The 60,961-nt window shown below is 40.1% G+C and overlaps 4 protein-coding genes across 6 annotated transcripts; all 4 read right to left on the reverse strand.

The window, feature by feature from the left end:
• Positions 1-6,182: 6,182 nt before the first annotated feature.
• plekhm2 (pleckstrin homology domain containing, family M (with RUN domain) member 2) lies at positions 6,183-27,793 on the reverse strand. Of its 2 annotated transcripts, XM_049581046.1 has the most exons (20): positions 27,105-27,792; positions 24,560-24,666; positions 23,926-24,035; positions 23,745-23,844; positions 23,479-23,566; positions 23,219-23,393; positions 21,612-21,671; positions 18,705-18,993; positions 17,827-18,600; positions 17,676-17,745; positions 16,495-16,585; positions 15,442-15,506; positions 14,856-14,944; positions 14,551-14,683; positions 13,985-14,175; positions 12,328-12,393; positions 11,941-12,100; positions 11,109-11,288; positions 9,710-9,826; positions 6,183-9,571 (listed from the first exon to the last, which is right to left on the reverse strand). In XM_049581046.1, the coding sequence occupies exons 1-20, from the start codon at positions 27,162-27,164 to the stop codon at positions 9,434-9,436; spliced, it is 3,063 nt and encodes a 1,020-aa protein (XP_049437003.1). In that variant the 5' UTR covers positions 27,165-27,792; the 3' UTR covers positions 6,183-9,433. The 2 variants fall into 2 exon arrangements, with proteins under 2 accessions (XP_049437003.1, XP_049437004.1); XM_049581047.1 differs by lacking the exon at positions 21,612-21,671 and having other exon boundaries at positions 27,105-27,793.
• Positions 27,794-28,283: 490 nt separating this feature from the next.
• Positions 28,284-35,966, reverse strand: ddost (dolichyl-diphosphooligosaccharide--protein glycosyltransferase subunit (non-catalytic)). The gene is made up of 11 exons (XM_049581060.1): positions 35,703-35,966; positions 34,699-34,809; positions 34,508-34,594; positions 34,318-34,421; positions 34,125-34,219; positions 33,824-33,917; positions 31,573-31,721; positions 29,820-29,967; positions 29,575-29,695; positions 29,310-29,416; positions 28,284-28,960 (listed from the first exon to the last, which is right to left on the reverse strand). Exons 1-11 carry the CDS (start codon positions 35,935-35,937, stop codon positions 28,811-28,813), a joined length of 1,401 nt encoding a protein of 466 aa, XP_049437017.1. The 5' UTR covers positions 35,938-35,966; the 3' UTR covers positions 28,284-28,810.
• Positions 35,967-36,448: 482 nt separating this feature from the next.
• zbtb17 (zinc finger and BTB domain containing 17) lies at positions 36,449-48,970 on the reverse strand. Of its 2 annotated transcripts, none has more exons than XM_049581053.1 (15): positions 48,826-48,970; positions 46,519-46,784; positions 46,163-46,342; positions 44,433-44,762; positions 44,220-44,309; positions 43,619-43,896; positions 43,185-43,327; positions 42,784-43,084; positions 42,498-42,585; positions 41,250-41,366; positions 41,041-41,161; positions 40,511-40,641; positions 40,116-40,379; positions 39,851-39,940; positions 36,449-37,818 (listed from the first exon to the last, which is right to left on the reverse strand). In XM_049581053.1, exons 2-15 carry the CDS (start codon positions 46,721-46,723, stop codon positions 37,379-37,381), a joined length of 2,778 nt encoding a protein of 925 aa, XP_049437010.1. In that variant the 5' UTR covers positions 46,724-46,784; positions 48,826-48,970; the 3' UTR covers positions 36,449-37,378. The 2 variants fall into 2 exon arrangements, with proteins under 2 accessions (XP_049437010.1, XP_049437008.1); XM_049581051.1 differs by having other exon boundaries at positions 44,433-44,765.
• Positions 48,971-50,845: 1,875 nt separating this feature from the next.
• On the reverse strand, positions 50,846-54,876 carry hspb7 (heat shock protein family, member 7 (cardiovascular)). The gene is made up of 3 exons (XM_049581065.1): positions 54,462-54,876; positions 51,660-51,784; positions 50,846-51,499 (listed from the first exon to the last, which is right to left on the reverse strand). Exons 1-3 carry the CDS (start codon positions 54,637-54,639, stop codon positions 51,320-51,322), a joined length of 483 nt encoding a protein of 160 aa, XP_049437022.1. The 5' UTR covers positions 54,640-54,876; the 3' UTR covers positions 50,846-51,319.
• Positions 54,877-60,961: the final 6,085 nt, after the last annotated feature.

Below are 60,961 nucleotides of genomic sequence, written 5' to 3' on the forward strand. Positions count from 1 at the left end.
TCATTTAATGTGTAGAAATAGTGTGCTGCCTGGATAATTAAAGATCCCCCAAGAGTACTCTGCAAAAGAGAATTGCATTTACCAGCTACAATGAATTATGGGTCTGATTTTTCCGGTGTCTACTACTGCGCATGAATGCACCATTCCTGAGGTTATCTAACTCTATTCACAGTTTCACCTGAAATTTAAAGGAGATCTCTGAAACGATGAAACAGTACTTAACTGTAAACAAAAATATTACTAAGAGAAGTAACACTCATACTCAAAACACTCAAATATCTTAAAAATCAAAATGTACTTGTGAAAAGACACATTTTCTCAAGAAAAACACTGTAAAAAGAAACGTTAGGCTTCCAGATTAAAGTGACTCTCTACCCATTTTATGATGTCATCAGGGTTACTTTAGGGTGTGCTTTTTAATGGAATGCCTGTGTTACAATTCGGGGTATAGAGTAGTGCAGGAATGACTCCTAAAACCTGCACAAATGAGTTGGCAAGTTTGCACCCCTGATTCCCTTATCTTGAAGTCAGTATGGTTTGAATGGGTTTTTGGTTAGAAGCCTGAAATAAGGTCTGGGGTTAACACAAGCTAAGAGACTTCATGTGTTGTTCTACAACATATTATATGTCAGTAAATACCTCACTCAGTAATTTTAAAGCCTTTAGGAGTTTTGAAAAAGAAGGTTGATGTTAAGTCCAAAAGAAAAACAACAACATATAAACTGTTAATGTAAAAAGGGAGTTGCTAACAAGTGGCTAAATGAGACCACAGAACGTCACTACACTTGACACGGCTTTACAGCCTTGTTGTAGTGGTGAAGTTATGTCATGCAATCGCGGTGTAGTTCATTTTATATCCTTATGTTAGCTTTTTACTTCTGGGAATTGCATTTACTCTTCAAAAACCATGAAAGTGGTGTTCATTAGTGAAGATTATCTTGCTGAACAAAACACAAAGTTTAGTTTGCCACAGATCTTATTTTCTGCAATAATCCAAAATCCATTAAAAACATCCCCATCTCCGCTTTTCGACAAGTGACCTAGGGCAACTTTGACTTTCGCATTGATGTAATACTTGGAGCGCTTTATAGGGGCAGGGCAGGGAGGGTTTAATGAAAGATACATCGAATTGAATTATGGGAAGAGTAGGATCCAGTGCAGCATATGTACTTTAGAGGTGCCAAAATCAAGGACATAGGTTTGTACATGGATAGTAGGGACATGTCCCTACCAATATTTTGGGTGGACACAATTGTCCCTACCAATATCTGAGCAAACTTGTTGCATTATCGTCATTTTTACAGTTTTGTATACAAACATATGGAACAAATCGTGTCTCATATTGATTCCGTGTGTCAGAATACATTTTAATTTTTTAATATGGAACAATCTCATTATATTCCTGATCGAAAGTGTTTTCAGTGTAATGGGGAACCAGTGAACCAGCCCGCATTTCTACAAGTTTTGAGTGGAACCACTGTGAACAAGAATGTGTCATCAATGGAGAGTGCTGCACAATGCACAATGGACGTAAACAGTGGTAGCAAATTTGTGGACTACATTGATTAAATACGAAATTTTGCTCTGTTATTACAAATATTTGTTTTGCCCAAAACACAAGCACTGTTAATGAGACCACTGCATGCTCTTTGATAGTTTCTCACTTACTTATCCTATGTTGCCTTCTCCATCCTCTTTTCCCAACCTGATGTCATCACAGTTCTCATTTCACATCAAGGAAAACCTGCTATTTTTTGGTTCCAGCTGGGAACAAAATTTTTGGGTTCCAAACCAATTTAATTTTGGTCGAAATACTCCAAACAATTCAAAATTAGATGCAGGAACCGGAACAGACCTGGTTCCATGTTGGTGGAAAAGGCATAAGACAGTCTTAAATGGGGTTCTGTGTCTGTCAGACGGTCTGAAGGGGATACATCCATATCAGCACAGCAATAATGTAATATACAGGGGACAATAGAGCAGGTTGATTTTTTTGTTGAAACATTATGAATTCTTTCTAATTAAAACCTCATTATAAATACTTTCTTATTATACATTATTTTTGTAATATTAAACCTTATTTTTGGTGTGTCGCAGAACGCAGATATGTAGGATATGTTTTGAATGTGCAGAAAGTTCTGAAAATGAGCAGAAATCTCTCTGAAACACATTTGAGCTATTCAAGTCCAGGGGTTTATCAATCAATTAAAATGAGTCAACTTCTCATTGATGTGAATAGGTGGCACATGCACATTTAAAGAGGCTGTTTCCCCAAACAAAGACACAAAGGACTTTCTACATTGGCCAAAGCTTTGAGAACAGCTGAATCTTCAGTACAATATTAATTCCAACCGCTTACATTTTGGAGGGTGGCACACATTCTAGTTTTGGTTAAATTGCCTTGTGTTCTTCCGGCTACAGCTGATACTGTCTTCATTTGTCATTTCATTTCTTCCCACTCTGTTTCCTTTGAACCTCCCAAAGGCACACAACCAACGCTATTTTACTTATCATCCATCTAATAAAGCTGACAGTATTTCAATTCTTTTTAACTCTTGCTGAGTCATTCTGTGAGTATACTTTACATTGAGGATGAGTCCACTACATGTTGTTTCTCCTTAGAGAATGCCTGACCCCCGCAGCACCGTTTTCCATAAGCTCTGCATTACTGATGTCAACTTGAAACATGGTCTGTGGTGCAATCACGCTATTCTTCACTGTTTTTGGGTGTTGTGTTCAGTCCCGTCAATGCTGCTCCTGCTGTGTTGTCAGTTTCCATTCCTGCAGTGGATCAATGTGTCTTTCCCTCACCTTCCTCTCTGTCAGCCATCGGCCATTGCTGCAGCTCTGCTTGAAATAAGAAGTCTTTGATGCAGCTCTGTATTGTAGTGTGCAGAGAAAACAATACAGACAGGGAGAGGAGTTAATGCCTCTCTGAAACCATGGTAACAGCACAAGTACACCCAAGGTGACATTATTATGCTGCTAAAATAATAAAAATGTATTCGAACAAGACCAGCATAACTTGTTGCCCTAGCAACTACAATAAGATAATAATCAATAATAGCCGAGGCTGTGAGCATTAACTGCTCAGTTGGATGCTATCTTCTTTTCACTATGAACACATTACAGCTGGTACTGTTGCTAAGTTAACTCAGTGATCTTTAAGTAGATCTGTATTCTCAACGTTTTGGAGAAGATCTCATTGATCATTCAAATCTCAACCTCTGTAGTATTTGTAAGGCGCTACAATCACAAAGGTATATGATCAGAAGACTTCAAATAATATACATCAAATCAGAAAATGAGGGCGGCATGTTCTTCCCATGTCAGTGTGGGTTTTCTCCGAGTACTCTGGCTTCCTCCCACAGTCCAAAGACATGCAGGTTGGGGATAGGTTAATTGGTGACTCTAAATTGTCCATAAGTGTGAACGTGAGCATGAATGGTTATCTGTCTCTGTGTTAGCCCTGCGATACTCTGGCGACCTGTCTAGAGTGTACCCTGCCTCTCACCCAGTGTCAGCTGGGATAGGCTCCAAGCCCCCCGCGACCCTCAAGAGGATAAGCGGTTACATAAATGGATGGACGGACATTTTAATACAATTTTTGGTACTGGAATAGCAAATGAAAAATGATCAAAGTCAGATAAACAAACTGAAAACTTTATCTTATGGGGTAAAACTGATGGTGACGAAGTCTTCCTTTGGGGAAATAATTTGCAGTTGGAAAAAAGGTAATAATTCGCTATATATCGCAATATATTGTATCTCAATACTCAGTATATTGCAGTATCGCAATAATATCGTATTGTGACCTAAGTGATAATATCTCATCATGGGTCCTCTGGCTATTCCCACCCCTACTTACCGCCCCACCTGGTGGACAGCTGTAAGCGACCGAGGCTGTGCTGAGTAACTGCAACTGGAAATATGAGTAATACAAAGACATAGGGTGGTTCTGGAAGGGCTTGTTGTGTTCAGCAACTGTCCCTTTGTTAAAAACACTGCATGGCCAAAAGTATGTGGAACCTTGATCCTTACACTTAGATGTGATTGCTGAACATCTTATTCCAACGCTACATGCTACTGTCCACCTCTTAACAATACTAATACCACAAAAAGATTTCTTGGCTGGCTTTGTGCACTGGGTTTACTGTCATGTTGAAACATGACAAACTGTTGCCCCACAGTTGGAGGCACACTGTTGGCTGAAATATGATTGTGTGCTGCAGCAATATGATCTTAAGTGATTTTGCTGACCGCAGAGTATGTCACTAGGTTTTATGGGTGTTCAGGCTGTTAGGCCACAGCTGAGGGGAGGAGGTAGGGAGAGAAAATGAGGGGGCTTAAATGATGAACTGCTGTTGTCTTAATTTTTTATAAATACAGTTGGGTGTTATTTATGTGGATGTAATTATATTTTCTATGGAGGTTCTGCACATGATGAGTTACATATGTATATGTTTCTTATTGTTAGTGTGCAGATTATTTAGTTACGCATTAGGTTGTTGCAAGAACAGAATGCAATATATATTTGCTTACTACTGTTTATCTAACTAGTATTTATCTTTTGATGATTTTGTTTTTATTGTTGTAGGTCTATATGCATTTGTATTTTCCCTAGAGGTTCTGCACATGATGAGTTTACATATGTACATATGCATTTTCTGTTGTTGGTGAGTAAATCAGTCGGTCACTTACCTGGTTGTTGCATGAACAGAATATATTTCTTATGACTTATGTTTTGTCACTACAATTTTTTTTACTAGTATTTGGTTTTGATGTTTTTTTTAAATGTTGTATATGTGTTTATATTTTATATGGAGGTTCTGCACAGGATAAGTACATATGTTTTTTTCTGTTGTTGGTGTGTAAATCACTTGGTCACTTGTTGCAAGGAGAGAATATGATTTTTTTGATGACGCTGTTTTGATGATGTGTATCAGCTGGTGGTTAACCAGCAGGTTCCTCACTGCTGTTTATAAGAGGTCACACCCACAGATGCCTCAGAAATGCATCTGTTTCCCTTTGCTGCTGTGCATCATTAAAAGTGTTACATACTTATTTGTGAGTGCTGATGACTTCATTTGTTAATGAGAGAAAACATTTCCCTTAACTGGAGTTAAGGAGCCTTGTACAACCCAAGGCAAACAGCCAATAGATCCCTCTAAATCCTAGACACTGATCCCTTAAGTAGTTTCGGTCATATCGTGTAAAAGCTATAAATAAGTCTCTAGTTTTAAGTTGCTTATTACCTTCATTAAATGTACAATATCATAGACAGACCACATTCTTGTCAATAACAGGTTTAAAGAGGAGCTTCTTCTGTGACCTCTACTGGTGACTATCAGTAAGTGGAGCTCTGTTTCTGAAAGAGCACAACATATAGCAGTGAGCACTAAAATAACAATATGTCATTTGCTTTTTTGGTTAGAAAAATTGTGCAATTGCAGATGTTTTTAATATACTTGAAGCATTTTATCTGGCTGGCTGTTTGATGTTGCTGCAATTTTCCTACGAGTGTTTTATTGATGGTGCTCTTATGTGTTCGAGCTCATTTAATCCATTTGTTTTTTATTTTTAGATTATTGGATATTACTCTATCTGTTTTTACTTTAATGTTTTATGTGCCTTATTTCTGAGTGCGTGGTTTTATGATTTTGTCTTAATTTGTCTTTGTTTTTAAATGAGCTCCCTGTGACACATTCCAATCAGCCATATTGATAAGGCAATAAAGTAATCAATTTTGAAAACAAGGCTTTCCACTCCTTGTATCTTAACTGTCTTTCAGCGGTGTTGGTTTTAAAACAGTGAGCTTTACAAGTGAGGAATCTAAGCAGGAAACTACTGAGTCACTGGCACTAATTACCAACAAATCAACTCCCACAGAGATGTTACAGTCTGTGTGCTTTTTTGTTGCAGTCTTTGTGCTGACAACCATCCTCTGAGATGCACTGGGATTATAGCAAGAGTGGCAGTACGCAATGGAGACTACATTTGTTATTCAAAGCAGACAGCTTACCTAACACACAACTGCCCTCTTACCTGTGAATCCTCTGTCCCTGCTCTAACATGACTGTCCTTGTGTTTTGAATGCACAGCATTTCAGTGGTTTGACCTACAACAGAGATAGAGATGTTAAAAGCGCAGACACTGGTACATACAACACATGATACAGGAGCCAAGGTTTCATTTCGGTTTATTCAGTTACACTGTCCAATCACAAAGGTTTATCTGTACATTCATTAAACCTTCTGGACATGCACGTCTTTACGTGTGAGTGTACAGTATGTTATAATTGATTAGTGCTCTATTTACAATTCAATAAAACTGCTAAACATCATACAAATATTACATGCAGTATACATTTATAAACAAAAATCAAAAAGCGCTTTTTCACAATGCATTACTTAGAAGATGTCATCCATCATTGGCCAGCAATGCCCCACATTCAAAACACTGCTCAAGACTTTTTCTTTATATACACTTCATAGGCCACAAATCTATGCAATTTATTCTTTACTGATAATCCAACAGACATTTCAAGTAAGTCCAACTATTGCAAGTGTACTCTCCCTGGTCAAAAAGTCCTTAGGCAACCCATTGGGTGGGGACGATTCTTACTACACAGCCAAGTGATCCTATTTTGGAACCCACTGAATTATTAAAGGACTTTTATATAAAACCTTTTCCAACATGTAATATCACTTTGCAGCCTCGTCTGTGTGCGCAAAATAACTTCATAATGCTGTATTGAACTAAAAAAGACAAACGGGATTTAAAAAATACTGAATTAGATAAAACAGCAGCAATAAAAAAAAACAAAAAAACAGACGGTGAGTGTTAAGGTTTTGGATGTGACATACCTTTTTCACCTGAGATTAGATTTCTTTGTCAAAGAGCAGAAGATAAATGAGACCGAGTGGCACTTAGAAAGGCTTAAAGCACTGATACTGATTAATGCTGATGTGAAAGTAATACAGTGTGACGGAAAAAGACATTTCAAACAAACATACATAAGTGACATGTGATAGGGCTGGGTATCATTTGAAGGTTTTTATACTGGTGCCTTTTAAATATCAGAGTTTTGGAAAATATACCATGACGGTATTTTTGAGTGTAAAATATTTTGCAGAATATAATCACATTTAAGAGAAAACATTCAATACAGACACCATTATGTCTGTACTTACAAACTATTAAGGATGGATACCCAGACTTATACATAGCACATTTTTTGCCTTGAACCACAACATAAATCTAAGATGATTGTTTAAGCTTTTCAACGCAGTCAGCCAAATTATACAGTGTAAGGCAGCCCCAAAAAGGAACTAATAGTGCTTCATTTAGTTTAAACGAATTGGCCATTTCGTCCAGTTCAGTTGAGGTTGTCAAAAAGGCAACATTGTCATTGCGAAAGTAATATCACGCTGATCTCAGCCTTGTAATGGGAGCACTTACACACTGTCATTGACTGAGCAGCAGTAGTCTGATCAGTCTTAATGTTAAGAGCAGATTGTAATACATGCACTATCATCTACTGACTGTAATTTGTAGGGAAACTAGAAAGGGTTTAGGGTCTTATCATTCTTTTTCCTTCTCCAAGTAAAGCTTTAATATTATTAAATATTAATTAATATTACTTAAAAGCATTAATCTGATAAAAGCAGATGCTACACTTGCTCTAAGTTGAAAGGCTATTTAATTTCTAGCCTTATTTTTAAACTTCATTCTATGAACCTCCAACATGGTCTTAAAAGACTAGTGCAGAAAGAGATGTTCTAAATTAGTGGGGTGGCCAGATCTTAGTATGCCATCAACCACTGGTGCAAAATCAAAATGGCAAGCTAAGACGACTTGTAGCTCTCATTCAGTAACGGATTCTTCACACAGACTGTAATTCTTACTCGATACTTGCCCACACTAAGGGGGACGCACACGTCTGCAGATGCAAACACAGATATTAATACCGACACAAAATGTCCCCACTCAGCTGAATAATTTACTAACAATTGTTCCCATTTTCTCTACAATGGAAATAGAAATGCACATTACGATATTAACAAAAAACCATAACTGGTACCGTTAAAAAAACAAAAAGACTAACAGCGAAAACAATGTGCAAGTCTGCATGGAAGCCTCCACTTGTCTCTACAGAGCGGAGATAAAAGGCAAGTCTGTTGCATTTCCTGATTTTTTTCATCTGAGTGACATTGAACTTGATAAAGCACGATCTCAGATAGACGACACAGGCACGTCACGTAACAGCGCAACTGTTCAGTATATCCACATATTCTTCATATTGAGATCCTTATTCTCTCAAGCTAATGTACAATGCAACAATAATTCAGTGTGTAGAGGTATGTGCCGTTAGACAAACCGAAACTCAGACACGTACACAACCCGTCAGTGATTACGCATTGATACTGTACAGTGCTGTACATTTGCTCTCTTCATGTACCATAGTAAGGGTTACTAAGCAAGGAGTGACTGTAATCTTCACACACAGTTGTGACTTGTGGGACCAGACGGTTACTTGTGTGTGCGTGCAAGGCAAGGAGTGTGAAATTTTCCACGTTGCAAGCAAGCATTAACCGCCCCCTTCATATATATGGCTTTCTTGACATATATAATATTAATTTTTCATAAGAAAACATGAATAATTTCTTATTTCATTGTGCAGGGAAGCTGCTGGTAATGGATCCTTGTCTTCCTCTACACTCAGCTTCCTTAGTGTACTTAATATGTTTTAAACTTTTTCAGTCCTGTCCACATGACAAAGTCACGGCTTGACTTTTGACATTTACTTTGTGGAGACAAAATGCTCAAACTCATTTCAGCAGGATATATTTGAATGCACAGCATATTGAAGATTGGTGTCAAAAGTCTTCCCGAGTTCTGCAATCATCCATTTTAATAATTACCTTCTTCATGTAATTCCATGCTTTTTATCATGAGGTTTCGCTTACAATCTGTTACAGAGCTTTTTCCATCAACATGTGATTTTTCCTTGATTGTTTATTTGTTCATCATTGCTGTTTTTTCTTCAGGACCTCTGATAAAGGAATAATAGCAATGTATCACTAGGATCAGACCAAATCTTTTAGAACCTTCTGTTAGTATTCCATCATTACATTTTATTTCATGTTAGAATGTCTTGCTGTTGCATCACTGCAATGTGCTGTGCCATATGCATTGCTACTTCTGCAGAGTTTCACTGACAGAAACATTTCATCAGTGAATCAAAGGTGCAACAAGCTCACGCTGCAGTGCAACAACCAATGACCACATCTGATTTTCACCTTAGAACTCACTTGACAGTGACACAGACTGTATGTCAGAGTTAAATCCATCTATACTGAAATCATATCATACTGTAAAACAGCTTCAGTGGCTACCCACAGGTAAGTGTATGCATGCATGTGTGTGTCTGTCAGCACCAGGGTTCACGCTGGGCTCTGCCTCGGGCCAGACTGTCTGCCCTCTGCCAGGCACTATTCATGAGGGCGAGGGCCTCACCACAACGCTTCTGCATGGATGGATCCAACACTTCTCTGTGGGGAAGGTCAACCTGCGTGTAACGAGGACACACATGAGGGTTCACCCAGATGGATAGCTGGTGGATTTAAGGTCTTAAATGCTAATACCTTTAGGACAGCAAATATTGCAATATTACAGATTTTTTTCCTCTAAGCCACTGATAATGTACCTGGAAAATGGCTTTCCATGTGTTGTCTAACACCTCCAGCAGTCGATCTCTCTCTTCACAGCCACTGAAGTACAACACCCACGGAGGAAGGAACTGGGTCCGATCTGCCGCAAACTCCTATGGAGTGAGAGAAAGTGGGAAGGGTTATATTAAAGGTCTTCAGTGTAATTGAATTATACCACTACTATACACTGGTATATGTGATGTACTGTCTGTTAATTGTTTACAACACCTTTAGATACACAGGGTACAGGGTAATGGTAACATGCAGGTAATACTGTGAACAGGCCAAGTTAGCCCTCTGAGCTAATGTATAGTAACTATGATAATGACGGCTCGGAAATTTGCAACATTTTTTGCTGGCACTAGATATCAAACAAAAGCCAGAGTCTATAACATATTAAGTGGCTGTGAGCTGTAAATTCACCACTTCTAAGCAGAAAGCAGAAGATAACTTTATCATGAAGCCTTAAGAGGCAAAGCCTCTCTTCCTCCCGGGCAGCTGCCTCTGTCTCACTCAGATTCATCCTGGGTCTGGGTCTGCAGCTGCCTCTACCTACAAACAACATGGGGCGCTCACTCTGCAGCTACATCTGGGGACTAAAACGTCCCCAGATGTAGCTGCACACTGACTGACTTGATGAAATCTCAGTCAACTACATGCATAACAAACGGTTCCCTTGGTTTAGGTAAAACTAAACCATCATCATCATCATGTGAGTTTGGAAGCTGTAACTAACAGATGTGCTCTGTTCAGTAATTTCACGCTTCTCATGGTCCGATTTGGAAAAAGTTCATTGATAGAAATTAAACTTTGTCATTTATTTATTACAAAAGAAAATGTTGTGGTGACAGGTATTTCATAACAAAATTTCACTAGCATTTAACTAAACCCTTGACCCATTAGGTCTCAAATGTTTAAGGAAGCACCAGACCCCTTTACATGAATGCAACTAATACCCAAGTAAGTTAGTCTAGTTTTTATGTTATACACACAAACTACAGCATGATATGTGATGTATGTCTTGTAAGCTAATGAGGCTTCATTTCTTTAACACTTTATTTCCATTAGGATAGCATGGAGGAGCTGCTTTCATATGTTTTTAAAAAATCAATCATTTCATTCATTCAGCATTATCTGAATCTGCAAAAAATGAATGAGGTTTGTATCTGGTTTGTAAAGTAAAGCATCACAAATCATATTATTTAGTTTTAATAGGCATTCATACCCTGAGCAAAAGCACATTTCTAAAAACTCAGGACAACTTAGATATGTAGCTTAATGTCATATGTAATACATTAAAACTGTGTGGCAAACAGATCACACATGATACATACATACAGTTATTAGTTAAAGTCTAATACATACTAGAGAAGAGTTAAACAGTTTGCAACTCACAATGACACAGTACTCCTTGTTGGCCTCCATGCTGACAGCAGTGACATCACAGATGTCGGCGCTGTCCAATGAACGGAAAAAGCTGGTCTGACAGTCCTGATGGCAGGTAAGCAGCTTCCTGTCTGTCATCACTAGGCAACACGGGACACACGGAGTGGGGGCCACGCCCTGAGGGATGACCTGTAGGGAAGGCGGCTGTAATTTAATTATAATTTGAATAAATAATTGCGGCTTACATTAATCCATATTTACATTTTGCATCAACAACCTGGATGTGTCTTGCACATTATGAACATCAGCAGCTGTTGTAACAAAGTCCTTGTGAACTTCATCAGGGAAGAAAACAGCCTGTACAACCAGCGTGGTGAATGCTACAGGGGTTGTTTGTCAAAAAGTGTTTATGCACAGTCACTCGTGGTTGGTTGAAAGCTGTGAGGAAAGCCAAGCCAACTTGACTTGTGAATTTTCACACTTAAATTCAAATTAAATGCAACAATGTGTGGGATATCACAACGAGTGCGTTGCATGATACTACCATGAGAATAAAGTGCTGGTTGTCGTAATTCAGCATGTTTGTTTATTTTTGATGTAAATGTACACTTACAGTATTGACAGTCTTGTAGCATGTGTGTACCTACATAGTTGAATAGTTTTAGTCTGACAATGTTTTATGGGCTGCGTAAAACTGTGTGAACAAATGACCAGGCAGACTGTGTGACACCCGTTATTGTCCCCCTGCGTCTATTAAAAAATTGAGATACCATACATGCAATATTAGATATGTTTGAAGTGTTTGGTAAACACATGGTGTATGCACTATGCAACTCCTCACCCCTTTGGAAACAGACTGGCAGAGCAGCTGCATCCAGTCGGCCATGTCCTGCTCATTGTTGGCGCTGAGCTCCAGTGGCGGTCGCTCTGTCAGGATGACTTGGAAGGCGTGGGGACGCTCTGTACTGTTTGAGCGACGGCATCCTCCACAGTGCTCTCCTCTGTTAGGCACACAGAGCATGAAAATATATCAGTAAACACCATTTTCTTCGAGAGTTGTTTATTGATTTTTAATAGGAAACGCCTACAAATTTTAACCATCTCTAATCTAATGGACCTTTTGCACAGAAGACATACAGACATGTCACAGTAGGAAAAGCACAGGAGTAGATTATAAAATTAATGATGGCTGAATTTCAATTAGCATCCTGGTATTGCGCATGCTTACCCCATAGTGACTGATAGCAGAGGTGTTACATCAGTTCTTTCTGCATACAGGTACAAAATCCCCTTACTGCAAGACAAGAGGACAGGTATTTATATTCATCTAATCAGAAGCTGGACATGTTTTCTTATATAATATTTAATAAATCTTAACTTTTACAGAATGCACTGTTGTGTAACGGTGCCAATGTCACAGAAACAATTCTTTGAAACCATTTTGGTTTGGTTTGGCCCCAAAAGCCTAATTTCCACTGCATTTCCATTCCAAGTTGTGGATAGTAATTAGTACCTGATACTCTTTTATTGTAATACCTCGTTTGAGGTTCTAAGTCAGCTGAGCTGATACTAGCTGGTGGAATTAAAACATTGCAGACCGCTCGAGTGACAAGGGACAGCCATCACAAGCCTGCCACTTCTAAATAGCTGAGCTACTGTCAACCATGACTATGATTTTTCTTCATTCACTCGACCAAGATTTTGGGCAGCCTACAAAACCACACCGTGGTCAAATGATGAAGTGCAGATATTCCTCTAGTTGTCAATGAAAGGATCCAGAGAGATGAAAGGTGCAACGCATGCTGTGTCTTGTTGAAGATGATGTCACCACAGTTTCACGCTGCAACGCTATGACGGTCAGCTAAGAATTCTGCCTACGCTGACGGGGTACTATCTACAGTGTAAAATGAAATTGAGATAAGCACCTGGTACCAAAAATGAGGAGTTGAGCCGAACCATGCAGTGGAAATGCAGCATATGGGCCACCAGAGGAGCCTTTACACTCTCAGCCTTGTTTCTTAACAAGGTGCCACAAAAAACAAATTTTAACACATTCATTTTAAGATATGACTGCTACTACTGCGATAGGTAAGACCACTGCCAAAAAACAGTCAGCCTCCACTCTGTGTTGTCTTTTAAACTTGGTGTGCCTCTGGACAGATTGGCAGGAAATCTGCTGGTAATGCGCTCTACACACAAAACACAGCTCAAGCTCTCAGTATGTCCGGCAGTAACGCGGAGCCAAAGGAAATATTATTTCCAATATGCTGGCATTTTTCACTGAAGCAGAAGTCTCAAGTAGGGAAGTAAGACCTGGTGATTATGGTGCATGTGATCTAATTTTTGGCACTCTACAGTCACACTTAGGATTACAGTATGTTAGATGTCAATCTTAAAGGAGAAGTCCGGTATTTTGCACTTTGAGCCCAATTTCTGGGTTGTTAATGATGAAATAGAGTGGTTAAGACCAAAATAGTGACGATTGCTCATTTTTGGAGAATTTGGCTTTCCCCTCCCTGGCTTAACACTGCTGCCTATGGCCATGTGTGAACCTGTCCTAAAACCACCCTAAACGTTCTTTTTCAAAGCCATGAAACTCACCAAGTGGTCAGTGGTGTTCGTTGACGTTAAAAATCGTACAACCCAGAAATGGGGCTCAAAGTGCAAAATACCGGACTTCTCCTTTAACTGTAATAAATATGACAATGAAAATTGACATTAATGCTTTTCATTTGAAAAGGAAAGAGCTGTTTCCACCTTGTTAATACACAATGTGGGAAGGTTAATGTCAGATGGACAGTGTATAGTATGGAACCCAGCCAATGTCTCTCAAGAATCATTAATACTAGCTGAGAGGGGTACTGATGTGTACATCTTGCTCATACCTGAGGACGAGGTAGCAGCTTTTCCACAGCTCTTTGCCCAGGTAGGTGGTTCCAGCCCGGTACTGCAGAGTCCCTTCCTTGGTGCTGGACGGTGGTCCAAAGGTTGGTGCGCCTCCCTGGGGTGACAAAGTCAAGTCCATAGGATCCTCCCAGTGGACCAGTGAATACAGCTGGATAGACACTTCATATACCTGGAGAAACAGCAACATATTACTACAGCAAAGACATTACATTTGTATATGGGACACCCACTGTACTGAGCTACTAGGCACTCATACTATTTTGTGTTATATTTAGAAAATAAAAATGTTGTGCATTTCTGAGTGTTACCATTTGCTACACACGTCAGCTATGAGTTGTAATAACAAGCTTATTGTGTCACAGATTTTCCAAAAGGTTTCTTTTCTTTACTTGAGTTTTTAGTACAGTTGTGGGCCGTAATACTTGACACTTTAATGTCCTGGTTAAGACAAGATTTTGTAATTTTGTCGTATGATTAAAGTTTGATTAGTTACATGTACTCCAAGTTTATCTCATTGTATTTGTGTAGATTGACATGACTTTACCTCACAGTGAGATTCCTGGGAGATAAACTTAGTGAGAGCCAGTTTCTCCATGGTAGCATCAGTCAGCACAGAGGGATAAGGAGGCTCACGACAACCCTTCACCATGGCTGACTTGAGCACAGACAAGAACCACCTGTAAGTGAAGCAGAATGCATTGGATAAGGTCAGAGAAACTATCAATCATCCATTTTGTGAGGTGTCCTGTATGGCGCATGTTGCTCAGGGACACAAGGACGGCTCACAAAGACATAGTATGGGGTCACAGTACCAAGAAACATAAAGCAAAGATATACAGGCACACTCACTGAGTCAGAGAGGCGTCAGCTGTGTCTAACAGGAATTTCCTCCGCCTGTTGGTGCAAACCACCGTCACTGTCTGTTGGTCAAGCCCCACCTAAAAGAAAACAGCATTACAACTTTGCGCTCCACAGCTCCAGCGGTCACATTGTATTCCAGTCTACATGGCTCATGTCATATAGTTAACTTCAACCATGACTTGACATTTGGGGCCAATGCAGCACTGCACAACAAAAACATGCAACTCTATTAACTCATACATGTTTTGTAACATCAAGGAACTAAAAGATCCTTTAGGATGAGTGTCCATATAGCGTTTTTTTCTGGCAGAAAAGTGTTGGCATGGTGCTGAGGACACCAGTGCCTTTCTGAAAAGTTCCAATTTTCAACTAGAAGTGCTCAGAGTGGCCACACAAAAAAGTCAGAGTGCTCAAAACAAAGATGCTTGGTGGAACCAGGAGGCCGCATATGCTCTCTCCTCATTGGGAACAACTGAAAAAGATGCTATACCAACACTCAACCAAAGATGACCATAAGGCCCATGTCACATCCAAATAAGAGAAAATGGCAGACCCTGTTATGCAGGACACTTACTGAAAGATAGTCCAACTCATTATAAGAAACAGCTTCTTCTACTGTGTAGGGCTTCTCTGCTGCACCTGTGGAGGGAACAAAAGCACAACCAAAACATGCATTAAGCACATGTTAATGTGAAGCATTTTCAGAATACAGAATAACCATATTTAATGTATTCCCCACTTCCTTGAACATAGTGTGGAGCCTATGGGACCATTATAGTGGTAAAAACTTTCAGATCTGCTCGGATCTTGGAAAAAGAAACTCTCAGGGTTGCTGGTACAAATGGGCTATTGGTTCAAACAGTCATGGTCAAAATTGTATTCCCAAAGGAAGGAAATTCTGAGATCAAATACTGTTTCCTATGTGTGTAAAAATGTATTGTGACTCCCTATACCAATATCAGTATGTCCCAACTTATGACCTAAGTCCTTTGCACACTGAGTTCGTTTTTTTCATCCGAAATTGTCACACGTCCAAAAATAAATGTGTCCTGTGACAATCATGTTGACACACTAAGTCATTAAAATTGTTAGACCAGGTTTCTGCATTTTTGGAGTCCGTCAGAAGCCTGTTTGACCAAGAATCAGTGAAAAAAATATGACGCTGGGAAACAGCCGTGACAAGACAGGGGAATGGGGTGCACAGAATCGTTCTGAAACTCAGATAGCTCACTTTCTACAGGTCAGAGAGTAATATGCAGGTGGATGATAATGATGAAGATGAGGAGGATGTGGACCGCACACGGACAGAGAGAAAGAGGCAGACAGGGAGGACAGCTCAGACCCTTCATGCAGCAGGGACAGGGAGGGAGTGGTGACAGTCAGATAGGTGACTCCAGTGGAGACAGGTGAAGGAGGTGTCTTTTCATTTTGTCACGTAATGCAAATTTTCACAACATACAGAACAATAAAACGCATCAGAATCAGTGTGCAAGGTTTCTGTGCATAATGACTTTCTTTTCGGATGATGGATTAAGAAAAATTGCATCCGAAAAAAACCCTGACTCAGTGTGCAATGGCCTTTACACATGTAATGAAGCAAATGCATGCTGGGTTTTTAGCCACTTACCCTTCCTCAGCAGGTAGATGTAACAGTCAGTCAGCAGCAGGTAAAGGGGCTGCAGGTCCCCCTCCATGTGGCCTGTGCTCATTCTCACCATCTGAAAACACAAATATAAAACACAGTCAGGTGTTAACAAACTCCATATTCATCACCCCCCAAGGCGACTGCTCTGTCAACCTTGGGGGGTGGTTACGGCAGCTGGGCAGCAGACTGGCTATAGCACAGTGTTGCTACAAGCAAAGCTCATAACAGACGATACAGACATAATTTGTGAACGGATAGCCCATCATCAGCTGTAAGATTTCATTTATCACAAACAAGCTTTATTCACTTGATAACTGAAATAATGTTAAGCTCTAATGTGATCTGTAGTAAATATGCTTTATGGGCTTGCAAAGTTTAGTGCAAACCAGGGAGACTAATTACGACAACCTGAGTAAAATCAGTTAAAAAGGCAACTGGCAAACAGAGCCTTGCAACACTTCCACTGAGCAAACATCTCCAAACCACTTCTTCCATGTCAAAACAAATATGAGTCAACACTAACACAACACTTAAACTGTGAAGACATGTGGCAGTGTGATAGACAATCCCTTTTCAAGATGATCTTTTTTTTTTTCCAGGCTGGTGAAAGACCATGACATCACTGTACTGCCTTACTTCTCCATATTTTATCATTCAATTGTTAATTTTACAGTTGAGTCATGAAAAGATGTACTGTGCAAAACATATAGGTTCATACAGAAATAACAGCTCTAAAAAATCACTTATGATCCACTAAAAGTGTGTGGTTGTGCATTTTATCTGCAGAGCCCTCTACCTGTATTTTCTTATTTTGCTGTGTTCTGGACGTTTATGGGTGTGTAGCCCCCAGCTAATATCAGCAGGCAGGTGGGGTTGAGACTTTATAATACCATAGCAATCCGGTAGCAGCAACACACATCCAAGAGGAAGCTACAAAAATTGCACATTGAGTGCCAAATAAATACAAATATTGTGAGGCGAAACGCCAATGGCTCTTTCACGACAACAAATGTAAGGTTTCTCCTATAGTAGCTTGCAGTGTATGTACAAGAAGTGTAGGGAGGAGGGGACAAATTTGAATGTTGTGTTGTTAAAGTCCTAGATGGTAAATCTTTAAACAAATACATTCACATTTTCTTAAAAGAATGTATTTCTGTGTTCACCTTGTAGAGCTGCTCCTCATTCTCTCTGAATACATGAATCATGAGAAGGAGCAAGTGATTGTTGTCCACCCTGAAATATAAAAAACAAAAAAAAATTAGACTCACTTTTAGCAACATTACAACAACAACTCATTTTGTAGAAACTCCTTACTTAAACTCTGCAGGATGAGAACTCTCTGCTTCATCAGCAAACGCATTCTTGTTCGTTGACTCTCCTCCTGTTCCTTCGTCCCCGGTCTTCATCTCAGGCTCCTGTCCTGCTGACGCTTTTGCCGCTCCTTCATCTTCAAGGCCACCTGAAAGAGTTTGCGACTGGCTATGCTCTGTAGAGTCATAGTGGCCACCACCCGTGGGAGAAGAGTCTGTACTGTTGGGGGTAAAGCAGCATAAGTCTGCAGGTGCAGGAGAGGTCTGAAGGAAGTTGTGGCTTGTGGCAAGAGGGGAGTGAGACGCCTCTCCTGGTGATGGGTCGGGAGGCTTGCCCCCTGAGTCCTCTCGAAAGGGCTGCTGCGCAGGGGGCTCGGGGTTCTGGTCACAGCCTCCGCTGTTTGTCTCCTCCCCGTCTTCTCTGTGCTCCCAGGCCTCCCCCTTATCCAGAGCCCCATTGAGCCGGTCCATGACATCACGGAGGGGTTGGCCCACGGTGTCCATGGAGGTGTCAGTCATCTCTGGGAGTCGTAGGAGGCCTTCTACTCCGTCCTCATCTCCTTCTTCCACAACCTCTGATCCCACCCTGCTTCTCCTCAACTCTGCCTCATCATCCAGCTGAATTACAGTCCCGTTTAATGAATACACATCCTCTGAGGCCGGGAGGCTGTTGTCCATTTCCATGTGCTCAGAGGAGATAGAGTTATGGATGCTGCTGCTGGAATCTGTGGAGCCCTTCCCTCGACGCTTCTTGGCTGGTTTCTTTCGTCTGGCCATCCTGGAAGACCAGAGTGGTTAGCTGCGGTTCCTCCGTTCTAATACTATATAATTAACTGCACAAACAAAACCTGAGCCTAAATACTGAAGCTGTAGCTACTGTACCTGATGACCTCCAGCTCATTGCTAGTGCTCTCTGTGTCTTCTCCAGTAGCAGTGGGGTTGTGGTGGCCAGCCACATGAACTGGTGTGACGTCGGCTGAAGTGTTTGTGGTGTTAGTGTCCGAGTCCTCGTTGAAGGGGTTGTGTCTGAACGTGGGGCTGTGAGGAGAAAGATGAGCTGCTACCTTCACCTTGACGGTGCCTGCTGAGAGGACCACTGTGTCGCTGATGACTGTCTGGGGATCAGAGCCACTGGATCGCGGGCAGCTGGCCTGGTCCGTCAGGTCGCCCTCTAACATGAAAAGTAACACCAACAGTTCATATTAAAGTCACAGTCACCCACATTTAGCTCTTTACATGTGAAAGAAATAAACTGAATTTTTGTCAGTGTCTCCTTGGTAAGCTGACTGATGAACTTAGACATCAAAAAGTTTGATAACACTTTATGATGTCACAGATAGTTGTGACAATTCACCACATATTCACAGAATAATTTAGTTGAATTTGAACTATACACTCAACCTATGCAGCATGGGTTGAGTGAAAATTATTCAGAAAATATGTAGGTATGTTCATAAATTGTCCCATATACTCTTCAGATAATCCATAAAAAAAACTGCAGAATAAAGCGTAACAGTTCAATTGTTGAATTTCAACTAGCTTTTGAAATACTCTAGAAACTATCTGTAGTTGGACTATCCAACTGTTCTTCACCAATGGAACATTTACCACCGAAACAATCTGACAAAAACTTTGTGTATTTCTTCCTCAGCATCACACACAGACAAATGTTAATGGCTGCAGTGCTCTTTGTTGTTCTTTGGCAGGGTCAGAGAGGCACAAACACGATGTGTAAAACACCAAGTAGGTACAAGGGCAGCAGCTTTCTTTGCAGTGGCACGCGCCTAGATCAAGCATTACTTCTGCAGCTAGAGATGGGTCATACTAAACAATTATTTAGATAATATAATTTGCAGGAATCAGCATTTTTGGCTCATCATGAGAGGATGGATCAAGCTATGGCATAGACCAAATCACTAGAGATCCTACAATCACATTTGAAAACATCCCCCAATTTCTCTGATGCTGTTTCCACTACTTACTTTAACAGTTATGTTTTCATCCAACTACAAAAAAATTTACTTACTGCAAGCAGGTGCTGTGGTAACACAGGGGAATTTGCACTCTGTGACTTTGAGCAACTATTCTTGCTTATTACCTCACTCACACTACAGTTGAGCTGTACCAAGGCCAGTGCCACATACCACACAGGAAGAGAAGACATTACAAAAAAACATGATATACCAGACAAACAGATAACACAGTGTAATGGACACAGACTGGACGAGGTGAGTACCAGGCAGTACGCCACGCATTTATCTTGCTGTGGTAAATAAAAAGGCAGAGTGAGCGTTAGGATCATTCCCTGGATGAGTAACACATGCACAACATGACAAATACCAGTACCCCACCCAACACTGAATTCACAGTGAACCAAAGAGCTGAACTACTTCCCAAACTTACCAGTCAAGTTATTATGTATGATGATACCTTGTATTTTTGTTCATGTACTCATCAGAAAATGCTCATTAAGAAAAACTTTACCAAAAATGTACGTACGCTGTCACATTTTATTGGAAATAACAAATGTGTGGCAGCAGGAGGCTTTCAGTTAGATAAACCCTCTTGTTTCATGGGTGGTTTTAGGAGAGAATGAACATACAGGTTTGTTCGTACAATAATAAATTAAGCTATTGGCTTCTTTTTTAGGCCTAGTCCATGTGTACATGGTTATATTTAAAAACTTTGCTTTTTCTAGTTTCTAGCACTTCGTCCACATGCAAACTTTGTCCAGGGTGAAGATTTTCAGGAACTCAATTTTCAGTTTTTGGCTTGTAACATCAGAGTGCTTCTGATTGGCCAACATCTTCTTCCTTCTTCTCTGTGTGGCTTTAAGGTTAGGGTTATATCACAGCCTGTTGGTTTAGCATGCTCTTGGCAGAATATCAATTGTATTTTTGTATTTTCATTTGGATGGACAAACAGTGCTTGTGTGGACCACAGATTGTAAAAATAATGGACGTAGCTACCGCAAAGCCACTCACTAGTTTATGGACTCTGGTTTTGAAGCCTCCAGGACACTGTCGGCGGAGAGCCTGTCACTTAAAGCAGCCTGCCACTAATTATGCGTAACTTTAAGCCTTAATAAAATGTGAACAGGTGAGTTATATATGAAATCCCCTCCAGTATAGTTATCAAGAGTGAAATTAACTATACAGACCAAAACTGTTTTTTGTACCAGGCTGTAAACACGTTTTTTTCTGCTTTAAAGTTGAGCATTTTACAATTGGGGTCTGCAGGGACTGACTAGCCAATGGAGCCAGCCTCAAGTGGCAGTTCAAAGAACTGCAGTTTTTGGCACTTCCATGTTAGCTTCATTTTTCCACCCCAGAGGTTTCCACTTGGTGTGGACGGGATTTGTTTATGAGAAGGAAGGGGGGCAAAATACCCTGTTTTCAAAATGTCCGTGTACACGTGGACTAAGCCTTACTGTTCATCAAATCCAGGTGCACAATAATCAAAGTCATACACCACATAACTTAATTTGTGTTATTGGCTGAAAACGTGCCACCCAACTTTAGAGCCAAACCAACATCCCATCCAACTAAATCCTTTCCCAGAAATGGAAGCACTTTTACATATGTCCCTTTGATCATGCTTGATATCATGTCCTCAGATCTGCAGTCTTCTGCACCAGCTAGCTGTACTTTACATAATATCAGGTGGTCTAATTACAAGCTAGAACACCCAGCATGCATTAAGCACAAACTGCGGGATGGCCATGCCAGATAGGAGGGGGGGAGGGAGGGATGAAAGGGCAGGAAGGGGAGGGGTTGACCAATGTCCCACCTTCCCAGTCTGCACTTGGCAATGACTGCAACACGGGGAAGATGTCACCGAAATCATAATCTACAAAAAAGGAGGGACAACATTCAACATTAGAGAGAGATGGAATGGAGTCAAGAGATTGAGACAATGGCACAGAAACAAAAAAAATAATAACATGACATATGGTATATGTAATAACAGAATCAGGGAACTAAAACTAAAACAGGAAAACTGAGTACTTTGTGGAGAGTGGTGGGGAAAGCATTCAGTGAGCGCTGCAATCACCCCAAAGAGAACATTCTGTAACCACGAGCCTCCGCACGCCAAGTGATCCATTTGATAAAATGCACATTGGTATCCATGAGTCACAAGAGTCTGCAAAGATCAATCTAACTTCTGCTTTCAACATGCCATTAGACTGAGATCACCGTGTGAATTTGTGCCAAAGCGTATGAGTGTTGCACTCCAGCACGGCCTGGTCAAATCATGAACCCAAAAATAAAGGCTGCCATTCAGCAAGACAGTCACATCACAGTAAGTCCATAGGGTGTCCAGATTTGAGGCACGCAGAGACACAGCAGCACATAGAACTGACAACAGATATTTAATGGTGCTATCTCAAGTTAGTCTGTGTGTTCTTTTTCTGAAATAAGACAGCTACTGGTGGTTAAGTAAAGCAAATGACTGACTAAAACAGGAGTTAAAGCAACCCAGTGCTGCTTACTAGAGATCTCCCAAGATGATCCAAGCATATCTAGATGGATCAGTAGCAGCTAAAATGAAGGCTTTCAAATACAGCCTTTACTCTACTGTGTTTTATCAGCCTCAGTCTGCTAGTGTTGCAGCAGGCTGCTTTCCTTTACCACAGCCGGCTCTACACTGCAGGACCTCTGCTGCATATATGAGTGAAAATAAGAATGTTAAAAACAACGTGTTCACACCGGATTGACACCCATGTTGCCAAATACACAGGTTCATTAACCCCTGACTCTAACCAATCTATTATCTCTCCTCTCTTATTAGCAAAGAGCAGTGTGCAAAACATTCAGCTACCAGCTTCTTGTTTCAGTCGGCGAAAGTATGCCATTAAAATGAAAATGTCACAGACAGCAGGTCATATCAGCTGTCGCTAATTAAACATTAATTCCATGAGTAACTTGATGACAGGCCCAAATTAAACTTGGCAGTTGTCAGGTGTGTGTGCGCTCTGTAAGCCGGTGATTGTAACAGAAGAGGTAACACCACTCTGTAACACCACTATACAGCTGGGATTGTTTCTGTAGTCCCAACAACTCCAACAGGAAGATACATCTTCCCTCCGACTGACTGTGTCAAGTTAATTTCAGGAGTCTTTCTCCCATTTTAACTTTTATTCACACCATATTGATAATCTAAATAGATCAACTTCAAAGCTTAGAATCAGGACCTTCAGTATCTGGATCAAGAAGCACATAAAAATAAGTTGTGCCAAATGTAGAAGGCTACAGCTGTTATTTCAATGTGTCAGATAAACATTTAATCACCACTGTGTCAGATCAGACTCTGTATCAGCAGATACCCAACACTGACGTACTCAGATCGGCATCTAGGGCCAAAAAAAGTTGGTTTGGGACATCCCTACTGCTTACCTTCACTGGAGGGGGCTATGGCACTGTCATCCCACTCCAGGTTGGTGGAGGTGAGGGACGTGAAGGAGTGCAGGGATAAGCTGTCTGAGCTTGGCAGCCTTTCCTCAAAGTCCAACAGATTCTGGGGTTTGTAGTATTCTGGCATGTAGGGGGCCACGTCCAGATAGGGCACATCCTGAACCCAACAGAAACATTACATACATGCTGCTAACATTTGAGAGCTGAATTTCTGTAGATATTGTGGTAAAATATATGCTAACCAGCTCCAGATCAAAGCGAATGAACTCCAGGCCGGACACCAGTGTGAGGAAGAGTGTGAGGTGGTCATGACTGCAGACCAGTGCATTCCTAGCAGAGAAGAAAATCAGCTCAGACACAAAAATACTTCGATCAATTTGTCCTCCAACAATAACTGAAGGTAATTCCTGAAATGCAAGATAACTTCCGCTTGATACATAGCAGCAATCTGTGAATACAGCATTCATATTCTTTAGGTAATCAAGATCAGGGTTACTGGATGACTCACTTGAAGTAATACTTCTGCAGTAATCCTTGGTTCTCCTGAAAGAGGCGTAAATAGCTCTCTAAAGAGCTCTCACTCAATGCCAGGTATAACCATGCTCGGCCTACACAGGAAGAGGAAAGTTATCTTCTATACAAATAACCCACTGAATTATGAATGATGCTTTACTAGAGAGATGTCTCACTTCGACCAAGGTTGGTTGCTATGTGCTGAAGCTCATCTATCTGACGGACAGCCTCTCTCCTGGTGAAGTGAAGGACCAGGACCCAGTAGCCTGAGGAGATGTCCTGCAAGCTGTTAGGTAGAAAACAGTTAATAATATCACATATATGAGGTCGAAAGGGGAGAAAGGAGTAGGGCAATGGCACAAAAACTGTTTGACGTATCCACACTTAGATCAATTATTATTTTTTTTTTTAAAAGATATTTTTTGGGCATTTTTAAGCCTTTAATTGATAGGACAGACAAGTGTGAAAGGGGGAGAGAGAGAGAGGGAGTGACATGCAGCAAAGGGCCACAGGCTGGATTCGAACCCGGGCCGCTGTGGCAACAGCCTTGTATATGGGGCGCCTGCTCTACCACCAAGCCACCGACGCCCCACATTTAGATCAATTATTTGTAACCTGGGTCTAAAAGCTGTCAAAATTGTGACAGTTACCATGGAGGGAGACATGAGGTTGTACATATGCAGAAACTACAATTAAATAGGATTTATTAAAGAAATGTTTGCATAACAAGCTGAAGCAAACCAGATTATACTTTGCACTATGCACATTTCTTCTTTCCAGTGTGCAGTTTACTTGCAGTAAGTCTCTTACCCGTATAGCAGTGCATGGTCAAGGTGTTCACAGAGGCGCTGAAGGACCCGGTCGTGATTTCGGATGGCTGGAGTCTCATCTTCACAGGCCGCAAAGTAACTCTGCAACTGTAGAGAGACACGGTTTCTCTGCTGTTTGTTTTTGCTGGGGAGAGGGACATGTTATCTCCAGTTCTGGTCACAACGTTGCAACTTCCTCTCAAGATCTGATTGTATTTGAAAGGTAGCCCCAAGGGACAGATCTTTACAACTATACCAATTAAGATATTATAAACAGGGTGGAGAGGAATGTTTTTATCATGTATGCTGCATAAACCTGAAACCAGCTGTGACTGAAAACTTTGGTTGCAATTTACTATTTGTTCAGGGCGCACTGTGCAGAATATACACAATTACCTCTAAGCCCTTATTAGTGACTCTTCAGCCAGTTTGGCAAAATGAATCATTTTCCAATGAAGTTGGTGAAAGAGCTTTCAAAAATATGCAAAACTGGCTATTTTGCAAATGAGCCAAAGAAAACATTTGAATTTCTAATCTGATGACTGAGTCAGGCGGCACGGTGGTGTGGTGGTTAGCACTCTCGCCTCACAGCAAGAGGGTTGCCGGTTCGATCCCGGGCGTGGGAGCCCTTCTGTGTGGAGTTTGCATGTTCTCCCCGTGTCAGCGTGGGTTCTCTCCGGGCACTCCGGCTTCCTCCCACAGTCCAAAGACATGCAGATTGGGGACTAGGTTAATTGATAACTCTAAATTGTCCGTAGGTGTGAATGTGAGCGTGAATGGTTGTTTGTCTCTATAGATAGTCTGGCGACCTGTCCAGGGTGTACCCTGCCTCTCGCCCGATGTAGCTGGGATAGGCTCCAGCCCCCCCGCGACCCTCAAGAGGATGAAGCGGTTAGAAGATGAATGAATGAACGAATGACTGAGTCAATTTGGGTTTTTTTTTTTTAAATTTGCACGTCTGCACATTGTATTTGAAATAGAACAGTTAATTCAGTATGAGCAGACACTAGGCATTAAGGGTGCTTAATGGTGTTCCTACAATGCAACATACAAAGCAACCAAGGAATTTAGGGGCCAAGCCGTGGAATGTTCCTGACCTAAATCCAACAAGTTTTATTACTGTGACTCTAATGTGCGGCTACTCCTTATATTGCAGTTTTACTACTGAAGACCAGACTGAAAGCAAGTAAACAATGAAACAAGTGCCAAGTGAAGCTGGCAGCAGCATCTGACAGAGCATCACCGGAGATGACACCAGGTGCTTGCTGATGTCTGTCAGCTAGAGACCTAAGCCAGTCATAAGATATGGTTAAAGGATGTGCAACCAAGTATATCTGGTCCCCTCAGATTGGGGGACTATGTGTTAAAAAGGCTACAGTTACTACACTGTTCATCTGATGTGGATGCCATAAATGATCAAAGGTGCCACATTTACCCTCATAGTAACTGTATTTCATTTCAAATCCAATGTGTTAGTGTACACAGTAAGATCAACAACATCTTCTTGGATTGGATTAATTCATAAATATTCTACATTTCTACTGACACATACAAAGCACAACTTAAGGTGCTATGCAGACAGGCAGCTCCACTGAATGGTACTGTTTGTTCCTGCAGATGATGTTAAGGGTGTTTCATTGCACCCCACTGCCCTGCTGTTACCTACAGAAATATTCAAACCCTGAGGCATGACCAAACCAAGTGTAGGTCAGAGTATATTTGAGGATTAAGGCACTATAGAAAGAGAATTTGTATCCTGTGACTGTCTCCACATGACTAAGCAATGTTTGTTTGAGGTAAACACTGCACACTTTCTTGGAAGCTTGAGGCATCAAAAGCACTTCCACAGTCCTTACAAAGACTTTATAATGTAAGAGAGAAACAGGGAAAGTGTATTAGACAAATGTGGATTAAGGAAGTACGAAACAGTACAGGGCTAATTGCATTAAACACTAATGAACTCGTAACTGGAAATACAGATGATCCAGATACAGATGAGAAAGCACATGCAGAACAAATGCACATTGTTTTGGAGAGTGAATGTAAAAACTACAATCATGGAGCAGGAAGAAGATGCTATGCTGTATTTCAGGTTACGAGAAAGGCTGTTTCACAACATCAGGCATTGGTAAACGAAAAAATCTAAAATATTTAATGACTCCAAAGTGAATTAGGAGCAAAGATCTAGGGGCTAACCCTTGTGTTGTAAAGATGTGTCCCCGATATAGTTGCAGGTATGTTTACAACACATGCCGCAGTGAGCAAACACAGGGGCTTGATGCCACTATTGTTCACCGTGGTCAATAAGAAAAAAACAACTTATAAAAGATAAAACTGAATTAAGAAATTGTACAGAATGGTCTATGTGTTATTTGATTGAATCACAAGGGGCAAGGCCCTCCCGTGACAAGGAGCTGCTGTTTATGTCCCACCGACTTGAAAGTTGCAGACAAAAGATGACCTCACGTTAGCTACATCAATTCATGTTAAAATACTTAAAGTTTGTGACAATGACTGTGTGTGCTGACCAACCGGATAGCGCTTACCTTCTTAACAGACAGTGAGATGTTTTCCAGTATGCGATCCTTCACTTTCAGTTGATCCATCACTGGTCTGTAGGTCTGTTGGCAGCTTACAGCAGGCTGTCAGCTGACTCCCAAAGCACGGCTCTTGTTATGCTAAAGCTAACGCCGCCTGTTAGCTAGCTAGCTAGCTAACATTATCTTACTCTCTGGTGCAGTTGGCTGCTAAACTAACGATAGCGCTTTGGCTGTCAGTAGTACACAGTGAATCTGACAGCGCCGCTAGTTCACAAACATCTTCTTAACGCCAAACAAGCCGCGTGATAGGTCAGCCTCTGTCAGCGGATGTGGTTAGCCAAGTAATGTTTGCCTAGCTTCGCGTTAGCTGTAGCAACTTGACTTTTTTAAGCTAGAGGTGGGGGTGGCTAAGTTAGCAAGTTTTAGTGTCCAACCACGGATAACTTTTAGCAGCAATTATGTTTATCAAACTCACTATTTAATTACTGTGGTTAGCTATTGTAAACTACTTTCAGTTACCTTATAGCGTATTGGCCAAAATAAGTAGGCCAATAACATCAAAGTCACAGATGCTACGGTTACTTTTTGTGCTACTGACCTAACTGATCTGAGCCTGTCAGTGGATTACGTCATCATCAGCCCAATATGCCTTATTAACGCGTGGGAAGACTGGGGGCTGAACCGCGTTCACAAATACGGTAATTCATAGTATATTTTTCTCAAATTTGTGAAAAAACCCAACACATCATACAATTTGACATGATGTTGAATCAGCAGAGTTAACTCTTCGATTCGGCGTGCATGTAAAACTCCCATGTTTTAATTTGTTCATAAATAAATCTACGTTTTTAATAGGTTCACCCTGTCGTCATTCATTGTGACCTATAGAAGTTGGACCTTTTATTGATAGTGGAAGATGGATGAGGTTTGGTATCTGAAAGATAGTCTATGTAAATTCTTACATTTAAATGACCATATTAAAACTGACTTTGTTTGGCATGATGATGACACTCTACATACCAACATAGCACATCACTATAACCAACATTGTTTGTCAGTCACAGTATGTATTATGCATTATTAAGTACCATCTATTAGGTCCAGGGAACTAATCAATCAATATATTGTGGAAATCCCAGAGGACAATTCTGTCATGTCACAGAAAGGACAGGAATTTCTACTGAGTGGAATGTCAGTATTTTATTGTTAAGATGACTCCAACTTTTTTGGAAACACACCAAAGTCTTATCAAAAACAAATTTACAGTTGGCATATTCAGTGCATGTTGTTACCACAATAAACCTTCCTGACTGAGAAAATGTGGGTCAAATCTTAATATGGACTTAATTCATATTCCAAGGCAAGTGCTCTACTTAAGAGATCATTTTGTCAAATGTAAAGCAACTTAGTTTATACAAACGCTGACTGACTTCAGGACATTTACAGGCCTTTGAATGGTTTCAAAGTACAAAAAAAACCCAAAACAAAACACAAGAACATCCCCAACCGCTGCTTTACACTCACACCTTTTGGCCTCAAGCCCCTCATTTCTTGGGTAACCCAAAAACCAAACAGAAACTGTATTTTTTACAGAAGACTGCAGTCCAAGTCCCTGCGTGAAGATTCAAGCCATCAAGACATTCAGTTTCAACTCTTCACACCACAAGTTTAATTCTATAATCTTGTTATTTCTTCCCCATTGTCTCTCTGCCTTAGTCTGACTTCTCCTTCTCTTTCATGTGTAGGAAGACTATGCTGAAGACAAAGAGTCCTGCCATCATGGAGAAGACGCTGGCATAGTATGGGTAGGCTGATGGGATGAAGCGCTCGTACTGAGTGTGCTGCAGTGGACGGACCGATACCTGTAATGAAAAAACAAACCTGAAAGTTAGTCTACCATACATTAGAGCATGACTGTTAAATGCATTCTAAGTAAGAAAAGCCTTTTCCAAAAAAAATAAAATAATACACCAAGGTTTTGAGAGACTATCCTACTGTTGCTCATTGAGTACCACCTTATATATTGCCAACAATATGTTTCAAATCTATTTCCATAAATTTACACAGGGTAAAAAAAACACTATAAATGATTAAATCTCTAGTATTTATGTCCATTTGCCACTTTCCATGCATGGAGATCTCCATACAGCAACAATCCCAGTATTTTGATTTGGGTATGCCCAAGTGAAGTAAACCTTCTGATTAACTTGCCTGAGTGGAGGAGTAGAGGTGCGTGTATCCCAGTCGGTTGTAGTCCACCTTGAACTGGAAGACTCCGTACACATCAGGCAGCTTGAACTGAACACTGTATTTACCTCCTAGAAGAAAGAAAACACAGCATTATAGTGGATACAGCTTGTGACTATTAAATGTGCATACACCTCAAACCCTCAAGGGTGCAATACATTTAGGCTGTAAGCTTTGATTAAACTGAATTTATTAGTTCTGTTTATGTTCTATAGCTACAACTACATACCATTTTTCTTGAGGTAAGTCCTGACGAAGGGGTCGATCCTCACAAACTCAAGCTGAATATCATCTCCATCGAAGGGAACCCAGCGGCCCTCAGACAACATCTCGATGACAATGCTGTACTCCTGCATGGGAAGGGTTTACACCGATTGAGATATACATGTAAGAATACACAGCCCTTCATTCAGGCGAGACAAACATCTTCAGACTGATGACTGTTCACCGAAGTCACTGAAATTTTAAACTCACCACAAGGTCGGTGATTGTGTATGCTGCAGGGGGAGTGGTCTCTCCAACGGGGTGATGGGTAACAGCTCCCACCCTGAGGACTCCAGCCTCCTTGAAAACCCAGCGAGACAGAGCCTCGGCCAGCTCCATGTTTCCTGTCTGCTCATGCCTAACAAAGACCATGACAAGAAGAGGAGTGTTTCAACACAGGAGATTGATGACAAGACAGAACCTAATTTTTATGACCATGTCTGATGGGATGCAGTTTGTTTCATGACATAATTTACAGTAGAACTGATTAACATTTTACCGTTTGTCAGTACGAGGTAGGGCTGGGTATCATTTGAAAGAATCATGATACCAATGCCCTTAAAGTGGTACCAATACCAATAGAGTACTTCATTTGACCCCTTTTTCCCTACTTCATTTGATACCCATCATGTGAACTGAGCCTTTCAATCACATAAATTGCCACCAGACACCACAGGGGTGTAGTATAGCAATTTTCAAACATTTGGGTAGCATCTCAGCATGTTCAACTGCCAACTCTGTCAAACGCAACATGCTCAACTTCACACCACAGACTGTAAGGGTTGTAGCTGCTGTGGTAGTGGGCCAATCACACATCAAATGCCTGCAGTGAGCGGCTGCAAGAAAAACCAAACAAATAGATTTTTTTTTTCTAGATCTGAAGATGCAAAGGACTGAATGCATGTATTATTTGACTGGAGACATTTCAGTGTTACTTGGTACTGGGTAATTTTGGTAGATACCTTAAAAGTATCAAGAGCTGACATGCAACCCTAGTAGGAAGATGACAGTAAATTTATGCACTACACATTTGGAGCAGGTTTTTGCTTGGGCAGGTTCTGTTTGAATATAAAAATGTTAAATTACTGCTAAATGTCAACTGTAAGAGCTGCTCTTTGAAAAAACACTTTGGACATGTTCTCAATATCAACCATGACTGCAATAATGCATGCTCAACAGTAGTTTAAGTCTTTGATACTTATTCAAATACCATCTAAGATTACTTTGATTCTACAAATGAGTTTGAAGTTAAAAAGTAATGTATGCACAACCCCGGACATTTCTCACCAGAGAAGTGTGTTTTACAACACAAAGAGCTGCAGGTTTAGGGTAGCCTTCAGGGACTTTTAAGAAACTGAGTAACACCTTATTTGGATAGTCTGCCTACAGATAATTTATATTATCTATTACTGTATTTGTAACATTTGAACACCTTATTAGGTGAGATATCAACGATTCAACTGTTTCACTTTGTCTGTTTATGTTCATCTATAGAGTATATAGCAGTAGTATATAGTGACAATTTCCTATATAATCTCAGAATAATTTAGCTGAACTGAAACTATTTACTCAACCTATGCTGCAATGGGTGAGTAAATAATTCAACTACATTATTCTGAGAATATGTAAATGTGTTCATGAATTGTCACATATACACTATAGATAAAGTGTTACAACGTGAAACAGTTTAATTATTGAATCTCAACTAGTAAGCTGTTGAAATGTTACAAATACTCTGTAAACTGTCTGTAGGCAGACAATACAAATAAAGTGTTACTAGACGCTGATCTGTAGGCATCTGAAGACCCTGTAAGGACTTGCAATCGCCTCCATCAAACATGGTAGTAGCAAGCAAACATCTGTTAATATGACCAAAAAAAGTGACCAGAATGTCACTTTTGATAGCTCTGATTTTGCAACTAGAAGCTTCAGTAGCATTCATTCATTAGACAGCAAAGAATACCTCTGGGAGCCAGGTGTGGCCTTCTGCACAGCAGAGTTGAAGAAGGCATCACTGAAGAAATCCAGGGAGCCGCTGAAAACCACCCTTGCGTTGTTTCTGGCCTGAAGGCCGGCGATCAGCAGGGTGTTCTTGCCAACAGCATGGGGGTACTGGAGAGGTGAAAGATATATTATATATCAGAAACAAAGAAAATGATGTTAAATCTTGTGAAGTTCATTTATAGTCAAGAGACTATAAGACAATCTAGGGCAGTGAGCATCAACTGGCGGCCCGCAGGCCACATCCGGCCTGCCAGAGCTTTCCATCTGGCTCACAGAATATTAATTAATTCAGAAAATGTTCGGAGGGAAATAAACACATCCCAGTATTTAAGATATCTATTTTTTTCTTCTTATATTGAAGCAACCCCCAAAACAATTACAATGGTGGTGATGCGCAGCGTCCTGATTTAAGTTATTAATAATTTAAGGAAACATTGCATCGGTAGTTCAACTTCCACCTCCTCTCCCCCTCTCTGTCATTCTTTCTCTCTCTCTCACACACACACACACACACACACACACACACACACACACACACACACACGGGGCCTACACAAACAAATACATACTAACACTGTAGCACTAAGTGTGTGTCTTTGTCCTCAGTCCTGACAACTGTGCTCCTACAGTATAATGTATATTATAATACAATAAGGTTTGTAGTTTGCAGGTCGGGTCAGGTTTGGGCGGTTGAGTGACCCATATTTTGCTTGTTGGGTGGTGAGGATAAGTGAAGCTGAAATAGCTTCCCATCTTTTATAAATGGGATGCTGCTTGATTCATATCTTCGTGCAAGAATTGGGACAAATTCATAGCTCAGACCCCACAATGACGTGATGATATTGAAGCAGCCCACATCTTTGACAATTTTACTATTTTAGGGACTGACAAAAACAAGTAGGCCTCATAAAAAAAAACACATTTTTAGTCCACCTTGATAGCTAATCACACAGCTGATCAATTGATCGATCAATTGGAGCAGGCTGACAAACTGCGGAGCATTTTAAAAACAGTCAAATGTTCAACAAGTGGAAAGAGTCTTCTTTAGACCTCTACAGACTAGTTTGTTATAGTTTTAGTTTTAGTTACACTTCAGATGAAATTAGGCCTATTTAGAAATACGAGGACACATTGCTCTGCATCCCTCCTTTCATGCTGTGCTTTCACCATTATTACTTGGAGCTGATTTAGTGATATGGGGGCCTGGGATTCCAGGCAAACTCCCTTGCTTTATTTTCATCCTTTCTCTGTCTGAGAATGTTGGTAGGTAGCTGTAGAAGAAGTACTCAAAACTTTTCTCAGGTAAAACTATTAGTAGCACACAGCAAAAGTTAAAGTCTATGTCCTGCAGTCAGGAGAGGTATTGTTAGCACAATGTATTCAAATTTACTCAACAACTGTTTCAGGTGGAGCTTTTAATAATTATATAATGCTGGATAGTTTAATGAATAATAATGCATCATATTTTACTTGTTATATTTCGTGAGTGAAAATCTGAATCTGTAGCTAGATAATTGTAGTGGTAGGCTTATAATGTTTTCCTCTTAAGTATAATTATACAGTTGCTTTATTGAAAATGTACTTTGGGGGCCTTTTGTAAGTTATGTAGGGGGTACAATGAGTTACGATTCAGTATTAATATTTCTGGGGGCCTAATGGTAAAGTCGACCGCGGATTATTATGATTATTCTCTCATTTTATCATACAGAATCCACCCAATCATATTGTTGTCTATGCATTCTTGGTTTTCATAGAACCCTCAGTCTAACTAAACTAGATGAGTGCAGGTGATGTAGCACAGTTAAATTGTTTAAATTACACCAATTATGTATCTTTCCAGGTTTGTTCCTTCATTTTAAAACATAATCAGGCGGCCATTCATATATATAATTTGAAAGTCTGGCTCTCACAGTGTCTGCTTGGAAAAATTCTGGCCCTCTGACAAATCTAGTTGATGACATCTGATCTGGGACTCCTGTCTCTCCACAGAAACACTTGTAATTCTATAGCTCAGTCAAAGATGAGGAACACACAAGTATTTCCATTCAGGACTCTAGTACTTATATTCCCACCTGTCTACCTTATAAGCCATATAAGAGCTTCGACAAATAAGCCGCTTCTAATTAAGTTCAAGATAAAGGAGGATCATTATGAATTAACCTCTTTATAAATTAATAATCTGACATCATTGTTATGTTCAGAGATCTTACCTGTGAGATGGGTCTGTCAGGGAAGAAGGAGTAGGAGGTGGATGAGCCGGTAAGGATGTCCAGGACAAGAGGGTTCTCTGGGTCTGCCACCATGCTGCAAGAGTGGAGGGGGGCATTGTAGTCAGACTTTATATAGCTTACATTTGAAGTGACTAATGCAGTTAATATTTGGACATTATTAAGCTGCTGCAATGTGAAATACTGCCTCTTTCTTCAGAAGTCTCTGCTACGGATCAGTACTACATATGATGCAGTGGAAATCTTGGTTGTTTAAATTCAAATCATGTTCAGTTGTGCTTACCCAACACCCTTGAACAAAATTGGCTTATTGCTGGGTTTACCAACAATAGTTGAAGCTTTCATCAGGTTCTCTGGATCAGCAACAATCATGGTGTGCTGGAGATGAGGAAGATCACTTGTAAATAAAAATATGGAGTGACAGTGATTTGGGAAACAACCTGATGTGCCTGCTGTCTGAACAGAATTCTATTTACCTCTCCAGGGTCAGATACATCGTAGTTGTGATGGTCAATGACAGCAGTCTTTTCTTCGTCAAACTCGATGCCACACTCACTGCCCAGCTCCCTCAGAGGGTCACCTGTGTAACAGGAGAAGAGCATTAATATGTGCAATATTGTGGCATTTTATATAACAACACATAAAAGCTGCTGTAGATTAACTGACCAATATCTGAACTGGCAGCCACCAGGACATTGCCTCCACCATCAATAAAGGATGTGATAGTCTCCACATTTATATTTCCTCCAAAGTCTGCAGAGGACCAAAAGAAAATTAATTTTAACCATTGTTTTAACAAGGCAAACACAAGCCATGAAACTGTTAACTTCATTTTGAATTAGGAGTGTGAAACTTACCCTCAACTGATGGCGAGAAGATGATTAAATGGTCATAAAGGAACTGGCCATATTTGATCAGAGATAGGGAGGAATCATCAGCTGTCTTGAATGTGAGGTCAAAGCCACGATCTGAAAAAAAGAGATACAGATCACTGAAACATTGACACGCTTGTCATGCATATTTGCACTAACGTGAACAGAGTGGCAGCGCACTGCATTATTTAAGGACTGGGAACCTCTATTCTATAAGTCCCTGACTACGAGGGCTGATGTCACAGATAATAAACATATGTAATGCCTCATATCATATTGTATTTTCAAAACAATGTATTTGTGCTGTTTGACTTCCAGTACAGTATAACTTCCTCACCTACAAATGTCAAATTATATCGTCCAAATGGGAAAGTTGGTTCTCCCCACTACATAAAGCACATGCGTGCAAATCTGGAAATAAATTGGCAAGCCCATTTTTATGTATATTGGCGTGCAAATTACCGGTTATTTCAAGGTAACAGGTGACTTCCTGTTCACAACCTTATGTACACTCAGACTTCAAGGTAGCCTAATGTTGCCTCGATCAGCTGCATTGGTCACTGGATATCTGAAACTCTGCGTGATGACTGCTACACTGATCACAAGCATGTAACTAGTATCACATTATTAATTATTTGGTGTATTTAGTGTACTAGAAGTACGCCGAAATGAATTGTGGCCCCGTGTCGATTCAGTGCAATGCAAGTTATTATTACCATGCACCTGCACTGTCATTAAGTAGTTAAAATACATTAAATTACCAGCGCCTTGAATGAAGTTTGGCGAAACACATCCGCGAGCTTAATATAGCTAAAGTTAGCCTAACGTTAGCAGCCTAGATGTGCTGCATGAAGCTCAATCTACAAGCTCGAGTCCGAGAGGCTCTAACGATTTGTTCCCCTACCAGAGACCCGTTAGCAACACAAGGGGAGCATAACAGTACAGAGGAGAGTATTTATGGGTGAATAAAGCATGAATCTCGTACTGACCTGCCAGACTGCGGAAGAAGATTGAATGGGTGTCTCTGATGTTGAGGTTATCCAGTAGTACCAATGTTTTACCGTCAGCCAGAGCACAATGCAACATGGAGGCTAACGACAGGAATAAAAAGACATTGTTGTCCAACAGTCTGAACCTCCTGTGGGTCGTCATTCCGCTCTGTTTTTTGGAGGATAATGAAGAACCGGACCGGTTCTTGTGCATGACTGCTGTCAACGACGCCATTTTGCTGCAGAAGGCGACGTCAGCGTTAGTAGTCGACTTCACTTTGACCCCGAGATGCAGCCAATCACAGAGAGGAACGCGTCACCCTTGACTGCCTCTGAGCCAATGGGATGAAAGCTTTATTGTAAGACTGACAATCGCGGAAGAAGTCAAGTCGATGGACTGAAAATCTCAACCATATTTATTGAATCATGACCAATATTAATAATTCATATCATGACTTTTAGGTGGAGTGCCTGAATAACTTAAAATGTCCACGTTTTGTGGTTGTTTATTTTAAGACTTACAGTACGTTTGTCAATAATTTGGCTGAAATAATTTAAATTAAGTTATGATGCTGTATTTATCTGTTCTATATTTTCCTTTTTGAATTTATACATTTTATGAGTTTTCATATTTGGCACCTTACCATGATTCTAAACATGTGAGAGATGCAAACTTCAAGGAAAGAAGTAAAAACCAAATGTTTTTATAAATAAGAATAATAAATAACAGCACTACACAAGGGTAATCAGACTGTGTGATACTTCTTTATTGATGAGATGATGACTTCCAGTGAGTCTAGGCAGTGTTACTGATGTCTAATAGGGCATTTTGCAGGTGTTAATATCAACAAACAAAATAATGACAAAACCATTACTGGCAGGCAACCATCTTTATACAAATATGGTCAGTTTACTGCAATAACAGAAAAAAATGTCTTGGTACAAATGTGAAACTGAGAATTTTCAACCAGCTTGTCACAACCATACATATTTCTTTTTATCATTTATCAGAGGTATTAAGACTTCTTTAGAGGACAAATAACAAATATTTACAAATATTATACATGCACAGCATTTACAATGTTTGCCAGTAACATGAATACATGACATCACACTTCTGAAAAAAGGTGGGGGTGATGGTTACCCCTAAATTAAATCTTTAGCACCCCAACATGTTCATATAGATAATCTCTGCATGTTAGGATTTCCATGAAAATATTTACAACTGAGTGCAATAAAATAGTTTGACTATATCTCATCTGAGTGAAATGGAAAAATAACACAGAACTCTTTGTTTCAGTGAATATAGGTAAGACAGAATTGTGATCTAAATACAAAGATCATTACATCATCCTTCATTTTTGTCTAGAAATAAACAAAATATACAAAGTAGGATAACCATCTCTGGAAGAATCCTCAACAATATTTACCAAATAACTGAATCTCACCTCTTTTCCTGGGTTAGGACTGCAAAACATCATTTATGACTATACAATCTAAGAGCAAATTGTTTATAAAGTGTTGTATGTTATAAATCCAGTTTACATTTATTTTTAACATCATGACATGTTGCAACTCTGAGATCTTAACTCACTTCATTTCTTACATTTCATTCAGTTTAAATTAGGTGTCTGTTAACAGCAATATTTTATACACTCCTCTGAAGCCTGCAACACTTACGCCCTACTCTCACATTCCATCTCCACTTCCTTTTCTTCCTCTACGTCCCCTGCAGATTCATCTTTTCCTTCAGTGTGGAGCTCACTTTGGGTTTCCACCTCTCCATCCTCCCTCCCCTCCACATGAGTCACCCCTCCTGTCCCTTCTTCTTGAACTTGTGTCTCCCCCACAATCCCTCCCTCTGCCTCTTCCTCTCCAACCTGGGTACGGAAGATTAGCTCTCCTTCCTGGATGACTTGTTCAGCCGTGGGTTGCCACGTTGTGGCAGAATCCCCCTCGGCGGTGGTGGCTGTGGTGTATTGGTAGAAGTCAGAATCTGCCTGAAACATGACCAATGCCTGAGCTGTGTGGATGCGCACGTGCTGGGCCAGGGAGCTGGCGTCCAAGAATTTATCCCCACATGAATCACAAGCGTACAAGATCTGGGTGTTGGGGTCTGGGAACACAAAAGAGTTGGCAAAAACATAAGCCATTCACATTTTTCATGATGTTTCCCCCTTTTAAGTTAGACATTGCCACCTGGAGGGTCAGACAACCTCTTTGTCTCTCTGTTATCTGGCTTAGAATGGAACTTAATGCAGCAATGTATACCATCATACTTACATTTGACAACAGTTAGCAAGTCCTTACAGCAACTGCACAATTTAAAATTATGCCACCATTTTCCTTCTTTAGATTTGTAAGTCATGCAATACTTTGAATTTCATCTTTATGTTTTTGAATATTTTATGCCATTTACTGTAATCATTTCCAAAAACCCCAGTGTTTATCACAATATAGAGTGAAACTCAACTTGACAAATATCACTGAGAAAATGTGGTAGTGACAAAACGGTTTTCTCAGCTGCTCTTTCCAAGGTCAAGATTTAATTTTGAACTGCAGCTTTTAGACCGGCATGGGTGAGTCCTTCAGATGCTCAGATAACACTGAAACTTCAACATCTACAATTCCATAACAACTAGTCAAACTGTCACTGCTGATGATTAAAATCATGTAATATCATACTGTAGGAAGCTCTGGAACAGTTATCAAATAAACTGTGTGGTGAGGTTGTTTTTTCAACATCACATTTTTATATTTTTTTTATCAAACTTGTTATCATGTTGAAATGCAGTAGTAAAATGGCACATTTACACTAAAGTTAGAACATTATTTTGTTTGTCAGTGAGTTTGGTTCTGACATTAATTCCATTTCAGTGTAGGCATAGCTGAATAATTTTCAGTTGAGAATCATGACCTAACTTCCTCTTTTAGTTAGTCACTGAGGCTTCTTAGGTAATTTAAGCATTTGTCTGCTTTGGATTCAGAGCCTTTACACACCTGGGAAGTATTTCATGTGATTAATTTGCACATAAATATATGTTTTCAAACTGCTATATTTGTCATGTGTATTATAACACAGAATGCCACAAAGTGGTGCATTTTTTTTCATAACAAGGTTGATATTTTGGAACTTTTACACTGTGAATAAAGGCATCAACCACGAATGTATGTCATGTCACAACATCACAACAATGGTGATCTGTTGATCATTTGTGTTTCTCAGCACCCTGTATTATATGACAAAGGACACAAAAATTCTAAAGGACAACATGTAGACTAGCATTGCTGAACAACAAAATGAAGTCTAGGTAATCTGAACTGAGGCGGTAAACTTAATTACTTGTTTCAGCCTTGACAAAGGCATTAAATAACAACTCCACTCCTTTCGTTCTTACCTTTCACAATAAAAGCCCTAGAACATATACACTGCATAACTGAGAGAACTTAAATCCATGCAGAGTGAGAGACTAGTCTGTTTGCACTGTTTTGAGTTTTGATGCAAAATATTCGCAGGCTAGTGTTTTGCATTTTCATGCCAGTTATTCTTTGTCACACCCCGGTGTGTCAAGGCCTTGGGTCAGGATTTTGGCAATGGCTCAATAATGTTTGTAGCATTCAGTGATAAAATATGTGCAAATGCAAAGTCTCTGTGAACTGCAAATTTTAATAGTAAAATGAATATTTTTGCAATAAAACCAATGATGGGAATTCTTGGTTTAATAAGAAATATGAAAGTATTCTGTCCTTAACTTGTTTAATTTAAATATGTTGATACTTCAAACTAAATACCATGATAACGCAACCCCAATGGGTTCAATATGGAATAATACTGCTGCACCATCCCAGCAAACAAGTTCAGCAATTAAATCATTTCCACCGTGGCATCCTAAACCCTCAGCCTCAAAACCCTCACCACAGCTTTGCCCTTGAAGTTTAGGTTTTTTAACAGATTTAGCTCAAAGTCATGCTATATATACATTCATAACATTAGATTTGTTTTCTTTTTTGTTTCCTCCAACCCATGTCTGATATCTTGTTACAGGTGCCATTCCTGACCTCAATGTTTGTATGGTTTTCTAAAGCTATGATATTATTCAAACATGAATGTTTGATTGAATAGTGTAGTCATCTCTTTTTAGTCTTACCCGCTTCTTGCACTTTCTCTACTGCCTTTGTGATTTCAGCTTTCAAAGCCTCCGTCTCATCAGCAGACACTGAAGCAGCCACTGGAACCACTGCAAGCAGACACACGACACACAGTAAACAAACACTCATCACTGTTGAAGCCCTCATGCTTTTTTTGTTATCTGCAGTTCGGGGTGATGTCTGCAGCATCTGTGAAGTTCAAAGCTCGGGATATTGTCATTTCCCCTGACGTCACTGAACTCAGCCTTAAAGATGCTGTCTGACCTGTCAGCTGAGCTACAGCAGTGGCTGCCAGGGCCTCGGTTGCCAGGGTGACAATGTCCTCTGTGGTGACGGTAACTATGTTGATCTCGCTGTCAGAGGTGGATGCTCCTGCGCACCCATCAGCCCCTTCGTCTGCGCTGCCCCCGGCTACAACCAGCCGCTTCATGCCGGCCTTGCCGTGGTGGACGGTCTTAACGTGGGAGCGCAGATTGTCCACCCGGTTGAACCCTCTGCCACATTTATCACACAGGAAAGGTTTCTCCCCTGAGAGAGCAGGACAGAGAAAAAATAATCAACTGAAGATGTAAGGGTAAAAAAGTAACAGAGATATAGAGAAAGGCTGTCTCCCTATTTCCTCCAGTCCCATAATTATTTGACACAAATTTTGCCCTTACCTGTGTGGATGATGATGTGCTTCGACAGGTCTCCCACATTAACAAATGCCTTGTCGCACATCTGACACTTGTGCGGCCGGACGTTGTCGTGATGCCGGATGTGATTGGCCAGTTGACTGGACTGCACAAACCTGTCCAGAGGGAGACAAAATGCATCACTCATCCTGCCTCCTTCTTATAGCCTGGCATTGTATTTAAAGGGTCAGCTCGCCAAAAATACAAAAGAAAACAAACACATTTTCTCACTAACTTCTAGCTGCAGTTTTTGTTGAGTATTTCTTAGCAGTGTATTTCTTGTTAATTGTAGACTTAAGTAAACGCCTGCAAGGCCATACCCCATATGTGATCTATGATTCCCACTGTTCCCTGTGCAAGATAAAACCTTAAACCGATAGTTAATGTTCTTTGCTCCATTTTCAAAGATATATCCAAACACTCTTTGTCGGAGAATCTCAGGTTATATTCCCCAGGTGAAAGTGAATCTTAAAAATAAGCCTTCTGTAACAGCACTGATATATCTGCTTGCTGACCTTTTGCCACAGCGATCGCACACGTAGGGCTTCTCTCCAGTGTGCTGGCGAACGTGGGCGATGAGTGAGCTGGCCTGTGTGAAAGCCTTGCCACAGATAAGACAGACACACGGCTTCTCACCTGTAGAACATGAGTTAAAGTTTCAACATGGTGAGATGGAGATAATACACATGTGGTGTTTCATTCTGTCTGAATGTCATGGGAGTACCTGTGTGGATGCGTTCATGCCGCTGCAGAGCTCCAGGGTCACTGAAAGCTCTCTGACAGTGCATACAAACATACGGTTTCTCCCCACTGTGGACCCGCAGGTGTCTCTTTAGATTTCCTACAAAGCAGACACCATCACACAAAGGTTAGGCCAAATGCCTCAAAGCAAAGACAAGTACAGAGGTTAACTTCCTGTAGATAACATGCAGATAAGTTGAAAGCAGCTGAAATTGTGTTTGCTCCAAATAAAATGGCCCACAAAACACAACTGTCACTATCTACTCTGTGGCATTGTTTTGAATGGTTAAAATAGCATTTAAATACTCAATCGGGAGGTCATTATACAGTAGATCACATTTCAAAGATCAGTAAATTTTAAGTTGAAGCTCCATCTGTGTGTTCCAGGTGAGTTTGTATGACCAGTCAGGCAGAACACAATGTCAAGCTCAGCTCACACCCAAGCTACATCAGTTGATCTCAAACAGCCAATCACTGATGGAGCAGCTGACTGATGGAAGGGAGTCAGCTGACAGATCACATGATTCCTTTCTATGCAGCCAATTGGTGAATCTCATTCAGGGCGCCCTATTTAAACTGCTTTAGCCTGCCTACTGTTGCTGCTTCCTCTGCAAGCCCGCCTCCACCCCAGCTCCTCCTCCTCCTCAATGTAATTTCTGTTTGTCACGGATGCTGCTCTATGCTGTTCTGTTCTGTCTTTGCTGCTGCTCTGGCTTTCCATGTAGGCGCATGGAAGGGCAGGGAGGTTTGCTCTCTCTCTGCTTCAAGCTTTCCTTATTTTCATGTGGAATGGCAGACAGGTTTGCTCTCTCTGCATTATGGCTTTCCACATAGGCCGTGGAAGAGGCTTTCTGCAAAGGCCCAATGAAAAGTAAAGAGGCCCCAAAACAGAGCCATGCCGCCAAATATAATAGCCTACTGTAAATGGAAATAAAGTATTCTTTAACAAAAGTGTTCCTGACTGAACTATGATTAAATAAGGGACTACATACTTACCTTTTGCCCATTTTTCCTTACATTACATCCAGGTTATGCACCTTTTTATTAGCAAAAGTGATTGGACATGCCTTAAATGCACAAGCACCATGCACTTAAAACCATGCGCTATAGGTTGTTTAAACAGGGCCCTGTGAGTCTTTCATTTGTATCAGCAGCAAATTTCTCACAAGATCACCATATAACAAAAATAAATTTAATTCAAGGAAAAATATGGTCAATACAGTCTCCTTACCTGAGGTAGTAAACTGTTTGCCACATTCCTTGCACTTGAGAGGCCCGTCTGTGATATGGATTTTTAGGTGAGCCTTCAGATTTCCAGGCTAAAGGAGGCACAAAATCAGGTAACAAGTTAATGCACTCAGTATAATATACTTAGTTAGACATGACTGGTAATTAGTCATTATAAGTATATGTGGCTTGTTGAAGATATTATAATATTTGTAAGAAAAATATGCAATCATAGCTTTAATGTTTGTAGTACCATTGGTGATACAAAACTTTTTCAAACGCTTTGTTACCTGGTTGAAGCGCTTGTCGCAGTGTGGACACTTGTTACCCTTTTCCGTGTCATGCGTCTCCAGATGTCGCATCTTAGCGGTGGGATCAGAGAAAGCCTTCTCACAGAAGTCGCAGTGGTACGGTTTCTCACCACTATGCACCAGCTGGTGGCGCTTTAGGTTGCCGGATGTGGTGAAGAGCTTGCCACACACTTCGCAGCTGTACCGTGCTTCGCCAGTGTGGCGTTTGCGGTGCAGGTTGAGCAGGCTGATCTGGCGGTAGCTCTTTCCACAAGTCGAGCAGCAGTATGGCTTCAGGGGGCTGGCAGGCAACGAGAGCGCATTTCAACACACAGACCTGACATAGCTCAGTTGGCAGGTGTCTACAAAGTAAATGTCTTTGAATAAAATAAGAAATTCACCTGTGTGTTTTCTCGTGTGCTTTACAGGCTGCAGGGTCAGAGAAAGCCTTGTTGCAGTCCCGACAGCTGAATGGCTTCTCTCCTGTGTGAATACGCATGTGTCTCTTGAAGTTACCAGTATGGGTGAATTTCTTTCCACAGTCCTGAAAGAAGAAAACATCAAGTGTGAGCTGACAAAACCTTTCAGTGCAAATATCTGTATGCAAATGGAACCACCCTGCATCACCAAGATTTGCATAACAGCTCCCAGCATCACCAACATTTCCATGTTTGATGTAGACATATTAGCTTCAAAGCCTCTGCAGCCAGAATCAGGCAAAACAGCTCAGTGCAGGCTGTGTGTTTCTACTCTGACAGTGATGAGCAGTGCTATTCCACAGCTTGTGGCACAAAGTTGGTTACTTCCTTCCTGCATCCAGACTGATATTTCTCACCTCACATTCATGTGTCACAGAGCTGTACGGCTTTGATTCGGATCGGCTGCTCATAGACGTCGACTGAATAAGTCTCCCATCTCTCTCTCCGCCTGAATCATCTCCTTCTCCTTGCTGTCTAAACTCGCCATCTTCCTCACCAGACCCCTCCTCATCATCAGCTTCCCCGTCGCCAATCTCCCCACAGTCGTCCTCATGTACTCCGGCCGCTTCTGCCGGCTCCGCCACCTTCTTCTGTGTTTTTGCCTTTGATGTGCCTTCTTCCTCTGAGTCATTGTCTGCGAGGAGGACAATAGAGAACTGAAATGAAATTCTGTCTAAAGTCTTTGCTGGAAATGACAATTTGTGTGATGGCAAAGCCTCTGTCAGTTTCAGAAAAGGCCATTTTTAAAACTGTAACCATGACCAGGAATTAGATGTTAGAATCAAAAAAGAAACAACTGAATAATTACACTTGAAACCTTTTTTACATGTATCAATTTCCTTGCCTTTTTCTGTCTGGAGTATGTTTCTGTATCATAAGCAACAAATTCCATGACGTGAAGTGGAAAGCTTAAAAGAGAGGGTTGCTATTTGAGTCAAACCAGCATAGCCTGCTCACCAGGTGGGAAGTTTCGTCGAGGAGGTTTTCTGATTCTTCTCCCCCGCGAGCTCATGTAGGACGAGCTGCCAGCAGATTTCAACTGTGATTCTGTAAACAAAGAGAAAACATCTCTTAGTTTATTGGTCAAATCAACACTTGTTAAAAACATTGTAATACATCATGTGGTCTTCAAAAGCCAAATGGACAGATTAGAAGATTCTGTGTACTCACTGGGATTGTAGTCGGCATCAGAGGGGTCGTCCTGAAATCCAGGTACATCTTGTGCAGCACATTCCTCCTCCTCCTTTACAGATACCATCTTGTGGGTAGAAAGGGGGCTGGTTTTGGCCGGACGTCCTCGGCCTGAGTGGGTTCTGGCAGGGTTGGGCCGAGAAGCTGTCTGTTGTGTTTCAGTGGAGATGTGTTCCTTTAAATTTTGCAGATTTTGCGTGGGCTCCTTTCCTTCTGTGGGGGTGCTAGGGCTGTCCTCTGCTTGAGATGCTACTTCGGCCAGGTCGCTCTCCAGCTCCTCTCTCTGATCTACTTCACCTTGTTTGTCTTCTGCTTTGTCAGGTAAGAAAAATTAGGAAAGGTTTAATTTTTATTTAATGGAATATTGTAGACAATTACTGTACACTGCCGAAAAAAAATTAAGGGAACACCTAATGGTCACAGTGTAACACCAAGTCAGGTAAACTTCAGGGATCTCAATCTGTACATTCAGGAAACAGTAAGTGCAGGATGATGCCTGGCCCCACGTGGCCAGAGTGCGTAGGCAGTTTCTAATTGACGAAGGCACTGATGCCATTGACTGGCCCTCTCGTTTCCCTGACCTATATCCAACTGAGCAGCACCTATGGGACATTATATGCTGAGGCACCCAACGCTGCCAAGTGCAGCCACAGACTGTCCAGGAGCTAAATGATGCCCTGATCCAGGTCTGGGAGGAGATCCCCCCAGGACATCATCTGCCACCTCATCAGGAGCATGCCCAGATGTTGTCAGGAGTGCAAACAGGCACACGGGGGCCATACACACCACTGAGTCACATTATTAGCTGCTTTGATGAAATTCATGTTGGATCAGCCTGTGATTCAATTTTTTACTTTGATTTTCAGTGTGATTTTGAATCCAGCCCTCAGTGGGTTGATGATTTTGATTTCAATTGATCTTTGTTACGTCATTTTGTTCTCAACAAACTATACTATGTACATCAATAATGATTTTCAACTTGAATAATTAGTTCATCAAGATTTCATGTGGGATTTAAGTGTTCCTTTAACTTTTGGGGGCAGTGTATACCAGGCTCCAGATTTCATACTTGGCATGCAATGTTGTATTCAGTTAGATGGTTGAATTTGAATTCAATTAGGTTAATAGCTTAGCAATAAGAAACAATCAGTTAACTGTACATTTATGCACAAAATATGAAATACTAACTTATATCATAAACACTGTAACAAAAAAATAGTTAACCAGATGTAACTTTTAATAAAATGTTTATATCAGCTTAATTTATTAACAGTTAACTGATATGAATACTTGAAAAATTTTAAATTTAAAGCTCTGACTTGTTATGTCTTTAAAATGTTTTCTGTAATGACTACTACAAGCTACAAGACAGGAAGTACCTTGTTACTAAGAATATAAACATAAGAAATTTCATGCCATGAAAAGTGACACTTAAAATTAAACACATTAGATTGTTAAATTCATTCAACACAGAAAATTTTCTTTGTTAACCTCATCTGCCCCTTTCTACACCTGCGACAAATGATTGACCTAATTCAGCACTTTTTGAAACTGAGGGCACAGATGACTGGCACATTGAGGACAATGACATGAACATTTAAGGAGGTTTGTTGTATTCTTTATTAAAAAAAAAAAGTTGAATTTAGCATTTACTGCAGCCCAACATTAAAAAATGCCTACAAGCTACAATGAGTGAAGGCTGGACTCACCTACAGCGAAATCCAGTGTTATGAGTGACGGAGCTTGGTTTGCCATTGACTGGTACGCAGAGCAGGCATTGACAATTTCTTGCATCTGTAGAAAGTTAGCAACAGCCAGCACATCTTCTACATTCTGCGGACTTAAACTCAGCTTGGCAGTGTACATAAACTCCAGGACCTGACCCAAACCTGCAACAATAATCAAAAATACAGAGGGTCTGGTTATACAGCAGTGATTGCGGGGTGCATTTACTATTATTCAAGTTAAGCAATGCAAAGTCAGAGCACTGGAAGATGAAAATGAAATTAAATACATAATTTGAAAGTATGCAGATATATGTGACCACAAGCTAACAAGCATCCACCTGCTGCATTGCTGATGTCCAGATGCACCACATCTTTCTGGTCCAGGAAGAGGGTGCGGAAATAGACACTGCAGGCCGCCAGGACAGCTTTGTGGGCTTTGAAGTCCACCCCGTCCACAACGAAGGTGCAGTCACACAGTAGGCCCTGCTTGCGCTGGCGGTTGAGTTGCTCCAGAACCTTCCCACTGTGCCATGGGAACTCCATCGTCCTGAATGCTTGAGGACGGTGGAAGAGGCCAGCAGGTGGGCGCGGGCTCTGTGGACAGCTGACAAGCAAGAAGTCACATGCGGCACATTAGGATAGGCTCAATAGGCTGATACACAGCTTGACCAGTTTGTCTTTGTACTAGCATGACATTTGTTGGCCTTTAATAAAACACTACCAATCAATCAGTATTGTTCACAATTACATCTCCTCCCTGAGCAAAGTAAAGCAATCTATTACTAATAAAAATAAATCAGATGACTGACCAAAGATTTCATTTCAGAATGTGAGATGTGAGACCATAATCTGAGACAAAATACCGGCTGTCAGCCTTCAAAAATCCTATATGTTCCAGCATTATTAAAGTACCTTCGTATCAAAACTACAGTCAGGATGAAAAAATATTTCTTTTTCATTATTTCAATTAGTGCTGGGGTGATATGGAGAAAATCAAGGATCACAATATTCAAGTCCAAATAGCTACTGATTGCAATGATGTTGTAAGGTTATTATTTTTGCTTTCAAAAATATTTATACAATGACATTTTTGATAAGTGATCATCAGTAACGTGGGTATACTGAGTTATGGGTGAAGGCGATATATGAGATCCAGGAAGACAACACTCACAATATTACGATATCCCAAATTTAAAACAATGTCTAGTCTCATACCACAATATCAACATAACATTAATAACTGCCCAGCCCTAATTTTGATGTATTGAAACACAATCTTTGTTAGCCAAAAATGAGCACAGTGTTGTTGAATTTATTCAAAATGATGGAATCACTGTAAAGTTCAAGGGTTAAAGGTTAAAGGGAAATGGCCAATGACCCTATACTGTTGTATGGAACTGAAACAACGGGGTATTGAATAATTATTTTTTGACTAACAAAGTCAAAGAGACAATGTTTAAAATGCTTTACATGTTTTATATAACTATTTTTTTATCTGCAGATACTCACAAAAGACACTGATGTAAATAGAAGCTTTTGTGGGAGATCAGAGAAACACTAGTGCATTTATTTTGCCCACATGTTCAACTGTGGGGTAAATGGTCACGATTTATAGCTGATCATATTTACCCTTACTTTACATTATTATGAATAAATAAATAAAAGTATTGTTTGCATTCATTAAAAATGACAGGAATCTCTGCTCGCAATTTTAATCGATTATTCTGCTTATTGACTAAATTTAATATTCATAATGTCAAATTGTTATGCAAAAAGATAAAAGAATGTTTTGCTTTAAAAAAAAAAAAAAGCTGTTAAAATATATAATTAATTAAATATTTACAAAATATGTATTTTATTTATTACAACTTCCAGTTCCTCTGGCACTGTAAATGGAGAATGTTGCGTTCTTGTTTTTTAAAAAAAGAGCACAGTGACATGTAGATGCTGTAAAGTAGTAGCAGCTTAATTTCTAACGATCCTAAATTTGTAATGAGACCCCTCCTCCGTGTTAATACAGAACTCATATTGTATAAAATGTGTGTGATTTGTGTTGCGAATGACAGTAGTGTCTGCACCCATGCGTTTCAGTTAGCTATCAGACTCTTTTTCCTACAGGACACCACCAGGAAATACTCAAAACAGACAGATATCACCCTAAAACTGCGTTACAACGCAATGTAACACCAAAGAAACATAATTCAAAATAAAGCTATGCTGATTAATACACGACATGCGTTGCCACGATGGAACAGAAGGTAACGTTGGATAAGTAAACCACAAGTGAGGGAAAAAAGCAGAATGATACCAAAATTTAGCTTCAGCTGTTGTGATGATGGCCATGCAACTTCACACAACATAACAGAATTTTTAAATACATAACGATGTTTTGTGACTGCAAATTAAGTATCTCTAAAAGTATGGACAGCCAAGTTTGACGGTGCAATACATCGATTACAATTCCTCCATCCTTGCAGCTTTGTTATCAGGGATTAATTTAGCGTGCCTTGACATGCATGTAGTGAAGGGACAAGATGGCGGACCGACGAGCTGGGCCTGTCCTTATCCCTTGTTGTTTTCTCAGCTAGCTCGTTCAACTTGTACAATTCAAGCGCCATTTTTATAAAGGCTGACTCCTGAATTACCTCTGTGTTGTCGCTTCTTCACTCCGGGTTCAAACTGCGGGCTCCGGCTGTGATATGGAGTGTTTGCCTCAGTTAGGAAAAACAAATCCAATCGAGCTTTTCGGGGATCGATCCTGCTCCGCTTACTCCATCCACCGCCATCTTCCTCTCTCTGATCGATTGATAGGGACCGGCCGGATGTATCACAGGAGCACGCGCAGTGTGAATACGTGCTATGCTGATGGTGGCCGCATGGTGGCGCAATAGGTTCAAGTTACGTTACATTTAGTATTCATAATAACAAAATGCTTCTGTTCATCCATGAAGGCGACAACCACCACAAGCAGCAACCGCAGTAACACATGATATTTTGGTAAACTGATATAAAGTTGGAGCGACAAATCAACTGAATGGTAAACCCCCCCAAAACCTTTTTAGGGTTGAATTTTATTTTGAGCTCAGTGTACAGTGGGTTACTATATTGAGTAGTATCAAAGCAATGTCAGAGCCTATTATGCAGGTCTTCTAAGAATAATGATGCAGAATCACTGCCAAAGCACTCCTCAAGGGAACATACAAAGCATTTATTTCAGTGCTACTCAGTACAACATTATAAATCATGTTTTTGTAATGTGGTGTTCCACAGGGAGAAGCATGCCAAAATGCACGTTCAGGCCACAGCCTGGCTCAAACATCGAGTAAATTACAGCCCCATAACAAAGACTTCTAAATTAGTTTTGCTTGAATAGAGTCTTTGAAATTCCCTTCTCATGACAGATGCCTTGTAAATGCCCCCACACATAAAAGACCGAATAGAAGCACCTTGAACCCTCTGTTTCAGCTCTGTTTCGTATTGATTTTGAGAGTAGTTTGCCTTGTGGTGCTCACTGCTTACACACATTCAGGCCTCCATTTGTCTTATTTTTATCTATGTGGATATATGGTAAAGAAAACAATGTCGTTGGGGCAATCATACATTCAAAACGGATCATTAATTCGTCGACATTAAATAACGTCAGGTAGTCAAATTCTGGTTCTGCTCTCAGAAAAAAAAGAAAAACTTGGGCAGCAACTTAGCAAGGATTTGATATCAAGGTAATGTCCTCTAACACACCCTCCACCAAAAATTTAGAGCTGAAACCAAATACAGAGTTTCTTTTTCATATTTTATTATTTCCCACAAGGTACAACTCCAGTGAAATGCAATCCCATCAGTTCCTTCAAGTTGTGCTTTATAATTTAGTTCTTTTTGCCTCTCCTTATATTGTAGGCTGCTGCTTTACAGCTCATTGTCCATCTTTTCAGATTTTGGTAATCCATGGTTTCTGGTTGTTGCATGATAGTTTTGGGTACAGTTGTATTATTAGTATAGTATAGTATAGTATAAAATAGCAAAGCATAGTATAGTATAGTATAGTATAAAATAGCATAGTATAGTAAATTAGAAAATTACAGTACAGTATAGTGTAGTGTAGTGTAGTATAGTAATAGTATATAGCATATTATATATTATAGTATAGCACAATACAGTATAGAATAGCAAAGCATAGCATAGTATAGTATAGTATAATGTATAGTATGGTGTTGTGTAGTATAGCATAGCATATCATAATGTCGTATAGTATGCTATAGCATAGCATAGCATAGTATAGTGTACTATAGTGTAGTGTAGTGCTGTGTTGTGTAGTATAGTATAGTAAAGTAAGTAAGTAAGTAAAACTTTATTTATATAGCACCTTTTTTAACGCAGGTTACATATAGTATAATATAGTACAGTACAGTATAGTGTAGTGTACAGTACAGTGCAGTATAGTGTAGTGTATAGTATAGTATAATATAGCACAGTATAGTGTAGTGTAGAGTATAGTACAGTACAGTATAGTGTAGTCTAGTGTATAGTATAGTACAGTATAGAACAGTACAGTACAGTGTAGTGTAGTGTATAGTATAGTATAGAATAGTATAATATACAAATATAGAAATCAGGTTTTTCTAACCTTTGATGAAAACAATTTGTCATAATTCAATCAAAAGGCTCACACGTTGTCAGATGTTTATTGTCAAAGCAGGATAATTTTTATTCACACAAATGATAATATACAATAAATTATTATTAACGTGACAACCATCAATTTCAGAGGTGAGTTTTCGTTTTTAGAACTGTGTTAGAAGTGAACTGATCCGTCAATTGCTCTGTGTGTGTGTGTGTGTGTGTGTGTGTGTGTGTGTGTGTCTTTGTGAGAATGCTGTACTTGTCCAGCCCCTGTGTCTCAATATGTTACACGTAGGTATGACCTATTGCTGCTGTGTATGGTGGACTATGTCAGAATATAAATGAGCAGCGACAGGCATTGTTGCAGTCACGGAGGAGGATGTGGCATGTTTCATAGAGCGCAGTGCCAACTCTCTGTTGAGTGTTTAAAGTAAAGAATGGTTTGAGTGAAGACAGGAAATAAAGGAAGTTGCATAAAATCACAAAAAGTGAGAGGTTTATGATAAGAAAGCAGGTCCCTCTCTAGATCTTGATCTCGGTGCGGAAGGTTTGTACAAGCTCGTGTTTGGCCGGATGTCGCCGTGCCCTGACTGTTAGGGTCCCCTCGGTGCCCAGTGATGATGTCACTGAGGTGGGGTCCACATCCTCAGGTAGCTGGCACTTGTGTGTGAAAGTGTTCATCACTGAACCATCCTGGGCCAACTGTGAAAGACAGAACATTACAAATGACTTCATTTTTCATGACTGTGGAAAGATGCTGTGTGAAGTGGTTTTTCCACTCAGCAGACCCGAACCCACCCAGACACCAACATTGTTTTAAGGACTTATGTAACCATTGTAAATCAAATGGAAGCCTGCCCACCTTTTCTGCTCGAACTTCAATCTGGTTGTTGGATGTGGTGACGATGACATCTTCAGGGGAGAAGTCTCGCACGTCAACTGTGAACTGGTAGGAATCCCCAAGAGTCTTGATATTTCCAGATCCGCCTAAATCAACCACAAGATGAGAGAGGATGTCAGACCACAGGGGGACTCAGATCTTTCTTTCTTTCTTCCTTTAACAATTAATTTTCACAGAATTGTCATTGTCACTGCATGCTAAGAGAGGAAGCATATTTCTGGTGATAATTACAATACCTGCAGGTGGTGTTTCATTAGGGATCAATTGTAGACATGTTTCAGGTTCTCATTAATTTCAAACACATCATGCTATTGAACATTTTTTACTTATTTTCATTTGTGTTATATGCAGGTGACTTAGAATCCATACTAAAATCAAACATTATTTAGGCTCATTATTTCTGTTTCAGTGGGTCTTTCCATAAATGGCCATACAAATAACAACAGTCTCAAGGTCACCTCTCTGTTACCTCCAAGGCAGCTGAGAGATTTTAGGTTTTCTAAAGAGGCTGATATGGCCAAGTGATGTAATTTTAAAACACGTGCCTTTGTGTTTTGTGAACTTTAAAATAAAAAAATGTTAACCCTTCACTACAATTAGCTAAAAAAAATATGTCTTTTACATTAAGACGTTTTGACACGTCGCAGTGGGAAAATTAATGCTGGCTGAATCCCATTTAGCTGCTTCATTGTACTTGCATTTGTATAACGCCTTTCTAGTCTTGCGATCATTCAAAGCTGCTTTAGACTTCATGCCACTTTCATCCATTCACACACACATTCATACACTAGTGGCTGAGGCTACCATACACTGTCCCACATGCATCCGTTTAACATTCACACGCACTAATTTTGGCGTTTCGGTATCTTGCCCAAGTATTCAACAAGTGGACCTGAGGAGCATGGAATTGAATCACCGATCTTACAACTATTAGAAGTGGACAACCTGCTTCACCTCCTGAGCCCACTTTCTAAAGCACTTACTGTTTGAACTGAAATGGGTCATAGCCCATAATGTGGCTCTGATAGTAGTTTATACCATTTATTTGGTTTTCCAACAAATTAATGTAAATACAAACTTAAAAAAACAGTTTGTTACTGCCTGAACTGGTTTGTTGAGCCTGGTTAAGTATCTTTATAAGCTTTGACAGAGTTAGACCTGGAAAAGTTAGATTGCTTGATTTTTGGAATTGGTTTGAGTTAAATGGCTATGAGAAGTATGAACATAGTTTTCCTAGTTGTGGAACAAATTTGAAAATTGTATGATTGCCTCACTGTGGTTATACCATAGCCAGCACTACAGCATCTTGGCTGTATACCTTATTGTATTAAGATGGCAGCTACAGAGAGTCACTGTAAAGTCACAGTTCAGATAAATCAATAGTGTGATTTCAGCATTTGTTTTTTGCAGATACCATGAATTTTCTCTCTTCCCCAGCCACTTGCTAACTTTGTCTCTCTCCTGTTTTGTGCCGGGCAGTTAGCCAACAGATCCATCAGAGGCATTTCACTAAAAAATGAAGTAGATGAGAGCAGAGTTTGGAGGAGGGAAAACAATGAGCTAAATAAAAGGCTAAATAAGGACTGTATAGCTGAGAGGAACTGCAGAGTGGGGTGAAACTTTTCACTATGAGCGACACCTTTCACATTACACATCATAGTCACTTAATCTGTGGTTAATATAAAAGGTAGTGATGAGTGCAGCTTTGATGATCTGTATGGGGATACAGTAGAGAAACACGTGATCATCATACAGTCTGATGCGTCAGTGTCTGTCCTCAGTGGGTCTGAGCTCAGTGAAGAACTAACACATGACACAATGACTGGAAATGCTCGTGTTTGAGATATTAGCTCTGACTTAACGTATGCAGGTCAGCTTGACAGTGTGACATCATTCCAACTGCGTGTGTGTGTGTATGTATTTGCTGTGTACACCGGTCACCGGGCAACCATCTGGTCATTCCTTATGCAGGCGTCATTCCAGATACTCAGTGTGTGAAGTCACACATGGCAGTCAGTACAGCATTCCCCGGCTTGCTTGTGTGCGCGCATGTGTGAGTATGCGTGTGTGTGTGTGTGTGTGTGCCTTGCATTCCCTTTAGCTGCACCCACCCTCAGGCTCCTGTGATGCACCTATGGGATTCCAACAATGGTTCCAAAACGCTTGAGCTCTGCCCCTGACACACGGGCCGCACAGACTCTGAGTCCCTTTAAAGTTCAGATGTCACACATTGACACTTCTGTGTGTGCCAGCAGTGAGCCAATACAGAACAGTTCACACTGGATTCGCACATGACTGAGCTAGAGGATGAACCAAGCACTGTAAAGTGAAATGTGTCCTGACCTTAATGTGCATTTGTAGATGCTTGGAAAACCTGGAAGAGAAAGCCAAGCAGTGCCTCCCTTTCTTCAAAAAATGCAGCTCCAACTTGGGTTTTCCTTTGTGTAAATCTGTTTTCTTTCCATTTTTCTTTTTCCACTTTAGTTACACCATCAAACTATGGCTGCACTCTTGCTTAGAAACATATTTGTACACACACATCGACCACCAATTGCCTTTGTCTTTTGAACTCAGTCGTCCCTCCTCTGAACTGTCACCTCGGCTATATTTTATCACCGCTTTATGTAGAAAAACACCCCACTTTACGCAAATCTCTTCCAAGCACAGACATAAATCTGTCTCCTCAACCTGCTGTTGCTATCATTTCAAACCACTTTTGTATACAAAATGAGTTACAGAGACCTTAAATTGCTTCAAACTTACTGGAAAACCCCAAGGCATCACTCCCAGGCCCCATGAAGGAGCCAAAGTCCTCAGCGAACAGTCCCCGGCTTTTCTCCATGTATGGGTTACTAGAGGATGAGGATGAGGATGAGGACGAGGATGAAGTCTGGTGGAAACTACGCTCCGATCGATAGGCAGAGGAGTTGGTCGCACTCATGGATGGGTGAGAGTGCTGGGGAAGGCAGAGGAGGAGATTGAAGGGAGGGAAAGAGGGAGGCGGAGAGAGTTGCTTCTTCTTGTGGCTCCTCTGGGAGTCTTCCAGAGGCTTAAATGTAAGAAATAATTTACACAGCTCTTCTGTTGTCCTTCTGTTCTTTCTGTCCCTTTTCTCTCTCTATTTTTTTCTTGCTTGTGTTAGGTAAAATCACTTGTTTTCCCACTCTCCTGCAGCCACCCAGCCTTGGCCCTTATATACTGTATGGCCCCATGTTTGGTTGGGCGGTTGCGCACGTGTGTCAGAGCTCACTGGGAAAGGGTAATGGTGTTCTATATTTATCGTGAGACTCACCGAGCGATCGACACAGGGGTCTGTGGTTTGAAATGTTCTGGGCATTGAGGCTATGAGGTTAAGAGCAGGCGAGAGAGAGAGCGGGGTTTGATAGAGAGGTAGAGAAAGAGCAGAGGGTAAGGGGGGGCAACAGTTGTCATTTCAGACACACCATCCCTGAAATAGCTTCCCTCTCCTCTCTTTAATTCTCCCCCTGCACTCCACTGCTCCATCAATCTGTTCTGCTCTCCTAACATCCAGCGCCTTTGTCCTGAAACTGGATCCTCACATGGTTCTGCCATTAAGTGTCCAATGTTTTCACAGCATGGTTTCATCTCATTAGAGAGACTTCTGACATCTGTTTATTGATTTAATCTCTCATATGTTCAACCTCTAAGCACACAGCATTAACACCAAATGATTCGTCGGAAAACGCTGCTCTTTCTCCCGCTGAGCTGGGTGGAAGTGTATTGAAAAGTGAAAAGGGGAGCCTCACCTCTTATCTCAGAGGATAAGTTAAGAGCAAAACAAAGATGGAAAGAATGTGCTTGAAAACAAAGCCGTCAGAGGGAGCAGGGGACTTAGTAGTGACATTGCTTTGTGGCTATTAATATCTGCAGAGAGAGCACAGGCCATCATGATTAGAAAACACTCTCTGCTCTCCTCTCTAGTTGCTGACAGATTATCTATTAAAATCCATTTATGGGCTCATTCACATTATGTATTTGATTTGTACGTTGTCTTTGCAGCCAAGAGTGGATTGCCTATGAAATGTGTAACATATACAAGGCATCATTCTGTTATTGATTGACACCACAATGCCAAACATCAAATAGCTGCCATCACAGTTATCCTGAAATCGAAATTCAAGGCAGTGCGCTGTTGAAATAAAACTCACAAAGGTTGCCGTCTTTTGTTTTGAAGCTATGTTTGAAAGGTTACCCAGCATTACAAATGACCCCACACAGTGATATGTGCTTTCAGTCTTATCAGATAAGAGCTCTATAGCTCAGAGCCCCCAGCTGAAGGTCTAAATTCAGCCCAGCAACTCACTGTCTCCCTGTCACCGAGCATACAGAGCCTCCTCCCCTCCATAGTAACAGCAGTAACACTTTTGGTTCATACTGACATTTGATTAAAAATGATGTTTTCCACCTCTGATTGTGCTGTCATTGAGACCAAAGCAAGTGGTTGTCTGCAAAATGTGTTATGAAATGTCACTGATGTTGGTCACACAAATTTCTAATTAATGTCTTGGGGCATTTTGACACAGAAAAGGTCAAACTGAACTCAGCTGGTATCTCAGTTTTTTAAGAAGTTGAATATATTTCAAAGGGCTGCTTTTTTAAAATTATTCAACAAAATAAAAGTCTTTTACCCCAATCAGCAGTTCTCAACCTGGGGGTTGGGACCACAGATGGGTTGCAAGGTAAGTGTGAAAATACTTAACAAAAATAAAAAAAATAAAAAAAATTAAATTAAATTAAATTAAACAAAATTAAATTAAATTGAATTTAATTAAACTAAAAGAAATGAAATTAAATTGAATTTAATTAAGCTAAAAGAAATGAAATTAAATTGAATTTAATTAAATTAAAGTCTAATGATGTGAAACAGTCCATATTTCATAATAAATGAAAGAGCAAAGATTTTTAAAAATTTATTTATAGATTAAATTAAATTAAATTAAATTAAATTAAATTAAATTAAATCAATCAATAAATAAAAATCTTTGCTTTTTTATTTACAATGAAATATGGATCGTTTCACATCTTCAACCTTTGCAAAAACCATTTAAGTTACATTACATTTGGTTGAACTGCTTGCAACTCATAAACAAAAGGCAGCCTGTAAAGGGGTCAAATCAAATCCCTAAAATCTGCCAACCTCTCATATGCAGCATCAAATTATGCCTTATTCAGAAATTTGAAAACTGGTTACATCACACCCAAAAACAAACAAACAAACAAGAAACAAACTGTAGGATGCCTTATTCCATTAGCACTGGTGTTCGAATAAACAATCAGGACTGTATCAATAAAGAGCCCAGACTGCTATATTAGAGAAATGATGGGATGAAAGTGACTGAGGGGTGTGTGCAGGGAAGGTCCAGTAGGAATTGGGTGAGCACCGATGGGTGAGATGACGAGAGTTGGACAAAGATGAGAGGTTGTCGAATAGAGACACTGAGATAAAGGAGAGATTAATAAACAAAAGGTTGGAATGGGAAAGGCTGGAAAACATAGTAAAGCGCCAACAGGTTGTTGCATTCAAGACACCCTGAAAGTGGGACATTTCTCTGTTGGAGCCTCAATAATCAATAAAGACAGAAAAGCATTGTCACAGTGTGAAATAAAGGAGTTTACAAGTAAAAGTTTGGAGTACGCAGCGAGGTGGATCACATATGAAATATGGTTTGTACAGCTGAATGTATGCAGATGATTAAATTTTATGCGTAATTTATGTTGTTGAAATTATGTTGTGATGATTACTTTTCTTTTTTTCTTTCACTTTTAATTAAAATTGTGATTTGTAGAGAACAGAAAGGCGGGCTTGCAACCAGAAAGTTGCTGGCTCCTTACACTTAAATACATAAATACATTTTGGTTGGGGATAAATAATGTTCATCCTGCAGTTAATCTAGCACCAAAGATAGAGACAACATTTTTAAATAATATAATAATGATATGAAATATTGCCAAGAATAACTTCAGGCAGCCGGCCAGGAACACAGGGATTGTGACAAACAGTGTGACAGGAAGAAACGTAAGAGAGTCAATCTGATCTAGCTTTCAGTAATCCACCTTGTCTCACCATGACATTGAGTCACCTCTATATGTGTGTGTTTGTGTATGCATTCCTATCTGCCTACATGGAGCACTGACACACACACACACACACACACACACACACACACACACACACACACACACACTTGTGTTTGGGTTGCGTCTGCCTCAGCTGCTGCATGTTACATAATGTCGCAGGCAGAGTGACGAGTCCCACAGTGACAGACACACAGTGGCTGAGCTGGAAGGTCATTTCACTGCTGCTAATTTATTTTCATAAGTAGATGGTCAGCTTTGTAGGCAAATGCAGTTACACACATATTCATGAACACTATAGGCCTATAAGACTGGGGGCGCCACTCACTGCTTCACCGACCTTCATATGGTAATATCCTTCTATAAAAAGCTGCACTTCCCTTGAAAAACATGTTTTCGAAACATTTATTCATATTTTTATTTAAATGTAGACATTATTCTGCCTTAAATTTGAATAATATAAATACTGAAATGTGCATTTGTTGGACTAAGAAAAATATTTTTTAAAAGTTTAATTTTACTGAAAATGTAAAAAAGGGAAAAAAAATTATTTACATTTCATCCATTTACTTTTTTTTTTTTTTTTTTTTAAAATGTAACTGCTCTATTTTAATCCAGTAACAGACAGAATAAGCCAATGAACTGCTGATTTTATTTCATTTGACTAGGATGCAATCAGTCATTCAGCCAAAATATAGGGGAAAAAAGGTTAATTAAAAGTTTACCTTTAAAACTTTTTTGTTATTGAAGAGCAGCATTTTATATTATGCGTCATTGTTTGAGTCGTTGTTAATATAAAAAAATATTGATTAATGCAGCTTTAAGACATAAGCTTTAAGACTAATTATATTAGAAATCAAAACATTTGTCTTTAGGGTAGATCTCAAATCGCCTCTGTCTTCACTCCAATACGTGATAATCTTGATTTCTTACCACGTGTAACAGAACCTGGTATCTCTAACCTTGGTGATTTATCTGATGGATTCACATTAATGTATTTTAATTAATGAACTGGCAATGTTCCAAAACAGGACTTTTCCCATTACTTGCATATGAAGGATTTTGTTGGGAAGGACACTACTACTCTCAAATCAGAGTCCTTCATGCACAGAAAGGCAGCTTTTCTTACTACAGGAGGGAAATTCGATAAGCTTTTTTCATAATATCTCAAAGGGCATGGCCCTATAGGCACATGTCAGTTGAAGGAAATGTGGGAAAATGAGCGAAATATAAATATTACAGATGATAAATGGGATGGTGAATGGGAAAGTGCAAAAATCTGAAGTGTTTGTAATAGAATAAAAGCTATTCACAGAGCTCATATATCCTCTTTCCATCACTGTAAGTTTAATATGGACTTCTCTCAATGCCTCAAGCGCAAAATAGAGGTAGTCTCAGCCACTGGGGTCTTGCTGGAAGATACACATGTTTTGGGATGCTATTGGGCAGGAAATTAATAAAATCTTAGCCACTGATCTAAGAAATGATCCAAAATACATGCTATTTGGTATATCAAATGGTTTAAAGGTAAACTCTATAAAATGGCTAACATTCTGTGCAAGTCAGTGCATACTTCTGAATTGGATATCAGACAGAATTCCAGCTAAAACACAATGGCATCAGGTCATGCTTGAATATTTTTCTTCGAATTATTTGACGTGTATCCTGCACTCGAAAGATGGTGTGTTGCATAGAACATGGGAGCATTTTATGTCTTATATTGATATTGGATATTTCAACTATTCTCATAAGAGGGTTTATGTGATGGGGGACTAACGTGTCTTGTCATTCGTTTTTCTTTCTTTTAGTTATAGTGTGTAATTCCTGCGTCTCTTACCTTTATAGATGTTTGATTTGTAAGCCGAGTTGTGTTGTTCTGTTTGTATATTCCCCTTGAAATTTGCTAAACATATTAAAAAAAGAAAATAATTTCCTACTGCTTTGTTTACTGTTGCTTGTATACACATTACAAGACTAAATGTACAGAATACACAGGAGCAGCAGGTTCAGTTGACATCCTGTGATACAACTGGGTTTGATTGCTGAAGTGCTCAAGTTCTAAATGTCAAATCAATATTGTGAAGTTGTAAGTTGAATTTATAAAATAAATCCTATTGCTGTTTGTTTCCCTCTCAGTTTATGAAATTAAATCTCAGCTAATCTTGGATTTAGTTTTGTATTTCACTGCTCTGTAAGCAAGAGGACATTTAGAGGACATTTAACCTGTAACTTGGCCCTCTATTTATTTGTGAGTATATTCATTTTGAGTTTTTGGATTTGAATACTGTGTGACATAATATGATTTGCCTTTTATCATATTTGCCTGAGGTGAAACGTCCCAGGTTGTCAACGATGATTGTTTGTGAGAGTTAAGCAAAGTACCCTCCTGTCTGGCTCTATGGTCGCCTAGATGTTCTGTTCCCATGGAAACAAGTTTTTACACTGAGAAAAGCAGTCGGTATGTGTGTACATTTCCATGGTGCATATGTGCGTGTATGCGTGAGAGTGTGACTGACGCTCACAGCATGCAGATTTCAAATCTCTATAATAACACAAGTGCTAAATGAAAGCCTGAAGGGGAGGAGGAACTGAAGCAAATAAACATTAACTTAAGGCTCATTTGGAGTCTGTGTGTGTGTGTGTGTGTGTGTGTGTGTGTGTGTGTGTGTGTGTGTGTGTTGTACAGGATTTGAACAATGATTACCGTGACCTTGAGCACTCTGCTGGAATTCAGAAACAAAACCTTGATTTCCTACAAAGTGTGGAACATTTAAAGGACTTATGATCACTGCTCCATGTTGAATGTCCTCTTCTGGCCTCCGGGGGGTTTTCAAATGAGTCTTTGAAGCCAATCACTGACAAAAGGAAGGTCATAGCAATGACATCTGCTCATATCCATTTGAGGTGTAAAATGGTAATCACACCGAATAGAGTTCTCACGGTAACGGAGGACAGATAATCATAATAATAGCTACTTTTAATTCACCACCTTGTTTCTGAAAATCAAACAAAATAAAAAAAAGTTTTTGAACACCAGTGGTGCTATGGAGCAAAGTTTTGTAAGTGGGTGCCCATCATATCATGCTATTTCACTGACCAGTAGTTGAGGGCCTGGAAGGTTAACAGCTTTGCCATGGTTCCCACACCGTCTTAAACATCAAATTCAA

Source organism: Epinephelus fuscoguttatus, linkage group LG7, assembly GCF_011397635.1.
Source record: "Epinephelus fuscoguttatus linkage group LG7, E.fuscoguttatus.final_Chr_v1".
Classification (NCBI taxonomy): Eukaryota; Metazoa; Chordata; class Actinopteri; order Perciformes; family Serranidae; genus Epinephelus; species Epinephelus fuscoguttatus.

Bases quoted from the DNA above. Each gene is read 5' to 3' on its own strand.
- plekhm2 (XM_049581046.1), bottom strand. From the start codon at position 27,164: ATGGATCAACTGAAAGTGAAGGATCGCATACTGGAAAACATCTCACTG. The intron at 14,684-14,855 runs GTGAGTGTGCCT...CTTCACTTACAG, and splicing joins GCTGACGCCTCTCTGACTCA to GTGGTTCTTGTCTGTGCTCA. The intron at 14,176-14,550 runs GTAAAGTCATGT...CTGTTTCTCCAG, and splicing joins CCCAGGAATCTCACTGTGAG to GTATATGAAGTGTCTATCCA.
- hspb7 (XM_049581065.1), bottom strand. From the start codon at position 54,639: ATGAGTGCGACCAACTCCTCTGCCTATCGATCGGAGCGTAGTTTCCAC. The intron at 51,785-54,461 runs GTAAGTTTGAAG...TGGTTGATTTAG, and splicing joins TGATGCCTTGGGGTTTTCCA to GCGGATCTGGAAATATCAAG. The intron at 51,500-51,659 runs GTGGGCAGGCTT...TGTCTTTCACAG, and splicing joins TTGAAGTTCGAGCAGAAAAG to TTGGCCCAGGATGGTTCAGT.
- zbtb17 (XM_049581051.1), bottom strand. From the start codon at position 46,723: ATGGAGTTCCCATGGCACAGTGGGAAGGTTCTGGAGCAACTCAACCGC. The intron at 43,897-44,219 runs GTGAGCAGGCTA...TCCTCCTCGCAG, and splicing joins TCGACGAAACTTCCCACCTG to ACAATGACTCAGAGGAAGAA. The intron at 41,162-41,249 runs GTACTCCCATGA...CATGTTCTACAG, and splicing joins GCATGAACGCATCCACACAG to GTGAGAAGCCGTGTGTCTGT.
- ddost (XM_049581060.1), bottom strand. From the start codon at position 35,937: ATGGCGTCGTTGACAGCAGTCATGCACAAGAACCGGTCCGGTTCTTCA. The intron at 34,422-34,507 runs GTCAGTTAATCT...CCTGTTACACAG, and splicing joins GGCTGCCAGTTCAGATATTG to GTGACCCTCTGAGGGAGCTG. The intron at 34,220-34,317 runs GTAAATAGAATT...CCTCATCTCCAG, and splicing joins ATGTATCTGACCCTGGAGAG to CACACCATGATTGTTGCTGA.